The following is a 72,089-nucleotide window of genomic DNA, read 5'->3' on the forward strand; positions in this document are numbered from 1 at the left end:
TGTCTGTTACATCTACAAGTCAGTTGGGTTCAAGAGGGTCTGAAGGAAAGTCCACCTTGCCACAACCTCTCTTTTCCAATAAGGTAAGAGATTAGTACCTGATCACAGGAGTTTGTCATAGTGGATGAAGTCTCATGGGGGTAGGGACCTTGTCTATTCTATTTACTTCTGTATTGCTGCACCATGGCTAATACATACCACCTAGTATGGGCTGCATAAATGAGGGCTGACTGGCAGCAAAGATGTGCCCCCCAATTCCAGCTCTGCTCAGAACCTGTGGAAGGCAACTCTCCTCCCTCCCCACCTTGGTGTGTAAGCACCAGTCCCCTTCTCTCTTCTCCCAACTCGTTGGTTGTCTTAAGGTTTATGGGGTAAAAACTACTTTTTATACAGAAATGTGTAAGCCATACTTCACATTTTTCTTGAGTTTATACCTCTTGTTTCATTGCTATTTTGATTAATTTATGTTTATTTCTTTAACATTGATAATGTAGCAGAATACTTGAGGTCCCATTCCATAACACTGACTCCTAAAAAATCTCCTTCTGATCAGAGTAACAAAATGTAAATAAGACTTGTATGTCAAAGGTAAAAGTTATAGGAAATTGTTCAATGCCTAGACTTTGTTGCTGTTTATGTCCAGTTTACCTATGAAAAATCTGGAGAATTATAAAAGAAAGCAGGCATCTCATGTTTAACTTTTAGTCACACATTTTGAAAAATTACAGTGATTCCTGGGAATTTATAAAGGCTCTTACTGCAGTGTGAGATAAATTTTAATTACTTGCAATCTGAATATGTAGTACAATCTTGCAAAAAAAAAATTCACCCTTACAAAACTTACATCTTGGGCATACAGTACTGTAGTTGACCTTTGAACAGCATAGGGGTTAGAGGTGTTGATTCCTGGCACAGTTGAAAATCCACATATAACTTTTGACTCCAAATAAACTTGATGAACAGTCTACTGTTGACCAGAAGCCTTATCAATAACACAGTCATTGAACACATATTTTGCATGTTATATGTATTATATACTGTACTCTAACAATAAAATAAGCAAGAGAAAAGAAAATATTATTAAGAAAATCATAAGGAGAGAAAATATATTTACAGTATTTATTGAAAAAATCTGCACATAAGTGGACTTGTGTAGTTCAAACCTGCCTTGTTCAAGAGTCAACTGTACTTCTGAACCAGTGATGTGATACTGTGAGCACAAAATTGTGCATAATCTGTACACACTAAATATCCAAGCAGTTTCACACCATCTACACACTGAATGCTAGGCAGATAATAACTTGGAGAATCATTCTCCCATATTTGATTTGAGAAGATAGAATAGATTTTGTTTGCAATTCTTTACTGCTATCTTAGTTCTCAGGAGAGAAGAGTTACTGAGACAGTGCAGATACTGCTCAGCATGATGATAAGATTGGTGAGGCTGTCTATGTGAAACCAGGTAAAGAAGGTGGAGTACTTTAGAGGATTACTACTGGTCAAGAGTTTACTTTCTTTTAGCTCTCATGTGTAGAAAATCAGTAAAATGCTCCACCAGAGATCTAAATCTCAATATCCTTGTCTATAAAATGGGCATAATAATCATACTTACTTCACAAGGTTTACTGTGAGAATTAAATGAATTTGTATATGTAAAGTACTTGGGAGGTATGTTAGGCACATAGTAAGTGCTCTGTGCTAGCTATTATTTTTTACATTATTATAACTAGATCATATTTGCTAAACTCAGGGGATACTGGTTTATACCACTTTTTAATTTGCAGAGAGTCATATCCCTTTCTGGGGAAAAGAATACTCTGTATTATTCCCTTTAGTATCATAGAGCACCATGTGTCAGCACCATGTGATCGGTGATACTAAATTAATAAATTCTAGATTACTTGCTGAGAATTAAAGGAAAGAAAAGTAAATTGGATGGGTTTAAAGGATTTTTCAGGTAAGTGTGGCAAAGTCAAATAATTATTATATTTACTATTGTGATATTTCTAGGGCTACTTATTAGGTAGTTTTCTTTGAAGGGTGCTGACAACTTCTCTCTCTCTCTCTCTCTCTCTCTCTCTCTCTCTCTCTCTCTCTCTTTCCCCACCTCCTTCTTTTTCCTCCCTCTCCTCCCCTTCTTCCTCCTCCTCCTCCTTCCTACTTTCTTTCTTCTCCCCTCCCTTCCTTCTTCCCTTCCTTCCTCTGTCCCTCCCTTTCTCTCCCCCTCTCTCTTTCTCTTTTGCCCTCTTCAGTAGGGACCAACACTTTTCACGGAAGCTTTTGATCCTCTTAGAGAGCGTTCCCTTGCCCTGAGACAGCCTCGGGTTATTTCTTGACTTTGGTTGTGGTGGGATCTTTCTAGCTTCTTGCCAAGCAAACACACATTGTTCTACGTTATCTTTAAATCTCTAACTAACCCAAAGAGCAGAAGAAGAAAAACCCCTGAAATTTGCTCTTTTTAACTTTATTAAGAAGGAAAGAAAAATCCTTAAAATAACTACTCTTCAACCACTTCTGTTTTCTTTAATTATTGAAGAAAAATCATGCCACTTTCATTTTGGACATAAAGGCTTCAAAGCAGTCTTCACATATGAAAAGGTTGCATATGGAAAGGTTATATGTCTACTTAAACTGCTGAAATGTAGTTCAATTATTAGATGTAATAACTTTTTCCTTAACCACTTGTGCATACTTTATATCAACGCCACAAAATGCTGTTTCTGTCTTATGTGACTTTAATATTAAGCCTACAGAATCATTAAAAAGAATATCTATTATAAAGTATTACCCATAAAGAAGGTGTAGAAATGAGATGAGCTGTTTCCTTCAGCAGTCACAATCACTCGGACTGCTTGTTTTTTAGAATCATTAACTCCTGGGAGAATTCAAATGTTATTTGTTTATGATGAGAGAAACAATTAACTACAGTATTGGTTTTCTGCAGTAGCTGAAACTACCACGAACTGGATGGCTTAGAACAGCAGAAATTTATTGTCTCAGTTCTGGAGGCTAAATGTCTGAAATCAAATGACAGCAGGGCTGGTTCTTCCCGAAGGCTGTGAGCGAGAATCCATTCCACGTCTCTCTCTCCGCTTCTGGTGGTTTGTCCGCAAATGTTTGGTGTTCCTTGGCTTATAGATGTCTGCCTTGATCTTTACATGGCATTCTTCGTGTGTTTGTGTCTAGTCCAAATGTACCCTTTTTATAAAGATACCAGTCATATTGGATTAACCACCCACTCTACTCCAGGAGAGTAGGTTCTCATCTTAACTAAATACATTTGCAATGACCCTGTTCTAAACAAAGTCACATTCTGAGGTACTGGGGTTTCAAAATATGAATTTTGAATACAATTCAACCCATAACAATTTCAATCCCAAATTTTACTTTTAAGTATTCATGAGTAATGCAACCTGTCCCTTTGGTTTGTGTCTTACTTAAAAAAAAATAAAGAAAAAATAGGCAGCCAAAAATTAACACATGAACCCACTGGTGTATGTGACCCACTGGTTCATGTGTTAACTAAACAAATCACTTCCAGTCAGGGATTTTAATGCTCAGTTGACAGGTTGATCATGATAGACTTCATTTCACCCTGACTGGTGTGGCTCAGTTGGTTGGAGCATCCCCATACACCAAAAGGGTGCAGGTTCATTCCTGCTTAGGGCACATGCCTGGGTTGCCAGTTCAGTCTCTTACTGGGACACATACAGGAGGCAACTGATTGATGTTCCTCTCTTACGTGGATGTTTCTTTCTCTCTCCCTTACTTCTCTCTCACTAAACTTAGGGTAGACACCTTGGAAACCAGTACAGAGCTATCTCTTCACTGATACCTACATTTCCTGAATCTGTGTTTTGATTTTGTAACATGAACCCATTATCACTTCTTAGCTGAAAAAAAAAATCCATTTGTTAATACTCAGTATTTTATTTGCCTTAAAAATCCATTTGTAAACTTCTCATATAATATGCTATATAAATATATATAAAGGTAGTCTTCATTTCACAAGCAAAAATTCTGAAATGATATTCTCCTATATCTAACACTCAATAAATTGTAGTGTGGAAAATAAGTTCTAAAAGAGAAAAAGTAAATAAACGAAGGAGGAAAAAATCAGACTTGAAAATATTCAGGTTTTATATAATTCACTTACTAGGAAACTGTAAAGGTGCCACCCATCCTGCATGCTGTGGAATTGTTCCAATCTTACCAGGAAAATCTTACATCCTGTAAACTTCACTTTCATATCTGAATAAATGCTTAATATTTCCTAGAGTGGCAAAATAAGTTATTGGTTGATGGTGATTCATTACATTACCACCTCATTTTTGCCTGGCACATACTCTAAAAAGTATAGAAAACCTATCCACGAGTAATTGAAGGTGTTTTACTGGTTGCCTTTTACAACATATAACATCTCAAAGTAAATGAACTTTAATTTTAGCATATTGTCTATTTTTTAAAGGCAGGATGAGCCCTGGCCAGTGTGGCTCATTTGGTTGGGTGTCATCCTGCAAAGTGAAAGGTTGATGGTTCAACTCCCAGGAGCCTGGGTTGCTCCCGAGAGAGGCAACCAATGGATGTTTCTCTCTCACATTGCTGTTTCTCTCTCTCTCTCTTTCTCGCTCCCTTCCCTTCTCTCTAAAGTAAATAATTAAATTAAATTAAATTAAATTAAATTTTAAAAAGGTAGGATGAGATAAATGAGTGTTTTGGTGTGATAGCCAGGTTTACTCTGATATATGTCTGTTTTTAACAAAGTATAAATATAGCTATATCTGGGGGTTAGTTATAATGGGAAATGGACAAATTATTATTTTCCTCCTTTTATCCAAATTATAATCACCTAAAACAACTTCGTAACATTATTTGTACTAATAACAGCAGTATGAAGAATCTCAGAAAGCAATACAACCACATTAAGTAATAAATACCACATAGGTTACTACTTCCTAAACTCTTGTCCTTTTTGGTTCTCGTTTTTGAGCTAGGAGCAATGTGACCCAGTTTTGCCTGATGAATTATAATGTGGAATCCCCTAAGGATCTCCTTGGGAATATTTTCTTCCCTGATAAGAGACAAGATACTGAAAGAAGCCCCCTTCCCTGTGCCACCAACTAGGCCTGGAGTTGAACATGGTTGTTGGGAAGACATGATACTTGAGACTCCTGCAACAGTCTTGCAAACCAGAAAAGTCCGAGACTCTAGGTGACTCTGAACCTGATCACAGGGACACTCAGCCAACACTTCTGCTACTTCCATTCTCCAAACTGTTGGGAGAAATAAACCTCATTTGTTTAAGCCACTATGGGGTTGAGAATTCTGCCTTGCAACTGAAAGTATTCCTAACTTGTATGTATAACCAGGCATTTGTAACATATAGTACATTTCTAAAGAGTATACATGGGTTGATTGTCAATGGCATATATTTGCTCATTCAATTATTTAGTCAGTGAACAAACATTTCTTAAACAACCACAATGTGACAAGCACTATACCAGACAACAGAAACAATGTTAAGCAAGACAGATACATCTTCCTGCAGTTTGGGTGAACCAGTCTGAGTTATTCAGCTCAGTGGCTAACTTAGAACTTCTCCTTCTAACCACTCCTTTTAAGAAAGGTGGTTTATATGCTTTTCCAACCCACTTCCTGCTTGTGAAATTATCCAGGAGATTTGACCAGTCATTACTACTCATCTTTTTAAAATATTAGAAGAAATAGTGGTCCATAACTTTTTAAAGATTGCTAACTTTTAAACTAAGACTTTAATTTATAAATATGCAGAATTAAAGAAGGAATAATTGAAGATAGTGAAATAATAAAGGATGAAGATCAAGTGAGCATGAACTTAACTTTGAATGAGGGTCATTTATTTATACTGATTTTAGAGAGAAGGGGGAAGGGAGAGAGAGAGAGAGAAGGAGAGAGAGAGAGAGAGATCAATTTGTTGTTCTATGGATTTATACACTTATTTGTTGCTTCTTGTGTGTGCCCTGCCCAGAGATCAAACCCCCAACCCTGGCATATTGGGATGATGCCCTAACCAGCTGAGCTACCTAGCCAGGGCTAAACTGAGGTTGTTTAAATTAGGATTCTTTTCTGAAAGTTTGAAAATGAATTTTTAATACAAATGAAATACTGAGTGTAAACAAATGGATTATTTTTTTCAGACAGGAAATGATAAGGGGTTCATGTTACAAAATGTAAACACAGATTCAGAAAATGTAGATATCAGTAAAAAGATAGTTCTATAACTAGTTCTAAGGTGTCTACCCTAACTTTTGGTGAAATAATCAACATTTGAGACTCACCATGTGCCAGATACTATATCTGTGGCTTTGCATTTATTATGCAATGATACACTTCTATCTTTATTTTACCAAAAAGGACACGGAGGTTCAGAGAGTTAGGTGATCTCATCACATAGTTAATAAGAAGGTGGTTTGAACTTGGGTTCATCTAGTGTCGAATAGCACATCCCTGATACCACTTCCTAAAGACAAAGAGGCGAACCACCATCATCTACTACAAATTATCCTTTTGTCCCTAAAGCAATCTGAATCTTGCATTATGCACTGTTAGGTTAATTCCACCAGGCATTTACAGTCTTTCTTGTTCTTGGGAATAGTTTAAAAACTAGTGTCTGACTTCTTAATAGCAGAGCCAGCAAATAAAATTTTCTTCCCCCTTTTAATTTCAAAACAAATGGATTCCAGGAGAGAAGCTTCCTTTCCCTTGAAGGGATGGCAATTATTCAAAGATAACTTGAACAATTCTTTACACCCAGAGTAAACCTAGCTATTTACCAGAGAGATACTTTGACCAGTAATCCTTATCAACACCCCTGGTTTATAATGGGTACCCACTCCTATGCTGGTTGAGCCAAAAGTTGACAAATATCACTGGACTTTTAGGTTTAGTTGTGTAAGCTGAATAGTCTTTCTACAGACATGTTTGGCAGAGATCTGAAAATACCTTGAACTGGAACTATCAAAACAACTGGGAGTTATTTTGAGCTTTTCCTCTATGAAGACAATAGCTAGTTATTGAACAAAATGTATGGTATAGGGCACCTCTGGGACATTTATATACTGTACCATGGGGCCTTTATATGCTGCTCAGGTTTGCAAAGCAGTTTGCAACAAGTGGCATTGGTGAGCCAATTGGTGTCTGAACTATGCGAACAGGAGAAACCAGAAGAGTGGTCATATACTTTTATTCTAAAAAATGTCAACAGTTTGAAAGAGAAAATGTGTCAGATCAGATTCTCCCTGGGGCCAGATAGCATAATCAAATAAAGACAAATAAACATTTAATGTAATTAAAGTGATTTTAGTGAGGGATTATTTCCTAAATACTTAATCACCAGCTCACTTTAAGCTCACAGTAGGCAAATAAATACCCTTTATTTGTTATGATTACTGTCTGTTTGAGCTTATCAACTTCTTAGAAAATGAGACTTCTTTTTTTTTTTCAATAGACGAAAGTGATGCCTATAACACAAATATGTGCCTTTCCTAAACCATTTTATCCTTAGTGTTCACCTTTAGCTTAGGTGGTTCACCCTGTGAAGAATTAACACACAATTAATCATTCTACATCAGTCCACATTTACCTTAAAGGGCAATAGATTGCACATGCAAAGGAAAAAACAAATTAGGCATGTGTAAAGTAATTGGTACTATGAAGAAACAACTAAGCTCTTTTAATGATACCCTTTTTCCTCATAAACTGATAATTGTAGTCTAGGTGTTTTTCATTTGCAGTTTTAAATTAGTCAAAACATTAATGTTTTCTAATGTGACTTCCTAGGAGTGCATTATTGTGTTTTTCAAAGGATGGGTCATCTTAATGCTGATGAAAACACAAAGTAGATTATAGAAAAAGTACATACCTGGTGACCACAAGAAATGGATTGTTAAGCTTGCCACAGCGCAGTAATTGGCCATCACTGTGAGAAGGAAAGGGTGGGGATGGAAAAGGGGAGACTCACAGCCCCTACCGATGGAGGTTTCAGATAAACCTAACAAAACAATCCTTGAAGGAGCTAAAGCCAGCTTAAGCTGGACTTCCAAAATCAAAGGAAACCTGAAAGTTCAAGGATACATTCTTTGAGATTGATGGCCTTGAAGATGCTTTTGCCAATCAGTTCTGGCAGCATATTTTATGTGTTTTTGCATTTCTGTAGGTATATATTGAAAATCAATCCTCTCATGTAAGTTAGATGTTCTTCAGAAAGCAAAAACTTCAAATATCCATTGTTATATTTTAGATAACACATGGACTAAATAATTCAAAAAGCAATTAAGTGCAGAAACACCAAAATAGTTACCAAACCAAGGTTCTTTACTTTGGTGATATTACTTTCCAGATTATGAGTATTTGGATCCAGTAGATAAATAAAGTAGTCTATAAATAAACAAGGATAATATGTTGCCTTAAGGCATACTTCAAAATTCCCCACAGGTATAATGATGGAATGAATTTAAATGCACAAAGATAGAAAACATCCATCTTCATCTTAAATAAAATAATATTCATATATATATAGTAGAATGATTCACTGATATTTCTTTTAAAACTATTTTTGCAACTCAGATTTTTAAAAATTTGATTAGTAGTTTATGGATGAGTGTCCTTGAGGAGAATTTGCAGTTAGCCCTGCTCGAAGGTTGAAGTGGCATGAACTGACACGTGAAAACCTTCTTATGGTTGAAGAAATTAAAACTAAAGAAAGTTTAATTCTTTTGTTTCTGTATATATAAGTAATACATGCTCATTGTATAGAAAATTATTGAGAGGAAAATTTAAAAAATCACTAAAGCTAACTACTATTATTAAATCACAGACAATTTGGATGAATTTGATCTCAGAGATCAATTAAACCCTTCATTTACCAATGAGAGAACAGACCTTCGATAGAGGTAAGGCAAGTTGTGTGAGAACACAAAAACACTTATTAGCAAAGATGCAACCCTGTCCCTTGAATTCTAATCCAAAGCTTGTTTCAGGTGTACCTTGCTGACCACTCTCTCTGTCTCTCTGCTCTTTTGTTCACTTTTATCTTGAGCCCCTTAAATTCTCCTTAATCTAGGCCCTTTTCCAAACCTATAATATCCCTCATCACCAACTCCCACCCCTGGAAACCTTTCCCTACTTCCAGAGGGACAGCCCCCACACTGCATGTGTGTGTGTGTGTGTGTGTGTGAGTGAGAGAGAGAGAGAGAGAGAGAGAGCTCGCGAGCACGCACACACAAAAGGCAGTGGACCTCTGGGAGTGATCTGATGTGCAATGTTTGATCAAAAGTTTTTGATGTGTGATTATAGTTATTAGAGCAGTAAAAAAAAATCAAAGCACACAGTGAACCAAGGAGAACTATGCAAATATTGTTACTCTTCTAGGTAAAACATTTTTAATATGAAAAATTATTCTCAAAAATACATTTCTTCTGGCACCATAGAAAAATCCCAATCTTCTATACATAATAATAATTTTGTATTAATGTTCCTTTATAAATAGCTTAAAAATAACCTCCTTAATCATGTAAAATCTATACTGATTGTGCCTCCTTTTAAAATTATTTGATTTCCCTTTACAGTGCTAAGAAGAAATCCCTTTAGACTATTTCTGAGATAGGAAAACTTTGATAAAGCCCAAGCTTGTAACACCAATTTAAATCTTCAGCTGTAAGCAATCTAAAAATACCCTTCCAAAGCCTCAAATGTTTTATTTTGACCTAGTCTCCCCCTTTCATACCTAAAAATTTCAACTTGAGCTTTCACTAACTTAATGTTGTTTTACCCATCTTACAACTACACAGTGCTCTGAAAGCGGTGCAATGCTATCAGCTGGACTTGGGCATTTGGGTGCAACATGAAGTTCTCCAGCTGCTCCTGGAATTAGGTGGTTCCCACCACACTGAAGGGGTGGGAGCACCACCATTCCACCCCCTCTCTCAATCTTATATTGGCCTCCACCGTCAACACTTAGTTCTAAGTCCCTGGCTAGTGCCTGAGTCATCTATAAGGGAGCCAAGAGGAAGAAAATGCCGTATTTATGCTTATTTGCAGTAGATGTGTTGTCCCAAGCTTATTGGGTGGTGAGAAGCAGAATATCAAATCTGAAAGAGCAAGGGCTTTGCAGTCAAACAAATCTAGGCTTGAATCCTAGCTTCCCCTCTCCAGCTGAGTAACTTTGGGTGACTTATTTAACCTCTTCCAGTCTCAATTTCTTTATGTGTGCAACAGGAATAATAACAGCATTATATCATAGGGGTTGTAAAGGTAAAGTGAGATAATATCTGATAAGCACCTTGCTTAGTATCTGCCATTTGACTAGTACTCCAAATAGGTGGCCCTTTGCTGCATGTGTGGCTCAGTGCAGATAACAATGCAGTAAACCTTTTCTGACACATCTTAGGGAGGGACCTTCATATTGTATTTTTAACTATTCTTAGATGTTAAAATAATCACTCTAGTCAATATTTTATAATTGCATCAGAGAGGAGGACTGTGTCCAAGACACGTGACAAGGGTCTTCTTTATTGTTTTAGGGTCTTCCTAATTACACTGCTGGTCTGTGTGACCAAAATTTCAAGAACTGAAGATGAGGCGTATCATTTAATCAGAATTTTGTGGCTGTGAGATACCATTGTCTTTTACTATGCTGCACTCATAACTGACATGCTATTACAATTAGGCATTTTATGAGACTTGAAGGGAACAAATCAGCAGTATGGAAGTATTCTTTACTCACATAAAAAATAAATGGAGAGCAGGCACAATGATCACACCACGAAGAGGCTAGGGTTGGAAAGGAGCTGGGAACCAGGGACTCTTGCACTGGACACGTGGACTGTGTCCCACAGAGAACATTAAAATGCTCTGAGGTGTTTGCTCAGAGCCCAAAATGTAAATTGCATGCCTAAGTGTATGGCCAGCTTAGTGGGAATCAGCTTCAAGGTTCTGTTTAAAAACAGGTATGTAGTGCACAGTGGCTGAGACAGAAGACGGGGGATATAAGAGCATATAACTCAGGACCCCTTTGTTCAGGTAAGTGAGGCCCTCTGTGCTGTCTTCTATGAGGGGCTTGCAAGCAAATGTACAATTAAGAAGGGTTCTAGGACAACCAATTAAAATAACTGAATGCCTAAGAAATCTATTCCTGTTTACGTAGACTGGGTAAGGCCAAATAAGCTCTTGAGAATGTGAAGGGAATGTTGGGGCAATGCTAAGCATCTGTGTTCTGTGTTACTGAAGACAGAATATAAGAAAATGGACTTTGTTTTGTAACACGAGAGAGTTAGATGAGACAGGAAAAGAAACTACCTATGGCAAAAGTTGAGATACCAAAACATTTATTAAATGGAATTTGTATGTATTTTCTGACTATACATGGAGAAAACCAAACAGTTAATTCAGTTTCAGTTTCATGGTTTTTTAGTTTCATTGAGTCTGATGGGCAAGATATCTCTTTTCCTATTTCCAGATTCTTTCTTTTGATTAAAATCTCCTAAGACCATATTTGGCTTACATTTATCCCAATGAACACTATTACCAAAAATGGCAAACTTTCCGTAGAGGAATATATTTTAAAATTGAGGTAAACTTTACCATTAAATTCACCATCTGAACTACTTCAAAGTATGCATTTCAGTGACTTTGAATACATTTATAATGTTGTGCAACTATTGACACTATCTAGTTCTGGAACATATTCATTACCCCAAAGAAACCCTGTACCATCAGGCAGTTATTACCCATTCCCTACTCCAGTCGCTGACAACTACTACTATGCTTTCTGTCTCTATGGGTTTGCCATGGGAATATATTTCTGTAAAAATTTTCTACACTCTGCATTTAATTTCCCAACTAGAAACTGTAGACTACTGAGGGTACCTGTGTGTGTGCGTGTATGTGTGTGTGTGTGTGTGTGTGTGTGTGTGTGCATGTATGTGTGGGGGGGAGAGAGAGAACAAAAATCAGAGTCAGCATTTATGAGACATTGCACGGTCAAATCTATTTGAAATTTTCAAACAAAATGGAAAGTGGAAAGAAATACTTATTTTTCAGTTAGTGTCTGTAATATAAATTAGGTGTCATAGCTAATAGAAATGTCAAATCATTCTTGAAATGTGCCGTAACATTGAGAAAGGCTTTTGAATGACAATGGCTTTATAGTACCTAAGTCAAGTCAGAATGTTTCACACGCAACAGAAACTCTGTCCTGGATCAGAGCCCTTCCTGTAATAGTTGATGATGGCCCCATAACTTTTATTTAGAACAGTGTAGTGGTGACCATTCTTTACTCTGCATTTGTCCTGGTGAGCACCTCAGCTCAAGCAGAGGAAACTTGAGGTGCCTGACCAGTAAGTGAAAAAGCAACTTAAAAATAAAATAAGAAAACCCTTTTTATTTGCCAAGCACATGTACTTATCAATTTTAAATTAGAATATATATTTTATTCTGGCTGGAATTTTAAAAGTTAGTTAATCTAGTCACAAACTTAATAACTTTGAAAATGAACTGGAAAATTGTTTTTAGGGTATGTTTTTTTGGTAAATGGATTTGAAACTTGATGGCTTTCTTAGTTTTGATTACATTAACAGAAAAGTTGTGTTTTCTGACTTCTGGAAAAAAATACATGAGTTTTGAAAGGAATCTTAATTTTCAACCCGTCAAATGATCTCTAGAAGAAGGAATAGCCAGGAGGGTCTTGTGATTTAAGCAGTGCTTCGTCATCAAGAATGTCAAGGCCAAAAGATTACTGTCATTTTGCATGTATTTTGAGGATTTTAATTACATTTTCATTTTCAATTCCTTTCTTATTTCATGAGCCCCTACTAATATATCTTGACTGTTCCCATTAATAAAGATTTAGAATTCCCCTTCCAAAGCTCAGATACCTCACTGCTTTTGATGTTATGGATTTTGCTTGTTTTCTTTCCAAAGTATCTTTTCTACATGCTTCAGTGTGGTCTCCTATCTGTTCTTTTCACCATTCTTTTAGTTTTGGCTTCTGGGAACACCTTGGTGACAGTGGAAAACAATCTTCACATTTTGAGGAATACATTCACTTAGCTACTATTCCCACAAACACTTCTTGGGCAGTGTTGTTCAGAAGTAATTTTCTTTTTTTTACAACCAACTGAGCCTTCTTTAAGGTGCCTAGAAGTTGGCAACAGCACAACACTCCTCTCAGGAGCAGAAAAATTAATGCACAGTACTTGGAGGCCCTTGTTGCTGAGTGACGCATATGTGGCAAATGTGCAAACATCACTATCCTTTGTGCTCTGCTTGAGGATCGAAATTCATTCCCAGTAAGAGACCCCCACACGTGGAGGGGTTTAATACATCAGTTTCCTCCTTCTGCAGGTCCCTCAAAGGAGCCTGTCTTGGTTTTCTTCTCAAGGACATGTGGATACCATGACCCCATTCTCCCAACTTGAGAAGACAAACCAAAGTCCTCTAGGAGTGAAGAGAAAGGACTTGAAAGTGATGTAGAAAGGTGGGGAAAGAGGGTTTGAAAAGGAAAAGAAAAAGCAGTTAAGAGCAGTAGCTAAACTGTAAAACCCCTATCTCTGTCCTCCAGACCACATCCCAACTGAATCCAGCTGCACCCCGCCCGTCGACCTGTGGGCTCCTGATTGAGAGTTCTGATACTGAGCATATATGCAAGCGTGTCTCCCTTCACTACTGGGTGTCCACCCGGCCTGTGCTCACTGGCTGGAATCTGCTTCTAGTTTCAATGTGTAGGATCTACTCCTGGAGTTTTGGCGAGTTTGAGAAAGGTAAGCTGATAGGACTTGGCAATAGGGGCTGGTATGCCCCAGGCGTTTGGGACAAGGCCGGGGTGGTGGGGGATGGAGGGTGAAAAAGCCCCTGGAAGGTTTAAGTCTCGTGTTCTTTAGAATCATTCACCTGCCCTTTCGGGAGGCCGCGCTGAATGGCTTTATCTGGACAGGGACAGACCCAGGGGCCCGACTGTAGCCAGTGGGGCGCTGGAATCGCCGGCGGGCAATAACTCCGGAGAAGGGCGGGGAGGCGGCACCGCACTGGGGTCGGCCGGCGCCGGGCCTCGCGCCGCAGGGACGCCCGGGAGGCCCTGAAGGGGAGGGGCACCCGGCCCGCTGTGGGAGGGAGCTCCGCCCCGGGCCAGTATAAGTGCTGGGCCGGGCTCTCGGCGGCGCCGGCGGTGGCGCACACAGGCAACCGACTGGTCTCCCAGGGCCTGTTGAGAGTCTCTCACCTGCTACCATAAGGCTTTGCCTTTCCAACTTCAGCTACAGTGTTAGCTAAGTTTGGAAAGAAGACCAAAAGGATATCCCCGGGCCGTTTTTCTTTTGTTAATTTGCCGCAGTTGTCGTTGGGGTCTTTTTGCACAAGTCTGTTGTGTTTTTAGTGGTGCTCTTTTCAGTTCCTTGCACTCCTGCTAACAAGCACCTCATCCAGAGCAGCAGTAGCAGCGGAAGAGCCAGCGGGGAGCACCAGGTGTCATGAACAAGGCGAGAGAGCAAAACCGCCAGGGAGGATGCTGCGGTGAGTTGACCGAACGCAGGTGGTGGCAACACAGGCTGGGCTGGGCGCTGGAGTCCAGCGTCTTCAGGCAGGTTTTGGAGGAATGGAACTGAGCTGTGAGTGCTATGTAGTTTGTTTGACTCATATGTTGGTGAAGGTTGAGGAAGAAATGAATTTCAAGGTGTGGGAAGGATGGCTTGCACGCAGGCAAGGACGGAGCGACTGAGCAGTTTGGATTGCCTTGTTTTTAAAAAAAAATGGATTTAAAGAATGTTGACATCCAGTTTTCTTCGCTGTATTTGCAGTTGGGCAGTTATTGGTCATGCTAAATTGAAGTGAATGTTGACTGCATAAAATGTACCTGGTTTGCCCCACAAAATAGTTTTTAGTAATCATGTTTAACAGTCCTATTAAATGTATACACTTTCCAACCTCCTCTAACTCCAGTGACAAAACTATGCTTTTGATCTTCTGCCCGTGTTTTTTCAGGATCCTTAACAAACTACCTGACCTCGGCGAAATTCCTTCTCTACGTTGGACATTCTTTATCTACTTGGGTAAGTGGGTGTATACCGTAATTCTTTCAACATTCTTTCACAATTTCTTGTTTCCTTTTACTTGGGCCAGTTGCTTTAGCCATCTTCCAGTTTTGTCATGCAGCTAAAGAAGTTAATTATCCAAACCCCTGCTTTAATGAAAAAGTTTTTTTTTCAATAAGAGTATTGCCCCATAGGTGTGTTATTTAATTATCAGGTTGTAACACTTTATATAGATTGACAAATATCCAAAGATGGCGTTAACTAGGACAGTAATATTTGCATTGTTTGTACATTTCATTTTGCATTACTAGGCTTAGTAGATGGTAATATCGGCTAAGAGTGGATGGGCATCTCATATACCTTCTATTCTTTCACATTCTAAGATATTTCTATTTTCTTCTTTTGTTAAATTTGTAAGTTTCAGCATACTGCACTATGAAAATACAGAATAGTAGAGTGACTGACTTAAACCAAAAATAGATTTCTAAGATTAATTTAAATAAAATTGATCCCCAAACAAATATCTGTGTGATGAAAATTCTGATCTTTAGAAATGTTACATTATAGGTGGGTATGTGTGGGGCTTCTCAGGCTATCTTGAAACCATCATCCAATGAGACTTACCAACTGATTCATAATTTTTCTTCTGACTTCCTATGTGGTCTTGGAAGAGTCCCAATGTTTCTGTGGGCCTGGTTTCTTTCATCAGCTCCCCCTGCCCCCTGTAAAAAATAAAAATAAAAAATAAAGAAGAATCCCCAAAAGATATTGGGTGTGTATTTAATTAATGGTGATTAGACTCTTCACAATTAAACAATTATTCGTATTGTTTAAAAGCAGTAAATTTGAGTATATTCTATTCTTGCCTCATATATGATATTTAAATAAAAATAACCATAAGTAAGGAGAAAGAATTTTGAGAGTAAATTTTGTGAATGTTGCTTTCTTTTTAAATTGGAAACTTATATTGGATCATCCTTAAGACATGAGTGTGAACTATTGTATGAGGAAATCTCTACCCATGCCCTTGGGAAATTATTAAGCTAGGTTATCAGCTCCTTAAGAAACAGCAATTCAAAGATGGCCTTTTTAGGGGGACGGGGCTCCTTCCCATCTCCCCTGAGGCTTAGACAAAGATGACTGCAACCATATGTAGGCAAAGTGGAATTGGTGTGAATTTCTTTCATGACCATATCTGATGATTCTAAGTAGAAATCTAGTGAAACTACCCTCAATTAATCTAAATCAGTAGTTTTTCCATTTTAATTCAGTAAGTATTAAGTATTGAAAGAAACCAATAACAAGTGATGAAGACAGAGTCTGAAATTCTTATCCTGTGGTCTATACCTAAATATTAAGGGGATGATGTCTCACTTCCAAATACTGATAAGTTAAGGGTTTATGTGACCTTTTGTTAATAGGTTGAGAGATCAGGTTTGCTAAAACAATGGAACTGTGGTTGTTCCAGGAGGATTTTGTTTGTCATGTTAATTAAAAGTCCCACAGCAAAGTGACATAGGCTTACCTTACCACAATCTTACAAGTAAGTTGAGCAAAGGGAGTTCTTGTGGGAAAGTTGTATTTAAAAACAAACCAACAATCATATAAGGTTCAGAGGACTTTTACTTCTTTTCAGTTCAAAGGAGTGCAAAAGGGAGTGCTTTCTAACTCTAAATAATTCTACCTCTTGAGTTTTGCATCCTGTTTGACATTCTGTCTGATTTTATTAGAAGAAAATGTGTTTGTTTATGTTTATACATCTATCTATCTATTCCCCAGCAACTCTGCCAAACCATGGTTTTCCTATATGGTGAATATAGAGGTATTAGAGTAGGAAGTTATATGAAGTTAGATTTGAGTAGGTTGAATGCTTTTTATTTCTGACTTGATTTCTATCTGCCAATGGATTGATACCTTTTACTCTATACCATCAGAATACAAAGTACTGTAATAGTCTGATTCTGTCAAAGAACTTATAATATAGTTTAGTAAGAGCCTTAAAATATATCTAATAACAAAAAGATTACTAATAGTGTAGGGCAGTGAAAAGGGTAACTAGCTGCTTATATCTCATGTCATTATCCTATGAACTGTCTGTTTATATACCAGATGTCTGCACAACACCAGCCCTCCCTTCAGGTCCTTGCTCATTGCAGTCTCTGTCACTGTTTCATGCAAAATGCCACCTTCCAACCCCATTCTCATAACATTTTATACTGCTTGACCTATTCTAGATTTATTTTTGGGTTTTGCTCACTGAGATGCAAGCTGCATGAAAGCATGGACTTTGATTTTTGTGTATTGTTGAATTTCTAATGCCTTCATATTAGCCTCTCAATAACTATTAAGTAGATTGATGACTGTAATTATTCATTCACTCAGTTGGTCTTCAGTTCTTAGTCCCCTGGTGTAGATGGACATGCAAGCAAATCATCAAAGTATGGCGAGACTTATGGGAGGGCAGGACATGGACATAAAGAAGGAATGGGTGGGCTTGCAATTGCACTTGGTCAGTATTTATTTAGTGTTTACCTGATTTTGGGCTTTGTGAGCATACAATCTGTTGCTTCTTAAAACCAAAGTCTTTTGGAAATTGGAGTAACTAGAGCAATTTTATTCCCCTCCATCAAGGAATTGGCATGTCATACAGGGATACGCAAGGGAGAAAATTTTCATTTAATAGCACTTGTTTTGATGCTCTAGAGCAGGGGTGTCCAACCTGCGGCCTGCGGGCCACATGCAGCCCAAGGTGGCTGTGAATGTGCCCCAACACAAACTCGTAAATTTACTTAAAACATTTTGAGATCGTTTTTTGTGATTACATGTCACAATGTATTTAATGTGTGGCCTAAGTCAACTTTTCTCCCAGTGTGGCTCACAAACGCCAAAAGGTTGGACACCCCTGCCAGAGGAATGTAAAACTAATTCCTGTGGGAAAAAGATAGGAGTAAAAAAAACAAAAAAAGAAAGAAGTAATAGTAGTGAATATTTCATACTTTTTAGGTTAAGAAAGAGGAAATTCACTCATAGCAGAACCTATCATTTGGGGTCGGGAATTTATGTGTTTTAGTTTTTTCCTTGGGAGCTATTCAGAGGAATGGAGATTAGAATCAAGTACAGTGGTACCTTGGTACTCATTGTGAATTTGTTCCAGAACTCGTAATGAGTGTCAAAACTGGTGAGTACCAAACAATGAAGCATTTTCTCTTGTGGGGTGGCACCAGACTCACATAAGTTCTAGAAAGTGCGAAAAGTCCTGAGCAAGTGCTGAGCTTGAACCATTTTTTTCTCATCAAAATGGACAAGTACAGGGTTTGATGAGAGTTTTGAAGCCAACAAATACCAAGGTATGACTGTGCCTCCTCCCTTCTCTTCCCGTTTTATTCTAATCAAATCTGAACTCGCTCCTCATAAGAAAGATTAAGAAAACAGTTTAATTTGCTATTCTTATTGACATCTTTATCTTAATATATAAACTTGTTTTTTAAGTTGTTTTCAAACAAATTGGGGTATATCATACATTTTTACTTACTTAGTACAATTGTATTTGAAAGTCAAACAATTCCTGCTGAGGTGGAAAAAAAATTTTATTATCAAAGCAAACTTTAAAAAATAGCTCTCTCAGACATATTAATGATGGTACAGATTAATTCTCAAACTTCTTCAACATTTTCAAAACAAATCCAATGTATTAGAACAGTATAGTTGATGGATCAGTCTATGTTTTTGCCACCTATTCTATATTTACTCATTCACAACTGGGATCCACTGCGTATCCACTCTTCAGTTGATTCCACAGCTACTTGTTCCACATCTACTCCAGGCCATGCACTGTGCTAAGGGTTGACAGTGCAGGAGGTTCTAGAGCTCACATTCCAGACCATCAAAGTGAGACTCAGTTTTTCAAACATGGTGCTTCCAGTGTTCGTTTGTTTTCATGTTTACCTGACTATACCCACCCGACCCTGTATGGCCCTAGTCTTATGTTAATTTTGAATTGTGGCTCTAAATTATGTTCATAATCTACTCCAGGGTTTCTTTACCTGACACTATTGACATCTCCAGCTGAGTAATTCTTTGTTGGGGGCATTGTCCTGTGCATTATAGATGCCAGTAGTACCCCCTCCCCTCAGTTTGACAACCCAAAACAGCTCCATACACTGCCAGGTGATCCTGGAAGGTAAAATCACAGCCCACCCTGCCCCCCTTGAAAAATACTGGTACACATGAAATTTATTATAAACCATTACTAGTGTGCATGTGCATCAATTTAAGTTTTAAATGCATAAGGTTGTAGGCTTGGCTTTATAAATATTCAAACTCATTTGACATACCAGGATAATACTTTGTTCCTGACATTAGATTTATCAGAAAGATGTTAATAGACTTTGGAAGGAACTAGGATGTAAGTACTTCCATGTAGGGTCAAATCCATAAGGAGTCTAGCCTGGAAAATTAGTTTCCTGTAGTGATTTCCAGGGATAGAACGTTGTTGTCCTGTTTTATGTTAACCTGTTAGTCAGGAAAGGAACCAAAAATCTCATAATAAGGTCTGTTATAGATTTCTGACACAGTAACTTACCTGACTCATTTAAAAGTTTGTCATTCCACATTTTGCTGTAGTGAATTCCTAAATTCCCTTTATACTATGGAATGAAGACATAAGTAGTTTCCCACCCCCTTTCAAAACCCGTCTATATTAAAATATAAAAATGACTGCTTGTTTATGTATTTATTTCTGATACCTTCATTTATGCAGTGCCAGAATCAGCCCATATTAATTTTATCTTTCTGATTGCCCAGCTGTTTTATGACTTTGAAATTTGTTTGCACAGTAGAGTTTAGATTTTACAATATTAGAGGTAAAAGAAGCTTTAGAGATGGTATAGTCCATTTGTATTTTACAAATTAGGAAACTGGCTTTTTATTTTTATTTTTTTACATTCAAGACATGCTGATGTTTATGAACTATACTGTAGTTTCATTCTGATTCAGTAGCAAAGTGCTTTGGGATAGATAAATTCCATGCTCAGATAGTAACCTCACATACAAGAGAATAGTTTTGTCTTAAAACACTTTCTTGGGTCTGGAAACTGCTTGTTTTCTAGAATGAAAAGGACTATGCATATTTCATTAATATCTTGCTTTTTCAGATTTATTTAGCCCTTGGGCAAGAATATTTTCTATTGTGCCAGGATGAACAGTTTTGACGCCTGACCAGTATTCAATCCCCAGAGGAATTGACCTTGAAAATCTTATGATGTAGCCAGAAAGTACTCTTTTGATAAGGAAGCAACTTCCTGAGTACAATTGACTGGAAACTAAAACTATTTCAGCAAAACATTTTCTCTTCTCTTATTCTAGGGAGATCGGATGTGGCACTTTGCCGTCTCTGTGTTCCTGGTAGAGCTCTATGGGAACAGCCTCCTCTTGACTGCAGTCTACGGGCTGGTGGTGGCGGGGTCTGTTCTGGTCCTGGGAGCCATCATTGGTGACTGGGTGGATAAGAACGCCAGACTTAAAGGTGAGTGTTGTTATAGCTCTGCCTTTGTATTCATGGGACCAGTGCCTGTGCTCAAGAGAAAATGCTGGGGCTAACCCATTGCAGGCCTGCATGCCACCCTTGAGAGATGGGTAGGTGGGTGGCAGCACCTCTGCATGGAGGTTTCTGAGGCCCTTGCACAAGGTTAGGATGACAGGATATTGAGCTAAAAGATTTTCTTTTTTTGGTATCTTGGCTATTAACAAATTTCTGATGGTAATGATTAACACCATAGCACTTTTCTGAGAACCACGTTAAACATTGAAAGCTTACTTTACTCTGGTATTCTTTCTAACTGGGACTTACACTGGAGTCTTTTTAGTGTGAGTTTCCTGAGGCAGCTTTAACACATGCCCTCTGGTGATGGTGTTTCACAGAGAGGTGTGTGGAGGGGAATTGAAAACTATAGCTTCAAGAGAGAATATCTGAGTCTGGAAGTCTGGACCACAGAAAGCTGAATTATAAATTTTTAAGGGAAAAGAAGAAATAATAGTATAATAACATTTTAAGTCTAGAGCATTAATACTGAAATCTTCCATTTTATACAGGAAAGAGAGAAAGTGATGGAGCAATTCAATTATTAAGACTAATAGGGCAAATGTTTCCTGAATTGCTCAGTAGATAGTGCCAAGGCCTGGCTGTGTTGGTCTTAGATGCTGGGGAAAGATTGAGATCTCTTTAATTTCTTTCAATGTAAGATGACCACTCCTGCATAGAGAGCCCTTGGATTATCAAATTCTAGGACTCGATGCTGTTAGTAAAGTGGTCAAGATGGACATTTTCCTGCTTTGAGAATTAATAGACCAAAATACATATAGAAAAAAGTTTTGTATCCTAAAAAATTCCTAGTTATCTACATCATTATGCACAGGAACATGGGAATATTATACATAGAGATCTTTAACCTTATGATTATTGAGCACTGAAATTGCAGGTTAGAAAGAATGCTGAGTTGGAGGAAAGTGTGGTGGGCTGGCAGTCTCCCACAGGGGTCTCATGTAACCTACTCATTCGTCACCTTCCATGAAAATCCTCTCGGAGGTCTCCAGGCTGAGTTACCCATTTCTTCCTCTGTGCTTCCAACAGGCTTAGTTAATACCTCTGCTAGTCTACTTATATTCTGGTCATTACCTATTCTCATGTTTATCCTTCCTCTGGTCTGTGGGGTCCTGAAAGCTAAGAAGTAAAGCTCATTCAGTTATTTAATCCTTGTGCAATGAGTGAATGCATCAATGAGTGAGTTATACATTGGGATTTTATTTCAAACTAATTTCAAAAAGCAGTTTGTTTTTTTCCTGAGGCTTTGATATGACCTTCCAAGCCAGAGTGAGCTTCACTGTCCTTAAAGACAAGAGCTATAATTATACCTCACATACACAACTCTTTATGTTTTCCAAAGTGCTTTAATAAGTATTTTATTTGAGCATCATAATGACTCTGTCAAGTAAGGAAGGCAGGTGTGTCCTGGCATCCTCACCTTGTAGACGCAGGCATAAGAGACATTAGGTATCCTGTTCTAGATCTTCTCCCTTAGTCAAGGGCAGAACAAAGACTACAAGGTGTCTTTACCTGTATATTTCCCTGTCCTTACTCTAGCACTTTATCTATATGGGTGTTTCACTCTAAGAAAGTAGGAATTATCTGTGAGGAAAAGTATAGATTAGAATGTCAGCAATGACAAACAGCATTTGTATGCCAAAAGAAACACACTGCTGCTGTATTCCTGAGAAATTTTTACATGTCTTTTCTTTTTATCCATACTATCTTATCAGATGTAGCCTGCTGTGTAGGAGGTTATGGAGTCCATGACCTCTTCCTTAACCTCCTTTACCACTTCCCACATGTTCTTATTTTAGCTTAAGTAGCAAAAAGCTGAGAGGTGGATCTTGTCTATGTAGCACAGTTTGTTTATAATAGCAAAGTTTCATGAGGATAAAGTAAATAAAAATGTGGTCATAATGAATGGCTTCTACTAACGAAGAAAAGTGATGGGTACTTCTTCATTTTGTCTACAAGTTTTAGCAGTGGTGTATGTATGATCTGGTGGGTTGCCCTGGGAATATTTGAGGCCAGATTTACTTCAGGAATGTTTTATTTTTTTTTCTGGAGTAACTTGCATATGCATTAAAGTAATAGGACAGTGATGTATGGATAAAACAGCCCCACCGAGACACTTTGGTGTAGTGCGTAGTGAGCACTTTGTCTCTCCCTCTGCACAGTGGCCCAGACTTCGCTGGTGATACAGAATGTGTCGGTCATCCTGTGTGGAATTATCCTGATGATGGTTTTCTTGTATAAAGACGAGCTTCTGACTATGTACCATGGATGGGTTCTGGTAAGCTCTCAATGTGACTCTCGATGGCATAAAGTTGAACTTCTGGTAGTGGTAAAAGATGAAAACCCTTTGAGGCTAGGGAGTATCTTTTTTTCTTCAAATGGGACCGCTTAATATTGATCTCTGTGTCTATATCCCTTTGTTAATATCCCTGGAATGTTTTTTCCCCATAACAGGTACTTGTTAAGTGTTCTTTGAATTTAAATTTTGTCCTTTTGCATTTTTTTCTGATTTATTTTCAATAGCATTTCTAAGAGTTTATTATATAATTTAGTTGTTAGTTTTCAGCTCATTAGTATTAAACTATAATTTGTTCATACTACATAAGAAATGTTTTAGATACATAAATCAGTCATAATTGTGTTCTTCCAATAAAAATTGGTATTTTGGGGGGGGGGACATGGACTAAATGGTTTCTTACCCTGTGATTTTATGATAGCTTTATGGAAAAGAGAAAGATGGGGATATGGTAGAAAGTAATGGGTTTGATGTCACCATTGAATGTTTTTATGCATATTTGGATTGATATTGTGGAATTTCAAAGTCAGGTATGGCAGTAGAAATCTTCTAGTGTCTTTTCTTCCTTTTGTTGTTGAAAAAAAATAAGACAAAATAATGTTAGCTGAAAGTATCAGAACTCTCACTTAAATACAGGTCGTCTCGCTTTCCCTTCAGTTTTTTTCCAAAGGAGATACCTGTGGGGGAAACATTAAAAGCTACTCCTATTTAACACTTCGTAACAATTGTCACATAAATATGCATAGGACTATTATGATTTTTATATTATATTTAGTACAGATGATATGGATTAGGAAGATATTCTGTTCTTTAACTTGACCAGTAGGGTTTATTGTTTCATACGTACAAAGTAAAATGATTGGTTATAAATGAAACTAAAATCAAAGTTTGATTATTATGCCACCAAAGACCATTTAAAAGTGCATTGCAGCCCTGGCTGGCGTAGCTCAGTGGATTGAGTGTGGGCTGCGAACCAAAGTGCTGCAGGATCGATTCCCAGTCAGGCCACATGCCTGGGTTGCAGGCCATGACCCCCAGCAACCACACATTGATGTTTCTCCCTCTCTCTCTTTCTCCCTCCCTTCCCTCTCTAAAAATAAATAAAATAAAGTCTTTTTTTAAAAAGTGCATTGCATATTGAATTGAAGTGTAGGCTCAGTGTGGTAAACCTGATGTTTTAACTCAACTTTCCCCCATGATTCCTTAGACTTCCTGCTATATCTTGATCATCACTATTGCAAACATTGCAAATTTGGCCAGTACTGCCACAGCAATCACCATCCAAAGGGATTGGATTGTTGTTGTTGCCGGAGAAGACAGAAGCAAATTAGCAGGTGATTTGATTTTCTCTTTCAGCTAAATGGGTTATGTTATGATTCACTTTTAATCAGTAATAAGTGAGACTACAAGCCTTTTATTCTGAGTACTTTTTAAGGACAATAAATTGAAAGCACAGTCTTTTACTTACCACATTATCAGTCTTGGTGCAAAGATTTACCTCAATGCTATGAAGTTAATTTATAAGATAGTGAACTTTCTTTTATTCTATGCAAACCTGACAAATGGAAGAACATATCTGTTGAGCTGTTTAAAAATTCTGTTAACTGTTTCTAAATGTTTACTTAATACTTAAAACATTGAAATTTTCACATAGGATTTTATTGGTTATACTGTGGATATTGTTAACAGTACTTATAAAGCATACTATGGATATTATTTTTCTTTAAGTTAATTCCTTTTACTTTAAAGGTATAATATGTAACTTTTTATTACATTATTTATGATGTAATATAATTGCTGTTATAAATACTAAAGAAATAGAGGACAGAATACAGTTTTTAAGACGCTTACAATCTTAGTTGTTCATTGGAAAACATACACAAGAGGCCAAAGAGACTGAAGAATACTTTCAAAGCATCATGTCCTATTACATCAGTATCACTTGAGCTCAGAATAACCTGTCTCATTCAATATTCCCTACTTGCCCATCATTCAGTCCAGAGACATCAATTGGATTGATGATTACACAAGACCGAGAAGGAAGGCTACACCTGTCTACTGATCAGATCAGTTGAATCAACTTTGCTGATCATTGAGATAATGGGGATCACGAGCACGTTGCCCAACTATCCTGACAGACAAGAAAAGCATTTCTAATGATTTAACTAGCTTATTCTAGGACGCATAAGGCAAGATTAGGTGCTGAGCTTAGCAAATTACTTTGACTGGACCATGTGGTTTTTTAGAAAAAAAAAAAAGCAGATGGCAAGAGGAGGGACAAAAATCTATGGAAGGTCTAGTCTAGAAGAAAAAGAATTTGCGTGGATCATCACTTTGTGGCAGCAGAGTGACATGCAGGTGGGGTCACCACCAAGATTCTAGGCGATGGTGTGTGCAGAGGATGCATTTAGCATATATGAGTCTGTACTGCATGAAATCTTTCTGGAGCTACAGTGGCAACTCTCATGGATTTTCCTTCCTGTGATCATTTACTAATGGGAATAATCCCATATCTCTTTTTGTCACATTGAACTATGAGATTTTGTCCTTTTTTGTGTTTCTTTTTGTTTGTTTACTCTCTCTTTTTAACATACCAATTTAGGTATGTAGTACATGTGCATGTTTTAGAATTCAAAGGGCATAAAAAGCCCTTTGAGAATTGACCACATATATATCTGTTGGACTATATTTTGGTGAAAAAGTTCCCTTTTAAAATGATTTTCCTTCCCTCATCTGAATTTCTTAACTCAATTTGACTCTGTGAAATCTGAATAATCTGTAAAAAAAAGGTCCCAAATAAAAACTGAGTTACTGAGAATCTTTATTTTTCCCCTAAGTATATAAATAAATAAGTAGAACAAAACAAAACAAATAATATAAAATAATATAAAAGTGGGATATTTCTGACTATGCAGTTATGTCTCAGAATAACAACAAAGACACGACTGGCCATTTTTCAGCTACCTTTCTCTATATTAGGAATTACTGCAGAATGGAGGAATCTAGGCCAACTAGTCTATTTTCTAACTCCTGGAATTTCTGGAGTTTAAGGAAGCAAAACAGCTGCCTGTTGAACTCTTGTCTACTGTGAGTTAGCTTTCAGTAAGTGGTGCTCATTCAGCCAGCAGTCAGTAGCCTGGGGAAGGGAAAACCTGCCTGTTGTCTTTCTCACAGTTTTAACCCCAGTACTTGTGTTTATTGGAAACCATGTTTCAAAACAGGATATAAAAACTTCTTTAGCTCTGAGTCAGCAAGGGTCTAACCATGGATTTTTGTGCCATTTTTGCTTTGAGGCAGAGTTAAAGAACAGCAAAAAAGAAGCAGGATGAAGGAAACACACAAGAGAAAAGGAACAAGTACACACAGAGGGGATTCCACGTACCTCTTAGGTGTCTCTGTACACAGAGGCACCTACTCCAGGCAGGAATGATTTGCACGATTCGGGATGCTTTCTGAGGTTGCCAGCAAAGACTTAGAAACCTGAGCAGGGGGGTGATGCCGGAGCTGGTGTGCATTGTGGGTGCTCTGTGTGAGCAGTGTGTGTATGTGTGAGGGGGTGAAGAGGAAAGGATGTGCATGTGAAGAAGAAGGTGAGCTGGATGCTAATTGCTCCCATTCCCGTATTTTGGAGGAGGTTTTAAAGTTGGAACTTGTATCACTGCAGGTAAAAGACAGGAGAAAATGTCTGTGGGAGGTTACAAAGTCTTAGAATTTCAGGGGCATTGGGCTAACATGTAGCTGTTACCATCTAGTTTAGACAGCTCCAGAAATGGTCACTGTTTTTCACATAAATACCGTTAATTAGTCTGTTAACTAATTTGTCTAGGCACTTGATTCAGTGTTTATTGAAACATTCTCTGGTGCATGACCCTTAGCCTGTCAAACCTGTTTAAACTCATTTCCTTTTCCCAGACGTTTTGCTCCATCTGTTGTTTTATTTCCTTTCCTATTTCCTTTGTTAATCACTCTTCATTAATAGCCTCTGAGGTTTATCTTGTCCACCATTCTAAAGAAACATCTGCTGGTTAGCTTGATCATGTATGGCAGATAAATTTCTTGTTTGAACTCTATTGATTAAAAATTGATTTCATATTTGAAGTGTACAAACCCACTGACTGCTATTTGCTCAGCAAATCTGCTATTTTAAATTATTATTCTGTGAGGTGTAATACACCATTTATAATAGCAAGTAGTTATTTAATGTCATGTTCTGTATCACAGCTGCTGAAAACAATTAAATTGGTTTTAAATGAGCACACATTTGTCTGTTTGCATAGAATTTGTAAAAAATATGTTTGCACATTCAGAGGACTGATTCTTCTCTAGCTGTTACCATTGAAATGATTAGGTCTTTTAAAAATTTATCATTTAATCCATTCTGTTTCAGGAAAATGAAAGCTGTCTTCTGACACTAAATTACACATGAGCATTATTAAAGTCCTAAGAATAATGTAAAAGATAGAAATTGGTGGCATTAAGAAGCTTCGTGAGCACTTGAAAATTAAGATAATAAAGGAGTAACAAATCGTTGTAACTAAATTAATTTTGTTGTTGTTCTGGGGTTTTCAGATTCAGGTGTATATTTTCATTAGTATTTGATTTTTGGATTCAAATTATTGAGTTATTTGAATCAATTCTACATTTTCCTGTTAGCATATGAGTTGGAAATGTATTGGTGGTAGGCAGATGGAAGTTAGTGAACAATGTTCATGAAAAAATGATCATGTACAAGTTCAGTAACTGCCTTTGCCTCTCAATTGAAAGGTGAAGAGTGTCAAAGGTCTTCTGTTATCATGTAAGTATTATGTACTCACAGGACTAATTGGAAGGTAATTTAGGACCAGGAAGAACTAGAGAAAGAATAAAGGCAATTTTCTGTTAATGTACTTTTAGTCACGTATTGCTTTCTCCTTAAGGTGCCCTGCAGGATTGATAGGACTTATCTCATTAATTTTTACTTTATGAGATAGAGAGTAAGACAGTGGGTCATTTTCTTGACTCTGTCTCCTTTATTCATCTTGTCCTCCACTGTGACTCAGCTATATATTTCTATGCTTATACCCTAGATCTTGTCATCACCACTAAATCCTCTCCTTCCATAATCTCAATCCTAAGCATCCATGTCTTGAACTACCACCTCATGTTTTTCCAGCTCATTCCTCCTGGTGCCCCAGCCCCCGAAATCCTCCAACCTGGTTGTTACCTACAAGTCATTAATTCTAATACCTTTTCACTGTTTATGAGTCCTCTTGTCTCCCTTGCTTACCCAGCTTAAATTTCAAGGTCAGTTGTCCTGACCACATGATTGTCAGCTCATTTGGCCTTTTCTCCTTTTGTTGCTTTACTTTTATAAGACCCTGGTTAAACCCACCTCTCCACAGCAGAAAGTGGCTGGAGAAAAACACACAGCTTGCTCGCTGTTCTTACTTAAAATTCATGACTATTGGATTCAAGTTGGCCTTCCATGCTGCCAGAAGATAACATTATTTTCTCTGTTCCTTTCCTTCTCCTTCTTTTCTAAAGGACTGTTTCATACCTTTTCCTTTGTCTGCATACATTCAGTACCTCCTCTCCTGTCCTCACTTTCACTGATGATCTTGCTCTGTATTTTATTGGGAAATGAGAGAAATGAGAAGGGGACTGCCATGTGCTCCAAATACCACATCACTCTTTCTACTTGTACTTGGAGCCGTGTATGTGGCCTGTCCTCTTGTTGATGTTGGTGGATTGTTTGTGCTCCTAAGAACCACTTTTCTGCTTGTGCCATACATTTATATTCTGTACCTCCTCATCTGCTGTATCATTCCCATTATACCCAGCACACATGCTGTAATTTTTCTCTTCTTCAGTATCCCTGTCATTACCCCTCTACTACCCCATGTCTTTGTTCTTGTCAGTGAAACTTAATGAAAAGAAATGTTTGTGCTCACTCTTTGTGGTTCCTTTTCTTGGTCAGGGCCTTGGTCCATAATGCCAGGGGAGCAACATCACATTGTGAATCCAGGCCACACTACTCACTTAAAATATAACATATATGGTGTTCCATGGAGTTGGCATTAGTCTCTTAAATCACCTTCAATCAAGCACTTGTCCTTTCCTTTCCTCTCTACCAGAACTGCTCTTTTCCAAGTCCCCAATACAACCAGTCTAGAGCTTCTTCTTGGTGGTCATTTTCTTAATTTAGTAACAGCACTTTCTAGTTGCTTACTCCCTTATCTTTGAAACACTGTTACCTCTTAACTTTTAGGACACCATGCTCTACTGGTTTTTCTTCTCTTTGGCTGGTTCCTCCTCATCTTCCAGACCTCTGAATATTGGCATGGCCAGGACTTAGTTTTCATTACTTTTCTTTTCTTGATCTACACTTGTTCCCTTGGAGATCTTATCTAGATTCATTACATTAAAAATCAACCAGCTGAGGACTCTCAGATGTGGTGTATACTTCTTCCCTAAAATCCAGATTCAGATATTTAACTGTCTGATGTGGCCTCTTGAATGTCAGTGGACCTATCAGAGTCGAGATCTCCAGAACCAAATGTTTGTTCTTTTGCCTCAATCCTGATTCTTCTGAAGTCTTCTCCCTTTCTCACTAAGTGGCAACTCTATGCTTCCAGTAGCTGCTCAGGAAAAACGATTTAGAGCCATTCCTTGTCCCTTTCTTTCTGTCATACACCATATTTAATCTGTTTGCAAGTCTTCCACATTTTACCTTTAAAGTATAACCAGTTCTATTGTTCTATCCTGGCCCATGCTACCACCATCTCCCATTTGCCCATTTCTATTGTTCTATCCTGGCCCATGCTACCACCATCTCCCATTTGTCCCATTGCCTCTATTTTTGTCTGCTGTCCCTCTCATTCTCATTCTACAGTCTTTTCTCAACACAGCAGCCAAAATAAACCTTCAAAAATATGTCAGACTGTGGCATCTCTCTGAACATAAACTTCCAGTCATTTCCTGAGTCATTCAGTATACAACGTATGTCCCTATCATGTCACAAGGCCTTACCTGACTGGGCCAGTCTGCCCTTCCTCTCTGCCCCAGTCCTACTGGCCTCCTTGCTGTTTCTAACACTCTGGGTGTGCTCCTCTTACCCCAGGACTTTTGTACTTACCTTGCTTTGGGATTCTTTTTTCACTGATATTTACATGACTCACTCTTTTGCTTCCTACCACTTCATGCCTTTGCTGTGACACTCTCTTTTTTCCCCTGAGTCCTTCCCTGACCTTTCCATGTTTAAAACTGAAATGTCCCCTTTTTCCTGAGCACTCTCTGCTTTGTTTTTCACCACAATACTTAATGACTACCTGACAGATGGTGTCTGTATATGCTGGCTAATTTATTGTCTTCCTTTCCCCATGGGAATGTAAACTGCATGAAGCAGGGAAAGGGATACTCTTCATTTTCTTTATAGTGCTAAATGGTGCCCAGCTCATAATAGTCATTTTATAAATATTTGTTGAAAAAAATGAATGTAGATTCACAATTGTATTCAGTTTAAGTCTGATATTAAACCAATTTATAGAATTCTAAGGGAATCATGATTTTTCAGGCAAATTGAATATGACTTGATCCAAACAACAAATAATTTTCTAAGAAAATGGTTATGGTTTGCTCATAGAGTGCCTTTAGAAATTTACATTTAAGGAATTTATGCACTTGGTTTCTAAATTTGTATTGTGTAAGCAGGCAGGCTCTCTGATAGATTTACACACTTATCTACATCTCTCACCTACCTCTGTAGATATGAACGCTACAATCAGAAGGATCGACCAGTTAACCAACATCTTGGCCCCCATGGCTGTTGGCCAGATTATGACATTTGGCTCTGCAGTCATTGGCTGTGGTTTCATTTCTGGGTGGAATTTGGTGTCCATGTGCGTGGAGTACTTTCTGCTCTGGAAGGTTTACCAGAAAACCCCTGCCTTAGCTGTGAAAGCTACTCTTAAAGTAGAGGAAGCTGAGTTGAAACAGCTGAATTTACACAAAGGTAAATTTAACATAATGATCAACTCTTTTATTCTGATGTCCAGACCTTAAATGTTGGTGAACACCAAACAAAGTTGAATTTGCATCAGATTTTATTACCATTGAAAGTCTGCATGAGGCTAAGTATGTCACTTCAGTAGCTGAGTCAAAACCCAAGTTTGGATGGCCTGAAGAAGGACTCTGGGGAAGGGGTTAGAATGAGACCTCTGGCCCTTTTCCTTAATGTGAGCAGTAGACACAGAGGGGTGATTAATTGAGGAAAAACTGGGTAAAGTTGAACCATAGGAATAGGAAGAAAAATGAGAACAACAGAATTCCTAGGAGTCCATGAAGAAGGGAGTTACATGCCATTTGTATTCAATTTGTAAGATAGTGAAAAGAAGAAGTGAGGATGTGAAGGTGGATATTTCCCAAGAAGAGGCAGATGGACTTCTGGACAAATGGAATCTTGACAGGCCCCCAGAAAATAAGATGCTTTATTTTCCCAGAAAATGATTGTATTTTTATCTGGTGACTTTTACTTTGGTGGGAGTATAATTTCAAAGAGAGTATATGAGTAATTGAGATCAATAGTATTTTGTTTATTCGGTGTAATTGCTGCTTGGAGATTGTTCCTTAGCTGTAATTCTTAGATTATTGAAGAAAATACATGTTATATTGTTGTAGCCAAGGGACTCATGGGGGAGGGAAAGAGAAGAAAAGTATTGAGTAAAATAATCGGCTTTTTTCCCCATGCCCTCACTCACCCCTAAATAATGATGTATTTTATTAACAGAAACTGAGCCAAAATCCATGGAGGCAACTCATCTAATGGGTGACAAAGACCCTAACGTCCGTGAGCTTGAACATGAGCAAGAGCCCAGCTGTGCCTCCCAGATGGCTGAGCCCTTCCGCACGTTCCGAGATGGATGGGTTTCCTATTACAATCAGCCGGTGTTTCTGGCGGGCATGGGTCTTGCTTTCCTCTATATGACTGTCCTGGGCTTTGATTGCATCACTACAGGGTACGCCTACACTCAGGGGCTGAGTGGGTCCATCCTCAGTATTTTGATGGGAGCATCAGCCATAACTGGAATAATGGGAACCGTGGCTTTTACTTGGCTACGGCGAAAATGTGGCCTGGTTCGGACTGGTCTGATCTCAGGATTTGCACAGCTTTCCTGTCTGATCTTGTGTGTGATCTCTGTGTTCATGCCTGGAAGCCCTTTAGACTTGTCTGTTTCTCCTTTTAAAGATATCCAGTCTAGGTTCATTCAAGTAGAGCCACTACCCACAAATACACCTACAGAAAGTCCTGAATTCATCTCTACAACTGAAACGCACATGTCAAATGGGTCTGTTTCTGCTGATGTTGCCCCAGAGATGAGTTTTAACTCTGAGTCCATAATCTCTGTCAGTCTGCTGTTTGCAGGCGTCATTGCTGCTAGAATCGGTAAGATACTTCCTTTTGTATATTAATGAACTAAAGTGTTTTTTTGCAATATGGGTTCAGAGAATTCAACAATATTCTCCAAATGTTAATTTAAGCAAAATTCATTATGTATGCATCCTTATGTATAATCCAGACTTTTACTATGAAATTTTTATTTTATAGTTTAAAAACTTATATTTGTTTATATGTATATATGTACATATACTTTTATAAAACATTAGAGCTTAAAAATTTGTTCTAAATGGATATCTTAAGTATTTATCTTTTTAATGTTATTTAATTAATTTCTAAAAAGATATTAGCTATTACAATTATATTGTCATTTAATAATTCAGAGTCTTTTTATTGCTGTAACTTTACCAATAGGACTATAATTTAGAGAATATTTCTATGATACAAGGCAAAAAAGATAGGTTTCTTTTTGTTTAATTTTTTTTAAGACATGTAGTTAGGAAAAAAATCTCTTTAAGGCCCTCTCTAGCTGATGTGTGTTATATACTTGGTCAAATGGATTTTATAGCTGTGGAAGGAAACATAGTGTAGACTTCTTACAAAGCAACATTTAAGTAATCATTAACAGAGTGCTGATGAATTATCTCCTCCCAAATTCACTCTTGAAATTAAATCATATTTTATCTTGTGATACAAAGCACTTTATTAATTTATCAAAGACATTAATATTCAAGTAAGACAGCTTTATTGTAGCAGCTTTAGAACCCAAGCAGTAAATGTAATAATGGTTTGAAGTTTCTTTACACTTTAACCATAACAATATATAGGTCTGTTTATTTTAAACTTGAAAAATAGTACAATTATGGGCTGCTTAATGAGGGGGTTACACTCTGAGAAATGTGTCGTTAGGTGATTTGATTGTGTGATTATGATAGAGTGCACTTACACAACCCCACATGGCACAGACTATTGTTCCCAGGCTATGATTCTGTGCAGCATGTTACTGCGCAAAACAACACAAGATTAAATCAAGCACAAAAGAAAATAATTCAATCAAGAGATGCAGTAGCAGGGGATATATGAGGCTGTGGCCAGCATAGAATGACACACTGTTTCACAGAAAACTTTTTTTTATAAGTAGAAAGAATATACTCTAAAATAAGGACAAAAAGTATAGTATAGGTCATGCATAAACCAGTAATATAGTTATTCATTATCATTATCAGGTATAATATGCACTGAACATAATTGCATGTGCTATACTTTATACATCTGTCAATGCAGTAGGTTTGTTCACACCGGCATCACCGCAAACACATAATACATTGCGCTGCCATGTTACCATGGCTATGATGTCACTAGGCAAGAGGAATTTTTCAGCTCTATTATAATCTTATGGGACCATCATTGTATATGCTGTCATTGACCATAACGTCATTATTCAGCATGATTATGTCTCTGATTTCAGAGTTTTATTTTCATAACATGAATAATCACAGAAAAACAGAATTAAGAAGTTTGTTGATCAGATTTATTTTTGTCTGATGGCTGTAAAAATCATTTCTTAGAGCCACTAATAACTCAGTATTTATTAATGAAAAATAAGTCTCTGAGGAAAAGTTGTAAGAAATATATATATGGTGACTTTAAAGTAATAGGGGTAAAATGTGTATTTTTCACATGTCAACAGATATTTAACCTATAAATCTGAAATATATGGCTATAAATTTTAGAGAGTAAATATCTAAAAAAATATGTTTTATTATAGGTCTTTGGTCCTTTGATTTAACTGTGACACAGTTGCTGCAAGAAAATGTAATCGAATCTGAACGAGGCATTATAAATGGTGTACAGAACTCCATGAACTATCTTCTTGATCTTCTGCATTTCATCATGGTCATCCTGGCTCCGAATCCTGAAGCTTTCGGCTTGCTTGTGTTGATTTCAGTCTCCTTTGTGGCAATGGGCCACATCATGTATTTCCGATTTGCTCAGAAAACTCTGGGCAGCAAGCTTTTTGTCTGTGGTTCTGATGAAAGAGAAGTTACAAATGAAAATCAAGCTAGTACATCTGTTGTGTAAGGCAGTTTAACTCTTTTTATCCCTGTTACTAGATCATATAGAGCACGTGTGCTTATTTTGTAGTTCAGAATTCCAGTAAATGGCTAGGTGTCTCTCTCTGGTTTTACCACGACTGTATCTTGAGGGCTAAAAGCTATTTAGGAAGCTTATGTCAGCTGAATGAACTAGTTAATTTCCCTTATATTTAAGGATAAAAAATAGGAAAAGACAAAAGTTTAAAAAGTTTAAACTAAAATGGCAACACTATTTTTCCCTATTTTTCATGAGTAGATAAAATTTTATGTAAAAGAGTGGTCAGGCACGTGAATTAAGTTATTCTCTGGCAGATATTTATCATCTGCACTAGAATTCAGATATGTCAGTTTTCCCCAAAACTCACTCTTGTTCAAGTCTAGCTAATTTACTTTTCTTTGATATTTTATTCTGTTATGTTATAAAAACAACTTCTGCCCCAAGCATGAAGATTAAGGTTTGATAACCCGGGTTATCCTTCCTTATTGATCCTATCAATCTTAAGGAATTTACATATATGTGGGAAAACAAAATATTTCTCTAGAATTCTCTAACAGGGTTGGGATTTAACTTTAGAGAGCACCTTGATGTTTTTATTATCAGGTAAGGCAAAATATTGTATTAGTATATGCAGCACTTTGTAAAATGGCTATCAGGCAAGCTGCAGGTAGAAGCAAAGCTGTAAGGTAGGTTTATAACACAGTGAACGCATAATAACTTCAAATATGCCAATAGTTTGGCCATAGAAACTAGAAGCTAAAAGTTGCACAGAAGGGCAAAGATCTGAATGTAACTCCCGCCGCTCTCATTAATGATCTCTATCCTGGAATACGAGGGAGTCAGCTTTCCACTTGGCAGGTTAAATGTAGAAAGAGCCCACACTTGGAAAGGTTTTGTTTTGCCAATCACTTGGTTTATTAGGAACACTCTGGGGTAGAGCATTTTTACTTTTACTGTTTTGTAACCAGGAGTTATTTTTACCTAGTTGTGGAGCAAGACTGTTCATAAATGTTTTCCTTTTCAATGTCTCTGAAAAGAATATAGGGGAAAAAAAAGACTTTTGTATATATTTTTATAAACTGTTTTACAAGTCCTTTTGCAACATGCCAGTACCAACATGATACTTTGCCTTAACTGTTTATGCACTTTCATGGAGACGGCAATATGTTGCTCTGAGCACTTTCTTAATCCTTTGATGTTTAATCTTTTTCTTCTTCTATGGTATGACATGATGATTTGCTACATTGTAAAATCTTTGTGAAATATTTCTATATAAATATATTTTTAAAATCTTCATTTCTTTTTCCTGAATTGTGTTCTTTAATGATTTATAATCCCCCCTTCTTTTTTACAGACAATCTGTTTTGGATAATGTGTTTTTTTTTCTCTATAAATGGCTACAGTCTCATGATGACTCATCATTTTTAGTGTTACCTCTCGTTTATAGTGGCTTGGGTAAAATTGTAGTGAACATGAGGCCCGGTACTCTTTCTTTGACCTTGAAGAATCATATTAAGCTCCCTGAGTTCTATTTTCTCTTCTGTAAATGGGAGATCATAGTATAAAACCAACCCTCCCTACCTTACAACTTTCCTAGTTGAGTCAAATCACGTGGCAGCATTTTGTGGACTGGAAGACAAGGTAGTTAGTAGTCTATTACTAGAAGCTGAACCTAACTAAAGGCAGTTAAAGTAGATTCCTGCTGGTAGTTCAGAATGTGTAGAGCCACATTCTCTGTTCAACATGTTTTACTGATCTATGCCCCAAATTTATTGGTCCTGGGATGCAGCTGTGACTCAGATATAGTTGATTAGAAGCTCCTTTTCTTTCCCTTAAAATTGGGAAGTTGAGAACTTTCGGCATCACACTTTAGCTACTGATTTGCTCATGACTTTTGTACAGACTGTAGATGCCTCTGTTAGGCTTGGCTGCTGTCTTGAACAAGTCATTCGCTCTCTCCCACAGGAGTTGAACTGGGGTTGGAGATCTGCCCTGAGAGTTTGCAACTGTAACTGAGGGCCTGTGACCTTGTAAAATGAACCATATTAACAAAGGAAGGTCTCAGCAATTAATATGGGCATTTTGCCAGACTGTGGGGTTAGAGAGAGAGGGCCTGTGTAGGAGGAAGGAGCATGAAGTTGCAGAGTTAATAGGAATCTTTACAGCTGCCTCCCTTATCTTTGCAGAGTGCTGTTCAGAGCAGGAAGAGGAGGCAAGTGGAGGAGAATCTGGTGGGCTCAACAGCCCTTGCTGTTTACTGCCCAAGGGCATAGAAGTAGGCTAGAGGTAGACGGTGAGGTGGGTATCTGTCTGCGACAGGGTGCGTTTCTAAACGGTAGGACAAACCCAGGTAGCTACAGGGTCAATTACGGACACAAATGAGTGAAGTAGATTGGTCATAGGAAAACAGTCACAGAAGTATCACATTTAAGTGTGTTTCCACTTCAAAAACAAATTCCTCACATTTTCCCCCATGTTCATTGCTATTCCATGCAGTCTTCTTATTGTGGTTATTCAGATCTTTCACCATGGGCATCCCTCGTTTGCCCACCAAACACAGGAACGCTAGCTGTATTCATTTCCATAAAGAAATATGCCTAGTCCCATCTTTTTTTTTCTTGAAACATCTGAACTCGCTTGGTATTCCTCTTACAGACCCCCCTTTTTTGTTTTTGTTTTTGTTTTTTAAAGAAAGATAGGATGTATTTAAGTTTCCTATTTACCATAAGACAGAGTAATGCGGAGGAGTGCTAAACAGAGCGAGGCCCTGGAAGGGCTGCTGGGGAGGCAGCCGAGTGGTCAGAGCCGGGAGCTGGAGAGCAGGCAGCAGGCTGAGAGGTGGCTGCCTGCAGTCCCACCTGCCCTCCAGGAATGAGGGCGCCATGCCTTCACATCTTTTGATCTTTCAAGGGAAGCTGGGAATCTGGAGTTGGGTGTTCAGTCTCCATGTTTTTAAATACTGTAAATTAATCCTAGGCCAATAAAAATACATTTGTGGGCTACCTGTGAGTCACCTGTGGGCTGCTATTTTCTTAGGGGATGGTTTATGAACAAGAGAATGGTATTTGAATAAAGAGTAGGAGGAAAGAAGAGACTTATACAAAAATTGTGGAGTACAGAGAACAAGAAAGAAATGGGCAAAGACATTTGTGGTGGAAAATTATTCAATTATTAGGCACTTAATATCAAATAATCTATGGATTTGTTACCTGCCATATTAAGGTCAATGAGAATTTTGCTTCATAGCTCCTTAATTCATGTGTTGTTTGCACTGATGAGCGTTAAAAGATGATGACTATTTAATTTTTAAAAACTTTAGGTTTGAATTATAAGCCTAGAGTTCTGTTTTAACAAAGAAAGCACAGAGTTTTAAATTGTCCAGGTCCTCTCTTCCTACCCCACTCCCTGAATTCTTGTAAGTCCTCATTGTAAGCAGTTTAATGTATCTTTATAGATAATTTCTTTTAAGTGAAGTTTTAAAAAATAACTTCATATTCTCATTTGGTTTGTTTACCAAGATTATATTGATACCCAGTTGTATCTGTTGACTGATCAATCAATGTATATTTTTTCCCCAAATTCTGAGCATCAAAGTCATGTTTGCATTAATATTATTATTGATATAATAACTAAAATTTTAAAAATATAGAACAGAGTAATTAAAAACTTTAAAACATGGGAGTAGGTATACAAATTAGCCAGCTTAATGTGTTTATTGAGATTGAGAAATAAATTTAGTCTGAGATTCCTTTCAGCCAAGACTAAAGATGGCTGAGTTTTACCTTTTTCCCAAATGATGCTTACTTGAAACCCTTTATTATTTCAGTTAAACATTGCTTTTTTTATTGTTGTTCAGTTAGAGTTTTCCCCCACTGCTCACCTGTACCCTGTCCCCCCACACTCCCACAATCAGTCTCCCCAATTGTCCATGCCCACGAGTCCTCTATTCATGTTCCTTTGCTTGCCCCTTCCTCTTCCTTCTTTTTAAATAATGCCTCTTTTTATCATTTGATCTGCCTTTCAGAGAAATCTTTGCTACCAGAACATATTTGTTTGACACAATAGCAATTCAAGAATAGAGTTGAAATGTTAGAAGAACCTGTGACATCACCTACATCTATCACAAACTAGTCTGGCCGGGCTACATTCAGTCATACTAGAAAGCTAAATGACTTTTTTCCTTATATGGAAACTTGTTTACATTTTCAAGTCCAAAAGGGAGCAAATATTTTATCTAAAGAATGAGTAGAGATCAAAGTATAAGTACATGCTTCTTCTCCATGTTGGTCAACCTGGCCTCTAGATGAGTTAGTATACATTTTTCTAATTGAACATTTTTCTTACTGTATTTTACTGGGACAGACATGCACTGAAAAGTTTCTAAAATAGTTACGTTCAAAGTTTTCTTAGAGAGTGGTTGTCCTTAACTCGTGGGTGCAATTGCAGTGATAACAGTACAACAGTTAACCTAATTAAATATATTGAAGATGTAAGTAGATAAATATGTTTTATAGTAAATAAAATACCTCAGGAAAAATATACATTTTGAAGAACTCATTTTCAAAGACCTTACAATAAATCTAATAAGTGGGACATAGTCACATAGTAGATCACACCTAAAGTAATATTTGAACATGATGTGTATATATTCTAGAAAGGCTGGTGGTCCAATAATAGCTTTAATTTTTATTTAGTACAATGTATTGACCAAATAGATATGTATCTTCTTATCTACTTATTCTGAGATATTTTTCAAAATGTTTTACTGTTTATGCTGTTACAGTTCAACGTATTTTCCCCTTTGTCCCCCTCCTGACAACCTGCCCCCACTTCCATAGTCAATCCCTACACCATTGTCCATGTCCATAGGTCCTTCACATGTGTTCCTTGACTAATGCCTTCATCTTCTTTCAAACAGCCTCCACCTCCCTTCTCTCCTCTTACAGCTGTCAGCCTGTTCCATGATTCTATGTCTCTGGCTGTATTTTGCTCATTAGTTTATTTTGTTCATTAGATTCCTCTTATAAGTGAGGTCATATGGTATTTGTCTTTCGCTGGCTGGCTTATTTCACTTACCATGATAATCTCCAGTTCTAACCATGCTGTCACAAGAGGTAGGAATTCCTTCTGTTTTTTCCTATTGTGTAGTATTCCACTGTGTAAATGAAACACAGTTTTTGGATCCACTCATCTACTGATGGGCACTTAGACTGTTTCCAACACTTGGCTATTGTAAATAATGCTGCAATGAACATAGGGGTACATAAGTTCTTTTGAACTGGTGTTTGGGGATTCTTAGGATATATTCCTAGCAGTGGAATTACTGGGTCAAAAGGTAGTTGCATTTTTAATTTTTTGAGGGAATTCTGTACTGCTTTCCACAGGTGCTGATAACATGCAAAAATGTGATACTAGACCACCAACTCACACCATACACCAGAATAAACTCAAAATGGATAAAAGACAAACATAAGGCATGACACCATAAAAATCCTAGGGGAAAACGTGGGCAGTGAAATTTCAGACTCCTCACATAGCAATATTTTTGCTGATGTGTATGCTAGGGAAAGGGAAACAAAAAATAAACAAACGGGACTACATCAAATTAAAAAGCTTCTGCATGGATACAGAAACATCAGCAAAATTAAAAGGGAACTGACTATGGGAGAACATATTTGCCGATGATACATTGGACAAAGTTTAACCTCCAAAATACATAAAGAACTCATACAACTCAACACCAGAAAGAGACAATACAATTAAAAAATGGACAAAGGACCTGAATAGACACTTGTCCAAGGAGGACATATAGATGGGCCATAGAGGTATGAAAAATATGCTCAAAATGATTAGCCATTTCACACCTGCCAAAATGGCAGTCATTAATAAATCAACAAACAAGTGCTGGCAAGGATGTGGAGAAAAGAGAACTCTATTCTAAGATATTTAAGTAAAAGATATTACATGGAAGGAAACTCATATTTAAACATCTTTTATTTCTTACCACTTTATTCATTTAATCTTCACCATAACTCATTGAGAAAGATATTATATGAGCTTTATAGATGAGAAAACTGAGTCTTAGAATAGGTGTCTTGTGCTCACACAATTGTTAAGTGGTAGACAGATTCTAACACCATTTCTGTCTTCTTTCCTCCAGACCAGACAATCTTAGCATGAGCTTTTTCTAATGGGCAGTTTCAGAAAATCCTTAATATCCTTAAGAGGTCTATTTGTTCATGGAAAACATTTCAACTTATACAGTGAAATGGGCATACTTCTATTAACTGATTCATTGAACACGAGGATTTCTAGTCGTGTTTCCAAAGAGCTAATTTTTTTCCAATATTCATAGATGTCGCAAGTTTTAAATGTCTTGGCTGGTCTTTGTTCAGAATTTACAATACTACAGTGTCTCCATAATGCTTGTGTGAGTTGGAATAGGGAAATGGTTAGGAGGAGCAGAGAAACCTGGGTCCCAGTGTTGGTCTGGCCAATTACCGGCTTCTGTGCTCTTGGGCAAATTGTGTAGTTTGCCTGAAGTTCTTCATTTGTGCAGCAGGAATATTAATACTTATCTCAGAGGAGATTAGCATTCTTAGCCCAGCCCTTGATATAAAGCCTCTGATAAAGGATTTTTAAATTCATATGAAGAAAAATTGAGGATATTATTTATTTTAACATAATTTATTGTGTACCTATATTATTTTTATGCAAATGTGTTACATTGAATGAACGAGTCAGTTGAATTTACCAATTAATTTTACCTGTTTTTTTTTCAAATGTGACACATTCACTTTGATAGTGGAAGCCAACAAAGAGACCTGTCTAGAAGAAAAAGACAGTGAATTAAGTTTAGTTCTAGTTCTTTAGAAAACAAATAGCTGAGATTTCCATTGTGGACATAATAAAGAACCTCTATGAGAAGAAAAGGAGGAAAATTCTCATCACTGTTTTTAATTCTAATTATCATTTCCTAGACTTTCATGTCTTTATCTAGAAAAGAGAAACAGAGGAGCAGAAGGATAGAGAGAGGACAGGAAAGAGGAAGGAAGGAAGGGTACTGGGGAGAATAGGGAGGAAATTCACCAGTGTTCAGTCATGTATAGTCAGCTGAGTACATATACTTATCTATTCTTCCTCTTCGAATGCTACTGAAATGACAGAAAAAGAGTAGTCAAAACCTCAGCTTGTTACTTCGAAATCAGGCTAGGGTAGAATCATTAACCAATCAAAGATAAATTTCTGGCATAAAGAAAGCAAACGAGAACATATTTACATACAAGACCTAGCACACAAGGCTAAAGCACAGGTGAGCTACTTTTCCTGGAATAGTTCAGGCTGACAGGAATCCCTTGATGACCCGCGAGGGAAGTGAGCAGAGGACAGTGTGTAGAACAGCTGCTCCTTCCCACCCAAGCAGAGCCTGTATACTGTGTTCATTAGCCCTGGAGAAGGCCAATGCTTCAAGTGAGGGTGTGAGCTCCAGAAAAAAGCCCTCATGTTTCGGTATTGGGGGTAAAACCCTGATTACTTTGTGTTTTCTGCCTGTGAATCTTAAAGATGACCACCAATTGATATGGCTTGTCCACTTTCCCAGACATCCTCTGAGACAGAGTGACATCTTTTGGGAAAAACAAAACAAAACAAAACAAAACAAAACACAATCTACCCAACCGTAGAAGAAATCCACATAAGCTTCTTGAATTCATTAACTTAGTCTTTCTTTTATAAGTATGAATAGGTAACTAATGATAACCAGATACTAGGGAAAACCGATAGCACCAAGAAATAGGGCTAAGATGAATAAATAAAGTGATGGACCAAAAAGAACACAGATAATTAAGGTAAGAAACAATTGTTTTAAATTCTAGTTAATGTCCTTAGAGAGATTCAAAAAGGAATATCTATAAAGTAACTACAAGGATTTATGCAAGAAAGGAACATGAGGAACTTACTGGAAATTAAAAATATGGTTGCCCCACAAAATTCAATTTAAAAGATGGATTAAGAATAGAGCAAAGAGACAACAATAAAGTATAAAGTGACCTTAAAGATTAATCCAGGATGTCAAATATCTTCTATTGAGAAATCAAGTAAGAGGTAGCAGAAAAATGGAGGAGGTGAGTGGGAGGGGGAAGGAATGAAGAGGGGGACCTGAATTACTTTAGTGATGTAATGAGAGTTCATATGTTTCTTGTCTGATCAAAAAAAAAAAAAAGGCAATAGAAACTTGAGTTTCTAGTTGAGAAACTTTTACCAGAAAGCCATTTCTGTACATGAAACAAGGTAAACTGTGGCATGATTCTGAGGACCTGTTGGAGGAAAAAAAAATTAATTTTTACTTTGATTCCTAAGTCATTTTCTTTGAGTGGCAAAGTTTTTCTTACCTAGGATTATGTTTCTTTTTCCCAAGGTCCAATCATAACACTTGACTCTGCAATGAATAGTATAAATTAATAATAATGTTCTATGTATTGTTTGTTTTTAATTTTTAGAATTAAACTCTAAAGAAAGCTCAGAATCTTTTTAATAAAGTTATAAAGCAAGAATAAAGGGGGCCATGAGGGTAAATGCTATAAATACTAGTAATTGAAAAGTCCGGGTGCAGTTAACAGCTGGGAGCTGGGGGTAGTGAAGGATAGTGTAGGGTTCTTATTTCCTCATTTTATACAGAGAATTAAGATACTGTCTAAAAGTGATGTGACAATTAAGAGAATTTAAACATATTATTTGAAATTATATGAATTATATTGTTTAAAAATATATGAACTTATGAAATAGTTCATGTGATATGAATTATATACGCAACAAAAGAGCTAAAAGCTATAGAGCAACCAGCAAAACCTGGGAGAAGAATTAGACAAAAATTAAGTAATGTGAAATGAATGTCACAGTGGGTTAGTTATTGAGGGTTATAGACTTAGGATGCTAAATCATGAAAGAGAGAGATAGTAGTAGTAGTGAGAATTAGGTGCAGCTGGCTTAACATCAGCCACTCTGGCAGATCCTAATATTTACCCAAGTCTTTTACCTATACATTTATTAACAAGCTCATTCTTCTCAAATACCATTCCAAATGAACTCAATGATTAAATTATCAGGAGAACTTACACTGTTCATTTGGAAATACAAGTTTAGGAAGTCAGTAGCAGACTTTATCAAAAATTTATTATTATGATATTAATGGTCACTGATTTGACTAAATGTGGAGCAGATTGCCTTCTTTTGAAAGTGAAAGGTATATTTGTGTGAAGTGGAAGGGAAAGACTGGGTGATCTTAGAAGTCTAAGTTAATTGCAGTATTTATAATGTAAATATATGTCACAAAGTATTCTAAATTATATTATTTTCATCATAAGCAATTGTGTTGACTATAGCTTGTAGGTTATTTGTATCTGGTACTTCTTTTTTACTCTCCCCATTTCTAATCATCCCTTCTTTAATTTTCACTCCCTTTTTCTCTGGCAGTTATTTTATTTATATTCTCAATGTTTTACATTTCTTAAAACTTTTGGACTGTTGATTTTAAGTAAGTAAATGCATACAAGTCTTATAAACAGTTTCACGTTAAGTTCAAAATGATGACACGTGCTTAGTGTAACACATTGCAGAAATTCTAAGCTTAATTCCTAAAAGATTAAGTAAATAAACACTCTGAAAGACAATGACTGAGACTGACCTTTCAGTGTCAATATTTACAAAGCAAGAGCCACAGTTTTCACGTGATTAGGAAAAGCTGGTGCTCTCATATAGTGTAAAAATCACATCTGCCTAAACAGAGGCAAAGAGTCTAAGGATGAGGTTACTACCTAAAGAACCAAGAAAAATGCAAAGTGATTATCTTTAGCTGGTGTAACAAAGGGTATAAATATAACTTTTCATTTGCTACCATTTTGTTCTGTTTGAATTTTTAAAAATATATTTTATGGATTATGCTATTACAGTTGTCCCAATTTTCCTCCTTTGCCCCCTCTGCTTGTTATGCTCTTTCCCTACAAGAATTCCCCTCCTTAGTTCATGGCCATGGGTTGTCCATGTAAGTTCTTTGGCTTCTCCATTTCCTATACCATTCCTAACCTCCCCCTGTGTATTTTGTAGCTACCAATTATGCTTCTTAATCCCTACACCTTTACCCCCATTCTCCCCCACCCACTCCCAGCTGGTAACCCTCTGAATGACTCCATATCTATGATTCTGTTTCTGTTCTGATTGTTTGCTTAGTTTGTGGTTTTAGATTCAGTGGTTGATAGTTGTGAATTTGTTTGCCATTTTAATGTTCATAGTTTTGATCTTCTTGTTTTTCTTAAGTAAGTCCCTTTAACATTTCATGTAATAATGGCCTGGTGATAATGAACTCCTTTAGCTTTATCTCGTTTGGGAAGCACTTTATCTGCCTTTCCATTCTAAATGATAGCTTTGCTGGATAGAGTAATCTAGGTTGTAGGTCCTTGTTTTTCATCATTTTGAATAGGTCTTGCCAGTCCCTTCTTGCATGCGAAGTTTCTTTTGAGAAATCAGTTGTCAGATTTAAGGGAACTCCTTTGTAGGTAACTCTCTTGCTTTTCTCTTGCTACTTTTAAGATTCTCTATCTTTAACCTGTGTCATTTTAATTATAATATGTCTTGGTGTATAGTCCTCTTTGGGTCCAACTTGTCTAGGACTCTGTACTTTCTGGACTTGTATGTCTACTTTCTTTGCTGTATTAGGGAAGTTCTTTCATTATTTTTTCAAATAAGTTTTCAATTTCTTGCTCTTCCTCTTCTCCTTTTGGCAACCCTATGATTTGGATGTTGGTACATTTGGAGATGTCACAGAGGGTCCTTATAGTATCCTCATTTTTTTGAATTTTTTTTCTTGCTGTTCTGGTTGAATACTTACTTCTTCCTTATGTTCTAAATCATTGATGTGAATCCCAGCTTCCTCCTCTCCATTGATGGTTCCCTGGAGATTTTTCTTTATTTCATTTAGTATAACTTTAATTTCTTCTTTTATGTTGTTGCCATACTCAATGAGTTCTTTGAGCTTTCTGATCACCAGTGTTTTCAACTTTGCATCTGTTAGGTTGGTTATCTCTATTTCATTTAATTGTTTTTCTGGGGATTTTTTCTGTTCTTTCCTTTGAGCCTTATTTCTTTGTATCTTCAATTTGGCAGCCTCCCTGTGTTTGTTTCTGTGTATTAGATAGAGCTGCTTTGACTCCCTGTCTTAGTAGCACGGCCTGTTGTAGAAAAGGCATCTGTAAATTGTGTGGTGGGAGCCTTAGGTAATTGCCAGGGTAGGCAACCCACTTCACCCCTTTGTGGTTCTGTGTTGGGGGAGGGCTTAGAGAGGGACAGTTCCACTACCTGGCTTCTGGAGGTTCGCCCAGCACTTGCTCTCTTTCTAGTCACTTCACCCACTTCCTGTATGCAACCTGCCCTCCCAGCTATTGCCCTGGTGCTGAATCCCAGGGTGACTGAGTTTGTATAGGTTCTTGGACCATGCAGGCCCTTTGAGTGGCGTCTCCTGAAAATCTGGCAGTTTCTTCTACTGTCCCATCCCCCACTGGTTTTTGCACATGCAGGCAGAATTATTGGGATTTATCTTCCTGGAACTGGAACCTTGGCTGTGCAGTCTGGTCTAGGACTGGGATCACTTGCTCCCAAGGTATCTCTCCCAATTTTTATCAACCACACATGAATGTGGGACTGCCTGTTCCAATGTTGCCACTCTCTCTCCACACCACAGTGCATCCCCTCGCCTCTCCACCAGTCTCCATATCTCTACCTCTCTCTCCACCTGTCTGGATGAGTGTGGCTTCATTACATTCTTGGTTATCAGACTTTTATACAGTTTGATTTTCTGACAGTTCTGGTAGTTATTTGTTTTGAAGTTAAGTTGTAAGCCACTCTGTGGTTGCGCAAGGAGGTGAAGTGTGTCTACCTACACCTCCATCTTAACCAGAAGTCTTCTGTTTGAATTTTTATAAGCAGCTGTATCACCATCAACACCACAAAACCAACACCATCCTCTAGAGAATATGTTTATGAACATATTAAAAGTTTGTACATATGTAATTTAAGTCTTCAGATTTTAACTCATTTCATTTTGGGACTCTTTTTTACTTTGGGATATCCAATATGTGATCTACTCCCCTTTTCCTGTATTTTATATTTCATGTTAATATCTAATAATAGTTACTAATTAGAGGCCACTTTCTACCTGAAATTCATATCTATTACTATAGTTCAAAAGTACTAACCCCAGAATATAATTTGAAATCTGGCTAACAGAAAACCTCACATGATGAAATCAACAAAATGATAAGAGGAGCTTGCTGTGAAACATTTGTAAGTGTAATTCAGTGCCAAAACATTGTTTTTCAAAGTCAAAGGAGAGGCAGACAGAGTTCACAGGAAAATGTGGGGTTGAAATCATGCCGAAAGCAAAGATCTGGAGCAAACACTGTGAACTATTCCTCATCACCACAGTCATTGGAGATAGAGGTTTGTTTCTTGGGGAATTATTCTCAATTCCAGTTTGTGTGTGCAGGCAGTGAGAGTTCCAGAAAAGAAGACATGTTTTCCATAACAAATCAGTGTCGGTCATTGTCAAGACTTACACAGCAGTCCTCACAAGAAGGATTCAGCAGTCCTCACATTAATTTATTGAGACCCTGTGTTTTGCTTGAAGGTAGATAGATCCATTAATAAAGGAGGCCATTACTTTGCATTTCTCCATAATTTATCTTGTTAGAACCATTGAAAATGCCCATCTACATCTCATAAAACTCACACCCATTGACTTACACAATATATCACTTTGCAGAATGTTTGTTTGTATTCCCAAATAGTTTGAGTCATTGGGTGCTTGTATGTGTCAGTCTCTGAGTTTGGTGAATGGGAAAAAAAAGCTATCAGGGATATTCAAGAGCTGGGGATTTAGTGGGAAGAGTGACACATACTAATAGATATCTTCCACTGTAATGTGGATTTGCTGTGGTTGAGGTGTGCACTGGCTGCCGTGGGAGGTCAGAGGGCAATGCTTATACCAACCTGGAGCTAAGGAAGACTTCCTGGTAAAGGCAATGTTTCACTTGTCTGTTCTATTTCTTTGTTTGGCGGCATTTGCTCATGTAAAACTACTGAATAATACATGAAAATATAAACAGAGTACCTCTCACCCAAATCTCTTTACCCTGAGATAATCCCAATTGACATTTTGATGAGTACCCTTCCAGGTATGTATGTATGTGTAGACATAATTTTATATAAATGTGGCCATATTCCATGTGTTATTTGGTATCTTAACTTGTTTTTTATTTAACAATGTATTCTGGATATCTTTCCCAATCAAGGAATTTAGAATTCTATCACTATTTCATGGCTACATAGTATTTCATTATATTTCATGCCTCAATTTGCTTAGCTAGTCCTTTATTAAAGTACAATTAAGTTGTTTCCAATTTTTTCACTGTTTTGAATAATGCTGTACTTAATATCATTATATGTACACCTATATCTTTGGATAACTGGGCAATTATTCCACAGATGGTTCTTTGGAAGAATGGCTAGATCATGTCATGGACATTTGATATTTTGATTCACAAATGCCAAACTGCTCTCTAGAAAAGTTTACCAATACAAATTCCATGTTTTTCTATCCCTCTGTCTGTAGAGGATACCAGCCAGCAGTATCCATCTTGGCTGCGGATGCTTGTCGAAGCACGAGAAAAAACATACACAGAGACAACCAGGTCCTGTGGGGGAATAGGAACAGAAGGGCCACTCCTCACATGGGAATCACCCTTTGTCCATACCCAAGCAGATTTTTATTGAGAAAACAGACTTAGTTTGTGGATTCACAGTCTGGCAGAAAAGATCAAAAGAAGTAGGTGACTTACAAAGGTGCAGACAGAATCCCTGCTGTGATTCTGGGCAGAGATTGGGGTTTTATCTAACAGGGCTCAAAGGGCAGTTTTGGTTTCCTGTCTGTGCCTTTCAAATTCCAAGTTAATAACATCCTCCAGTAAACAGATCTCACAGGATCTTGCATATTCTATGTCCCAGGCCTGATTACCCCGGGGGTCCGCCGTTTCTGGTCTGGGCTGTTTCACCCTTGCAGGCCTGAGAAGACAAAGGCAGCAAGGAGACTTGGATTTCTCACATCCAAGAGCAAAGACTCAGGCTTTGACAAAGCCAAAGGGGGCAGGGGTTGATGTCTGATCACCCCTTCATTTCCACAGCCCCTTCTCTCAGGGCAATCCCATGTGATCGTGTCTGTCTTAGATTCATTAACTTTCTTAGAGAATTGTTACCTGTCATGATTGCTGATCATGCCAGGGAAATAAGTTTTGTCTCCTTCAGTGGCTCCTGGTCCGGAGGTCTCTCACTCAGCCTAAATCATGGGGCGGGGGGAGAATTACAGCTTCCTGAGACCAGGCAGGGCGGTCCCCAACACCTGTCAACGTTAAATTTTATCTATTATGTCTTTGCCAATCTGATAAATGAAAAGTCGTTTTTTAATGCTAATGTGTATTTCATCAATCATTAGTAAGTTTAAACATCTTTTTACTTTTTGCCTATTTAATTTGTTTTTGTAAATTACATGTGTATGTTTTTCATTGGGATGTTTTTCAACATCTGGCTGATTTGTAAAAGATCTTTTCATACTAGGGATATTAACATTTGCCTGTCATAGGTACTATAATTATTATTTTACTTCTGTATTTGACTTTAATTATGGTTTGAAAATATTTGAATCAGGTCTATGAGTCTTTTCTATTTCAATTTTGACCTTTGTGTGGGCTGTCAAAAGGCCTCTCCACATCAAGATTTCTAAAAACCCATATCTTCCCCTATTACTTTTAGAGTTTTATTTTCATGTTTAAATATTTATGAGCTATCTAGAATTAGCTGTGATATAAAATGTGAGATACAGATTCCATTAGTCACCTATGTGAGTGATCTCTCTCTGTTAATTTAAAATGCTGTATAGTAATATAGTAATTAAGAGAGTAGGTCTTGCAGTGAGGCTGTTTGGATCCAAATTCTGGCTTCAGTGTGTACATTTTGGGTGAACCTGACTTCTGCTATACAAAGTGGGGATAATAACAATGTGTATCTCTTGGAGTTGTCAGGGCTTCTTCATATGTTAGTATTTGTAAAGTGCTTAGTAGAATACATGGCACATAATAAAAGCTCACTGAATAGTAGCTATTATTGGATATCAGTTCACATGTTATATGAGATAATAATACTAGAAATACTAGGCTGTTCTGTTATACTCAGTAAAGTCTAGAAATTTATAGGACAAGTTCTCTTATTCTTTTTCAGATTTTTCCTGATTCTTCTAACATTTTTATTTTCCTATATGAGCTTTAGGGCCATTTTTTTTCAATCCCTAACAAGCTTATTCAGGTTTTGATCGTCATTATATAGAATAGTTCCTATTAGGAAAAATTGATTTCTTCATAACTTTCAGTTTTTCTTTCCATTAAAAAATAGGTGTGTTTTTTATTTATTCCAGTGTTTCTTTTTTTTAAAGATTTTATTTATTTATTTTTAGAGAGGGAAGGGAGGGAGGAAGAGAGAGAGAGAGAGAAACATCAATGTTTGGTTGCTGGGTGGCGTGGCCTGCAACCCAGGCATGTGCCATGACTGGGAATCAAACCTGTGATGCTTTGGTTCACAGCCCGCGCTCAATCCACTGAGCTACGCCAGTCAGGGCCTATTCCAGTGTTTCTCTATGCCACTTATAAAGGTTTATGGTTTTATTCACACAGAGCCTTCTCATTTCTTGATACTGGATATTCTGAGCTAAGTCTTAAAGGATGAACAGCAGTAGTGTCTTATTAGGTACCAGAAGTCATAGTTATGCTTAGAACACTCGTAGAAATAATGTTCATCAGTCAATACACAGGAAATACGAGCAGTAAGCTCTGCTGGGGGAAAAATGTGGTTTTTCCTGCAAAGAAGTGGAGTGGGGCAGACTGCCAATGTAAGAAATATTTATGCAGCTGTTGCCTGAACTAGTGCAAGAAACTTCTGGAGACTGGCAACAATATGCATGTTCAGCTTCTTCTGAACCTACTGACTTATTTAAAAAATATCAAAGTCCAATATGCTTTTAATCTGTGTGTATAAATCAAAGATTTCAAATATAGATCGACGTGTGTTTGTGGGTGTTTTGAACAGAGCAAGACCTAGGCAGGTTTGTGAAGTGGTTCCAGTTTTCCTTCATTTGCCATTTGCTCTCATTTTCAGCCCATTCGACCTCAATTTCAGAACCATGACTTTGAAAAACCATCTCTAGGGTTTAATTCTCTGCCTAGGTACTCACATTCTGTGTCCTGTTCAGGCTGACACTAAACAGAACCCTCTCCCTCAAATGCCTCATCATAACTAGCTGGTTTTAGTCAACCTGTGCTTAGCCAAATGAAGAAATAAGCAACATTATTCTTACTTCCTCTAACAGAATGTACCACAAAGCACTTTGTCTATCAGATCTCATCATTTTAAACAGATTTATGATAGCTCATTATGTAACATATGATTACTAGTCTCTACACCACCTAGGACTAAAGGGTTGGATTCTCCCCTTCACCAAGCCCTTTGAAAATCCGTGTATATTTGGAGCAGGGCATGACTCCAGGGCATGAGCACAGGCAGGAGTCCAGGTCAGGAGTCTAAGGGTCTGAGTCCAACCTACAACCCAACTGTTGAAAAAGCAGTAATTAGACCGTTGCTTTTCTCTGTCTAACCAGCTTAATTGACCTTAAACCTCTTATGAGACAGCCAGGAAGACAGAGTTCATTCAGTGTTGTCCTCACATTAATTAAAATTTATACATCTCTCCAACTTAAAAAAAAAACCCTGGTGGTTCTGTTAATAAAGTGGTTTCCTCTATTATTCAACATAGCCTATAAGGACTATAGAAAGAATTATTGTTTTAAAAAAGCAAACAGAGTACAGTAATTTTAAAGAATGAACTAATTTATTATGCAAAAAAACAGATAAAATGTTCTAAAATTAAATTGTGGGGATGGTTGGCAATTCAGTGGATATACTAAAAACCATTTTATTGTACACTTTAAATGGGTGAAATGTATGATATGTGAATGCTGTTTTTAAAAAGCTATGGAAACCTAGATACTTTAGAACCAAAAAATAAAAGGAAACACAGTTATCAGTTATCTTAATTTGGCAGAGTAACTGACTGCTATAAATAATAACAACTAAAGTAGCTGGAGTGGTCTTTGGAGCTTATGTTAAGTCTCATCTAATGTTCACAATCAACATCTGAGGATGGAAACACTATTATCATCCTTATTTCAAACATAAGAATTTGATGCTCAAAGAGATTAAGCACCTTGGTTAAAGCTATGCAGTTAGAAATGAAGTTGATACTTAAGCCTCAGAATCTGTTTCCACAGCTCAGCTCTGAAGTATTGAGCTACTCCAAGTACCCAGGACTGGCTTGTTTTTGACTGTCCTTTGCTGTGTAAACAGCAATTATCCTGAGTGTTAGTTTCATCTCCAGAAGACCTAAACAAGTTGTTTTATCTAAGTTGGCTTAGTTGTGGCTTGATTTTTTAATAGTATATATAAAGTTATTTACATTTAATAAATTTTCAATGATCTTTACTTAGTTTAACAGACATTTTCTGAGAAAAAAAGTCTATCAGATTTTGCACTGTGAATTATATTTCAAAATACCCAGAGCTAGAGTAGCTTGCATGTGGCTTACATAAATAAACAAAAATGGCAAATATTTTTCATATCTCTAAACCCATATTTGTTTCAACAAAGGTATTCCGAAAACAGCCATGGTGTCAGATTTCTCTGTATTTTTAGGAACTCCAACATCATTATCAATGAATATGTATCTCACTAGCTCAGAGGAAAGAAATGAAGGTTTATCACATTGGAGGAGAACACATAAACTCATTCCTCTAAATGAACTCAGCCTCCAAAATAAGTAAAAAATAGACTTGGATTTTACTGTTAGCTTGCACAAGCAAGAATAACTTATTATTATTGAATGTTCAATTTAAGTATTTTAAAGACAAAACCAAGCCTTTGTCTCTTGCAAGAAATCCTGTACTAAGAGCAAGAAGAATGGCTACTTATGAAAAGTTTGACGTAGGTACATTCCTAAGACTAAGATTTGAGATTATTTCTTTCCCCTCACTTTCAGCAGGGCTCATGGATGCGTGAAGTGTCCTTCTGCTATTCACAACCCCTCTCCTCCAATTCCCCAGCCATGAGCAACCCGTGGAACATCCAAAAAAAAGTTGCTGTGATGTTCCAAAGATGATAATCTAATTACTATTATAAATTTAACAAAGTAGATATTTAGATGAAATAATAATTTCAACCTTCTGCTTGTCGATTGGCTGGGAAGTTTATAACACAATTTCTTGGTGTGGCAGGTTGATTTTATAGTATCATTTTTAGTTGAAAGAAATAAGCTTTAATTGGTTGTCTATTCAAAGCCCAGAACAAACCATTGGAAGGAAGGCCATATAGCACACAGAGAGAGGAATAAAATAAAACCCTCTCATTTGAGGAATCTGCAACCTGGTAGACAGGATAAGACAAGCATGTCAGTAACTCCAAAGCAAGGCCTACTCGGACTGGCGGTCAGTTGTGATGTTTGTGAAGTATATATGATGAGTCCATCACTCTGTTAGGGATTGTGTTAAGTGGAACAATGGAGATTTCAAATAAAATGCTAAATATCAGAGATCCTGTTGGGTTTCAGAAAATGACTTCATGGAGAACATGGAATAAATAAGTCTTTGGCCATATAGAATGAATAGTTTGGAAAAATCCATTTCTGTCAAATCCATTTTTTTTTTTACAAAAAGAAAGTAGTCTAGTTTGGCCAAGAAATGAGTACCTGTATAACACTGGTAGGTGGTGGGAAACCACAGAGTACATCCATAGTGCAGAGGTCACAAATGCCAGTTTAATAATTATGTCTTAGTTTAAAATTTATAGATAAAGAATCAATTGTGTTTTTCATCTAAACTTTTGGAAGTGGAAGAAGCAAGATATAGTTTGGAATGAAGCACAAATAGGCTAAGATAACAGGAAGTGATTTAAATCACTAGGTTGAAAAAAGACAATATAGGGAACAAATTAAGACATGTATGATAATCTCAAGTTTCAAAGCTTGGTTGAATGAAACAGTAATAAATTAACAATGACAATGTAATAGAAAGAAGATGGCTCATGGAATAAGATGACATGATGCTTTCCGTAGCAAAATAGAGAAGTCAGGTGCTTAAAAGTGACCACTGGAGCCAAGGAGTAAGCACAGTCACAAGGATAGAGCAGGGAAAGAGGAGAGTGTTAGAGTAGAAATGCACAGAAATTCTACATTTAGCAGCTGGAAAGAGAAGTGTGATACACTGAAAATGGCAAAGAGTAAGAATAAGGCAGAACAAGGAGAACATTAAAATATCAAGAGCTAGGCATGGGAGCCAAGGAGTTTTAAGGAGTTTTAATGGCAAAAGATGCATGGTAACACGGAGAAGTACTCTCAGATTGTACATAAAACTACCCCTGAGCCAATTTCAGAAATAATTTTAACTATCTTACCTGAAATGTTCTCATTCTTTGACTTTAGCTCTTAGAATAAAGCCTAACAGCATTACTTTACCCATTTCCAGTTCTTGGAAATTTTCTCCAGTAAAATCTAATTATCATGTGTAAATCTACAATACCATTTTCCATATCTTTTGTCCTAAAAAAGGCCCATCATTCATAAATATGCATCCTTCTTCCCAATGCCGAGAACAGAGAGGATGGCATATGCGCTGCATAAAAGAGAAAAGTTAAAGAAAAGCATCAGTGTACAACTTCTCTCTTTTTCTTTCCCGATTTTCTAGAATATTGGTCCAATTGATACAGAACATGGACTTGGTCCTGTTATGGCTTCAATAATATCCCATCAAAATTCGTGTGCTGTAGTCCCAACCCACAGTAACTCAGAAAGTGACCTTAGTTGGAAAGAGGGTTGTTGCAGATGTAATTAGTTAACTGAGGTCATACTGGAGTATGGTGGGCTCCTAAGGTAGATACCCATAGGCGCAACACCATGTGAAGACGAAGGCAGAAATAGGAGTGATGCAGACAAACTCAAGGAATAAAAATTACAAGCAATTCATCAGAAGCTGGAAAGAGGTATGGAATGGACTCTCTTTCACAGCCCTCAGAAGGAACCAACCTTGCTGACAATTTGATCTTGTAATTCTAGCTTCTAGAACTCTTGAGACAATGTTGTTGAAGCCACCCAGTCAGTGGCACTTTGTTACGACAGTCCTCGCAAACCAATAAGGTCCACATACAAGTAAGTCAACAATGCGCTTTTTCAGGCAGTGCACATTGAAATCATGTGCTACAGAGAGAACAGAGTGACTTAGTTCACTCTGAAGAAAAATGTTACTTGTTACTGTCAGTTTGTTCTGTGGTGGAGGTGGGGAGGAGGTGGGTAAAGGGAGAAAGCAGGGGAACGGTCATCAAGGAACACGTATAAAGGACCCATGGACAAAGACAATGGGGTGGGGGAGAATAGAATGTGGGAGGTGGAGGTGGGTAGGGTGGGGGAGAATAATGGGGAAATGGGGACAACTGTAACTGAAAAACAGTAAAAAATGTATTTATATAAGATTCATTTAAAACTGCTTCATTTTCCAAATCCACTTTATTTCCCAGAGACAGCAGTTCTTTGAGTAGAGTTTACATTGGGAGAGAGCAGTCCATTTTGGAGAATGTAAATCTTTTCCACTATTTGGAACTGTGGACTCTTCTAAACCAATCTAATAATAGAACTGGCCTGCTCGCAATGATTGGCCATTGCACAGCTGAGCCATCAGAGGTGTTATAAAAATAAAGCCAGATGAGGTTGCCTGTTAACAAGTAAAAGCTCTGAATAGGTGTTTTTAACATAGGCAATGGCTATGATTTCTGGAAATGTATTATTGGTACTGTCTTTTGATATTCAGTGTTATTGGAAAAAATACTGATCTCTATTTCATAAAGTAGCCTTTTGTATAACTTGAAACATTTACAGCTCATCATGGTTGCACCTGGTTTGGCAAAAGATTCTCACTATACAGTGGAAACTCTTTTCAGTGGTCAAGTGGCTAAGTGGGTGGCTTCCCAGGCAGAGACTCTGTTCTTACTTTTGGTACCCATTTATGTGCATCCCACATTATGCATTTCTATTTATAAGACCTTTAGAAATTGTCCGGTGGCCAAGACTTTTCCTCCCAGAGGGAAGAAAACTACCCAGATTCTGGCTAACATCCACAGGATTTAAAATATGATTTTATAAAACATGATACAAATACATCACTAGCCAAAATTGCTAAAATCTAAGTTAGGCTCCGCTTCTTTCAAACTAAAGAAGAGCCAGGGCTTTCAAATAATCATAATCTGCAGAATGGATATATATGATAGCTACAGATCACCCATGAAATTAATTGCCAGAATAAACCTCTCTGAGTCCAAGACCAAGAGGATATGGCGCCTCATTGCTGACACCATGATGATCCTGTCTCTCCTTCCAACGTGGCTGTGGACATCCCTCCTTTCTCTGATTCATTCCAATTCTCTGTCCAGTGCTTTTCAGAGATGAAGATAAAAGTACTGGCCTTTCATCTGAAGGTTTTTATACACTGAATGGCTATCAAATTAGGCAATTGTTCAGGTCAGTAAAAAGTAGGGGAAGAAGGGTCTGACCACCAGTATGACTGAGCATTGCGTGAGTGGGCCAGCCATACTTCACGCAATGAAGTCTGTCACACAACAGCCTGTCTGATGATAATGATCTATCCCCGGTTCTTAGTCTCAGCATTTGGAGATACAGGGAAGGAAGAGATGAGGGAGAATAGGGTCTCTGGTTCACCATCCCCTCCTTCCCTGTGTTTCCCAGTGGTGGACAACTGGAGATTATTCTCCTTCTAAAAGACACAGCTGCTACTCAGCTGATTTCTGACATGGCAAGTGGGCCAACTTTGGACAGATTTCCTCATTTTCCAAGAGGGGCCAGATAGACTTTTTAAAATGTCAAATCTTCTTTTTTTTTAATGTTGGAAACTGTATTAGCTTCCTATTATTGTTGCAATACATTTCCACAAATCAGTGGCTTAATCAATATAAAGGTAAGATCTTACAGTTCTGGAGGTCAGAAGTTTTCAGTGGGTTCCTCTGGGTCAAAATCAGGGTGTTGGCAAGGCTCTGGCCCCTCTAGTAGCTTTAGAGGAGAATCCATTTCTTTATCTTTTCTAGTTACCAGAGGTTGCCCACATGCTTGGGTTTGTAGCCTCTTCCTCCATCTTTAAAGCCAAGAGCACAGCATCTGCTAATCTCTCCCTCCAACTCTGACTTTTGCCTTTCTTCATCACATCTCCTTTTCTGACTCTGACTCTCCTGCTTCCCTCTCTCCCTCATAAGAACCATTGTGATTATATTGAGCCCCCTTGAGTAATTAAAGATGCCCTCTCATCTCAAGATTTTTAACTTAATCACATCTGCAAAGTCCCTTTTGCCTTGGATGGTAACAAGTCCTGGGTATCAGGACATGGATATCTTGTATGGGGATAGGGAGGGGCATTATTCAGTCTACTCCAAAACTGATTCTTTTTTTTTTAAGTGAAAGCCCAAATAAAACATTTCTGTGGCCACTGTTGTGTAATTTCTAGTTAAACTCTGGCTACACCATCTCTGAGAGGGAATGTTTGTCCTTTAGAGATGTGGGTATCTGAGCCAACAGTATTCTCTGGATATCTGAAGAGAAAGAAACGTTTGCAGCTCACATTGATGGCAAGTCCTCTGAAGGGACCTGGACAAGATGGCTCACAACCACTTTGGACTGCTTTGCATGATGAAGAATTCTACACACTACTCTGGACTATCCAGCTGCAGCACCTCGGGAATTCAGCCTAAATGGAATAACTTCAGGGTAATGAGCAGCAGGAGAAAGACAACCACTGTAGAACAAGAGTGGTTTTTCCCAGAGATGAAGATTTGCTTGGCAGAGATAATATGTAAAGTACAGAGACTACACAAGAAAAAGTGCAGGCAGGGCAGCAGGGTTAGGAGTTGGGGAGGAACTGCTGCAAGGGCTTACACTTGTTGGGTGCTTTGCCCCTTGGCGATTTAGAAAAGGCTGGTACATCGTGCAGCTTTGTAGGGTGATGCTGTGGAAAACAAATGTAGAGAAAAGAATGGCTTGTCTTGCCTGCTAGTCTCACATGAAGGAGTGGCAGCCTACCTCAAAGGGGGAGTGATTACAAGGTCTACTCTGGATGATTCTTCTGATGCAAAATGAGCTATGCTGGATGCCACAGCTCAGAGAAGTGACTATATAGTTCAGGACAGACATAGGATACAGAGCCCGTTCCAGAATCTACCCGAGGAAGCGTCTCAGTAACAGAAGTGGGCAAGTGGAGGAGTGAAGCTGGACGGGGGGTGCAGCCATTTGTTACATTTTACAGGCTTGCTGGGATAACTCTCCTCTCATCAGACCACTAACGTTTGCCTTTGGCCAACGATTTGAAAGTTTTATATTTGGTTTTTCTGACAATATTTCAGTGAAATTTAAGGGACAACAGAGTGAGTACTAGTTCATGTCACTATATCCCATTTTAGATATCAGCAGAATAATTTTTTATGTCTGAGCCATGGTCATCCATGCCCATTTCAGGGCATGATTTCCTCTGTAGTTATGCAACTTCCACAGCGGCCCCCACTTTTTCCTAGGGAGGAGTTTGGGCACAGATGCAACCTGGCACAATGAATGTAACATTGTCCGTGGAACAACATTTGATGTTGCTGGTTGCTTTTCAGCCTAGTTGGCAGCTTGTAAGGACCTGGTAGAGACAGAGTCGGCACAATGACTAAGCAATCTTTTTACCATGATTTACAGTCTGCCCAGGTCAAAACTGAAGCAGGACAGGTAGGCTAAATTGGAATCATATCCAGCTGGAGGTTTTTTGTTGTTGTTGTTGTTGTTGTTGTTTTGTTTTTGTCTGCTGGCAAAAATACTGCTTACTAACTCATTCTAGAAAGTATTAGACATTTCCCTGAGAATATGAGTACACACACTGCAAATACAGGTGAAGAAAGACTCAGCCTTGTTCATTGTTGCAACCTGAGCATCTCACTTAATGTGGGCACCAAGTTTGTCTTCAGTGCAGGAATAATACATAAATGGAGTTGACTTTGGTCATATAGCATCTGTGTCACCTCAGGCAAGTTACTAATCTTATTAAATAAGAGAACAGCATTTGTTTCACAAGAATCTTATAAGGAGTAAGTGGAGCAAATAAGGCACTCTGTAATTCTGAAGAATCACATAAATATACTGAGTTATTATTTGGGCAATTTGGATTGGATTATCTCTTTTGTGTGCTGACTCCTTTAAGAGAAAACACTAATAATTTCACTGATTGTCTGTTCTAAGCACCTTCTAAATGATTATAGTCCTTACTTAAGGCCATCTCAGCTCACTAAAATTTTGGGGTACTGACACTGTTAGTTTAATTAAATTGTTTTTGAACTTTTTTCTTGGAAAAAGAAAAGTCCACATCCATTTCAAATCCATATCAAATAGAACATGTCACACGAAAAAGGACAAGTTCATAAACATTGACTGGAGTCTCAGTGAAAAGATGGGGATTTGGAGTCCTTTTTATAGATTGAAGGATTGCTCTTATTAATCTTATTGAAGAAACTTTGGACAAACCCCTTTTTATTGCAACAGAGTTCACTGGTTTGAAGGAAACGAGTTCATGAGATCTGTTAGAGACAGAAGCAGATGTGATTATTGGCAAACATTTCCCGTGCACAAAGGCACCAGTCTACTGGCTGCTGAAAACAACTGGAACACTTCAAATTCTACCTTATTTACGAACTTGAACAGCGGAGCTGTATAAAACTCCTCCAACTGATCACAGAGCCAGTGAACCACTGGGTACCTGAGTCATGGGCTCTCCTTGAGTTTGGCAGAATTTAGACCATGGTTTCTTCACTCAATTTCGGTTTCTTTGTCAACATTTCACAATTAATTTATATTCTCTTCAGGTCACACATCTCTCTACCTTTTATTAAATCGGTCATTTGACTGATTCAGTTGAATGATTTGTTTCTACTCATCTATTTTCCCTGTATTTTCCATTTTTTTAATTTTTAATTTTTTATTAAATGTATTGGGGTGGCTGGCTGATAAAGTCATATAGGTTTTAAGCATACATTTCTATGACACATGATCAGTATATTGCATTGTGTGTCCACCAGCCACAGTCAAATTGTCTTTGGTCAGCAAGTATTTGGCCCCTTTTTCCTTTACTACCACCCACCCCCTTCCCTCTGGTAACCACCATACTGTGTTGTCTGTGTCTGTGAGTTTCAGTTTTATATCCCACATACGAATAAAATCAAATGGTTCTTAGCTTTTTCTGGACTGACTTATTTCACTGAGCATAATATTCTCAAGGTCCATCCATGTTGTCACAAATGGCAGTATTTTGTTTTTCTTTATGGCTGAGTAGTGTTCCATAATATATATATATATCCAATCCTCTATCAAAGGACTCTTTGATTGTCTGCATGTCTTGGCCACCACAAATAATGCTGAAATGAGCATAGGGGTGCATATATCTTTGTAGATACATGTTTTTGAGTTCTTCAGGTAGATACCCAGAAGAGAGATTGCTGGCTCATGTAGTAACTCTATTCTTAAAATTTTTGAGGAACCACCACATGGTTTTCTATAGTGACTGTACCAGTTTACATGCCTACCATCAGTGAATGAGGGTTCCGTTTTTTCCACAATTTCTCCAACACTTTAATTATCTTATTCTGTTGGTTGTCAGGAGAAAGTTAGCTTTGTAACCTGCTGGGGACAAAGAGGAGACAAACCTGTTTGTTGACTACCTGACCTTCCCAGGATCCTTAATCTGCCTAAAGCACATTCTGCTGCTGGGAGAGGTGCACTCTTCCTTAAGGAGGCTCAGGTTAGGTGGAGACCACAGTTACTGCTCGAGTTCTGTGGCCAGTGTTAGAGAAAGCTCAGTTTTGGATAAGGAAGAGTATGAATTGTGGAGTCCAGAAAAATGGTCTTGAATTCAAGTTTGCCATTTTTTCCTGGTGAATATTTTCACATTATTTTATCTCTTATTATAATTTGTTAAGATTATAATAGACCCTTGAAGTACTCAAGGAATAATCTTGAAACATGGGACCTTTCAATGTAAAAATCCTACCAGAGCACTTCTGGAGAGCCATAGCAGATGGGAGAGAGAGGTGAGGAAAGCCAACTCAAGTTGATATAGAGATGTTTGCCAATCATCCCATCTCACTCACTGGTTAATTGCTTGCTCCACTACTTCAGGGAGCAACACCTTCAAGTAAATGCTTTGGGGAAATTACAAGTCTTATAATTTTAGGAATACTGACAAATAGTCAAAACTTCCTTTGTTAAATCTTCAAATGATAAGAGTCTCGTATAATACCTACTTCTTAGGTTTGTTGTAACCATGAAAAAAAATGTAGTAAGTGAAAGAGTTAGAATTAGGTAGCTGAGGTGACTAAGAAAGGATTGGGAGCCAAAAAGGTCGAGTTAGAGACTTTTATTCGAGGTGGGACACTGCGACCAGGTGGACTGAGTCTGAGCAGGCTACAGCAGCAAGGGAGAGGATAGAAGGGTTTTTAAAGGTGTGTAGCAGAGCATACACCTTTGAGCATACACCGAGCATACACCGGGGAGGGTGAGTCACCCTGCTGATCTGCCCCAGGTGTCCTGAGTATAGGTGTTTGCAAGATAATGTCCTCTGATCAGGAAGGGCTGATTTGGTGACAGAAAGTCTGGGAGATTTACAGACCTTGTTTCTGGGCAAAGCTCAAGAGAGAGGGGAGGGGCAGTGAGAATTCAACTGGTTTCCAGAAGGATGCTGGTGGCTATGCCTCAGTTGCCAAAGCAACTGAGATAACAGGAAATCTCATGGTCAGGTATTTAGCATACCCTCTTTGTTCCAGCAGAGGCAGTGCCTTACATTCCCCATGTCTCAGTAAGTTCTAACAGAATATGGCATGATTAATAAATGTGAGACTCCTTCCTTCCAAAATAATGTTTGTTACATGAGTGAATAAATTTCTTAAGAGAATTGCTGCTCTTAGGTTGAAGTGTGACAAACATAGTTAATCTTTGCATATTTTTTTTTCTAGAATTCTTCATGTTGATCCCCTTTGGGGAAATATTTATTTGCTGTGTCAAAATTGGCTCTGTGCCCTTATAAGGAGGAAGTCAGATCATAGGTGCTCAGTCACTCTTCTTCCTTCTTTTCTGTTCTTTATGTGGTAGTATTTGTGCTGATTCACGGTGTATGGGGGAAAGGGCAAAGAAATAGGGTGGTATTTTTAAAATGTATTTTCTTATTTTTCAGTGCATTTTGGTAAAATAAAAAGATTTTAGTGTGGCTTAAAAGATGTGCCACAGAATTAACATAAATCTCAAAATTAAATTAAAAATAAGAAAGAAAAGAGAACTAATAATCACATATTGATTGTATTACAGTTCATGTGGAAAGTCAGACAGAGCAGGAAAGGAAAAAGAAGTTTTCTATACAAATCATGTGTATCCTATAATTCCTTTCACATAATACAAATGAAATAAAACCTTTTAATTTTGGTTTAAGGTGGCAAAGAAGGTACAAATTTTCATTTTAACATCTGAAACAAAAGTAGAGAAGCAGAAAGAGCACTAAACCAATAGTATTAAAGAAAACTAAATTAGAGAGGAAACAGCAAATAATTTTAACAAATTTCTAAAAGGTCGAAAATGAACCAGAATGACTTGGTGAATGAAAAAGGCTGAAAAAGCCACAGTTTTTTAGATGTTAAGAAGCTACAAGCAGGGCTCTGAAGAAATCCAGAAAGTCTCTGACTTCAGGGTCAACATCAGGAGAGAACTGAGGTTGAACTCAGAGGATTTACACGAAGCCTGATGAAGCCACCACTGGCATCAGTGGGTACCTTAGTCCCTCTTCCCCAAACCAATATGAAGGCAGATGGCATTTACACCCAGGCAAAACACCAGAGGGCTCCTCTCTAAAACAAAACAAAACAAAAAAACCCAAATAATGTTTGGGGGAAGCAAAGACATCTAGCCTCAAGTCACCTATATAAAACACAGAAGGCTTTGCTGTGATTGCAGGATAATATGTAAATGTTAATAACTCTACAGTGTGAAATGTAAGAGTGTAGCCGATAGGAGGAAGAAGAGAACATGTAGAAGAACACGTAAGAATGTGATAACACTGATACCATTAGTGTAGTCACTTGTTCATTCACTGCTGTTCTAGACTCTTGGGATACAGAGAAAAGAGAAAAACAGACAGAACTCCTTATCTTCATGGATCTTACATGACATTATGCAATTAGTAAGTTAGGTTGCAGAAGCTGATGGAATAATAAAAGTAAATATAGTGTTATTTAAAGATATAAAGATAGCTAATAGAGAAACTATACATACACTGAGAAGAATAAAAATGAGTAAGTGACCCAAATTTTAAGCTCTCATAAATGAGATGCATTAAATACTGTCTAAAGTAGATTAATCAAAACAGATAAAATCATAATGTCTAGAATTAGGAAGGCGGCCATCAAAACTGGAAACAGAAACAACTGAAAGGCGTTGCCTCTGGGGTATGGCACAGAGGGTGAGAAGCAGGAGAATATTAATTTTGCTTTCATCCTGAGTCCTATTTGCTCTGCTACCTCTTGCGAGTGTTTTACTGATTCATGTATACATTTGAAATTAAGTGACTACTTAGTGCAGTTATAATCAAAGAATGAGACTCATTTTTCATCTACCAAGTGTCATAGGATTAGGCACAAAATCATTAGAAACAGATTTTCCTTTCTGAATCTTTTAACAAGTGCTTAAAAATAGATACTTCATTGTCTTCTCTTGGCTCTCATGAATGGTGGAGTCCAAAGAACAGGTTTGCGAAGGTAAGGGCTGGAAATGAAAGATAACAAACAATTTGAAGAGTATTTTATTACAACAGCTTGGGTGCAGTTCATTTGAACAAAATCATGCTTTTATTTCCCATTGTTTACTTGAGCTTAGCTAGCAGTGTTTGGGAAAGTGGAAGTAGCATTCATTGAATGCTTGTTTTGTATAAAGCACCGTGGTTATGGTGAATCACTTAACACATTGAACAACCATGTAACATTGACATTAATTTTCGCATTTGACAGTTAAGGAAAGTGAAGATTAGACACATGGTGAAGGTTGCTAATGGCAATTCAGTGTGGAACTGGAGAGCTAGACTTACAGACTAGGTCTGTCTGACTCAAAAGCTGTACTTTTTCTTCTCTGACTCTTGGTCTTCTTGGGCATACTTAGAAAAAGGCCAGATTTTGGTAAAATTCCAGTGTAAGTTATATTTTCCATTATAAACTCTGGCTAGTGTGGATCAGTGAATGGAGTGCCAGCCTGCCAACCAAAGCTAATTCTTTCTACAGATTTAAGGGGAAGATATTGCAATCAATATTTTACAAATAGAAACAATAACCCAGGGAGTTTAAGAAACTTGCCCAAACTTGTTACAAATCAAGGAATTATCAAGGGATTGGAACACTAGGTTTAAGTGTATGCTTGTCACATTTCTAAAGTTGCCTGATGTATAAATATTACAAATTGTCTCACGCTGTCCTTGGGAGACAAGGTGAACCACTGAATAGGAAAGTTGGACAAACTTTTAACTGTTTCTGTGACTGATTTGAAATGAATTTGACTCTAGCAATGCCACTCTGAAGAATGGTCCCAAGTGGGGTATGAAGGACAACATTCTCTGTCTTGTTCGGTTCATGTTGTAATTAATGAATTAGTTAGAAATATTCATGGCATGCTACTGTAATTGATATAATAATTATTATTAAGGATATACAAAGCTGGAAAGAAAAGAGAGAAAATAAGTGAGAATGAGAACCTCAAAAATTATAACAAATGACAGCAATAATCTGACTCTTTAATAAAATGAAATGAAGTCAGAATAAAATTATAATTGTGCTGTTGTCTAAAAAATAATCCCGAGGTGGAAAGATATGACTCAGTTGGGACTCAAACAAAAATTCAGCCATCTTATCAACCTCAAGTCTTCATTGCCCTCTTTATATATAGTGAGAGCTCCCCAATAGTTGTGTCCAGCCCAGACCTTTGCACAGCTTCAGTCCTGTACATCCAATAGCTCTCAACCAATTCCTCTCCTTGGATTTGGATGTTTGAAAGGCTCCTCAGACTCAGCAGGTCTAAGATTAAACTTTAAAATTGTCCCCTCCAAACCATATTCTCTCCCAATACTCCCCAATCAATGATTATTACTACCATGTGTAATTTGGTAGTCATACTTCACTGATACCTCTTTCTTCCTTATCTCCTCCTTCTTATCTTAAACTCCTCTAGAGACTCCCAGAATCTCAGAATTTGTTACTGTTTTATTTCCACCACTATCTTATTAGCCCATGGGACCAGCATTTTCCCCCTGTCCATCTGGTCTCAGTGTTTATACTGTGGCTCTCTTCTCCCCATTCAACACATCAGCCCAAGTGAAATTTTCATCACACAAATGTGACTAGGTCATATACACATCTACCCCCAGATTGAGTTCCTCTGTCTAATGTATTTTTATTCTTCTCCCATGCGGATAAAAATCAAGCCTCCTCAGCCATTCCCAGCATTCTCCTCCTTGCTCTCTCTACTCTAGTCATATGGACTTTCTTTCAGTTCCTTGAACACACTATGGAGCCTCCTGCCACAACATTGTGCAAAGGTTGTTCCCTCTATCTGAAATGCTTCTTCCTCCTCCTCATCTGGTTAATGCTTACTCCTCCTTCAGGTCTCTCAGGAAGCCTTCCCTGGCTGTACAGGCTGACATTCTTTTGTTTCATGTTCTTATAGTTACATGTTCTTTTCCTGCCTTTGGAGCTCTCATATCAATTTACAATTCATTCAGTGGTTTGTATAACACATACTTGTGTTATACAGGCTCTGGCCTAAGTGCTGAATGGTGAATAAAACAGTTCCCTCCTAAGGATGTTTATTTGTTGATGGAGAAGATAGACAATAATCAGATCAATAAGTAAATATAAAGTATGTCCATTGGTGATAAGTGCCATGAAGAAAAATACATCAGGGAAAGGGAATACAAAGTGCCTGTGTATGTCCAAGTGCATGCTACTTGAAACAGTCAAGAAAGAACTGATGAGGTGGTGTTTGAACCAGATGAGAGGGTGGAACTTATACCTAAAGGAAGACTTCTCTAGATAGAGGGAAGAGTAAAAGCAAAAGCCCTAAGATAGAGGAACGCTCCTCATGAAGAGCACCAGGAAGACCAGCACATTTGGAGCAGAGTAACTAGAAGCAAAAACAGCAGGAGATGAAGACAGAGAGTGGGGTCAGGGGGGGTAGAACCTGTAAGGTCAAAGTAAGAGCTTGGACTTTAGTCTGAGTACATGGGAAATAATTATGCAATTTAATAAAAAAAATGTGACCTGACTTTTTTAATTAAAAAAATTTTTATTGTTGACACTATTACAGATATCCCCCACTTCCCCCCTATTACCACTCCCACCAAGACCCTCCCCACTGGCCTAGACCACATTGTTGTCTGTGTCCATGGGCTTTGCATATATGCTCATATGCTCTTTGGCTAACAGACATGTAGTCAAAAGATTGCATTGCCTATTGTGCAGGGAATAAACTCTGCACGGATAGGGAACAGTGGGGAGGGTGGAAACAGGGACATCAGTTAGGAACTTGCCTGCACTAATCCAGACAAGATATGACAGCTTGATCAAGGTGGCAATAGCAGGAGTAGGGGAAGTGGTCAGATTCTGGATATTTTTGAAGGCAAACCAACAGACTATGTTGACAGGTTGGGTATGGGTCATAGGAGAAAGAAAAAAATCAAGGATTGAATTAAGGTTTATGGTATAAATAACTAGAATGGTGTCACCATTTACTGAGATGGGCAAGTCCATGAGAGAACAGATTTGAGGGGAAAGGTCAGGTGTCAGTCTATATATGTTAACTTCAGGATGACTATTACATATCCAAGTGCAGTTAGAAGGTAGGTAGTAGAATTTATAAATCTAGAATTCTGGGGAGATATCTGGGTAGGGTAACTATTGTCCTCATTTGTACGGGACTGGAGTGGTTCCTGGGACATGGATTTTTGTAGCTAAAACCAAGACAGTCCCAGACAAGGTGGGGTGAGTTGTTTATCCTAGGTCTAGGCTATAGAAATGAATGTGTGAGTATTTGGCCTATAAATGCTATTTAACATTTATCATCAACAGATTAGATGAGATCATCCAAAGAGAAGTGAATTAGAGGAGATAATGGATCCAAGGTGACGGACACATTTAGAATGAGGAAGTTGAGAAAGAATTACCAGAAGATAGTAAAGACAGTTCAGTCAAGTAGAAGAAAAACCAGGGCAGTGTGATATCCTGGAAGTCAAATGAAAGAAATGTTTCACGTGGAAAACAGTGGTCAACTCTGGTAAATATTGATGATACATAAAATGAAGTAAGGACTATGAATTGACCATTGGGTTCAGCACTGTGTCAGTCATCAGTGATCCTAAAAAGGACTGCTACAAAGGAATGGGGGGTGGGCAAAACCTTGACTGGAATTCAAGCAAGACAGAAGTTAGACGTATATATAGTGCAAAGGAGGATGGAGAAGGAAATAGCTAGAGGGGGAAGTAAGGTAACTGCCACAAAATGTCCTCAGAATAAATGCTTTAGGAAAGAAATGGGAGAATTGCTGGAGCAAAGTCCTTGAGCGGACACTTAAATAGTTTTAGATAAGAGCACAGTACATTCATAGTGACAAGAATAAACTCAGTATAGAAGTATGATTCAGATGTAATCAGGCAGGTAGATAGGAAGAACTTGTTTAAATTCTTTTCTGATTGCTCCCATTTTCTCAGTGAAAAGGGGAGTTAGGTCATTAGCCAAGTGGCAGTTGTTGGGTGGGTAAAGGTGTTGGAAGAAGTTGAAATGGGGAAGAAAGAAGAGCAGACAAGTGAATGGCTCCTATGAGGGAGGCAATGAACAGTTTTATGACACGAGGCCCAAAGCTGGAGCAGGAGGGTAGAGCTTAGCAAACTTAGAGGGGAAAACATTTAGGAGAGGAGCAAGGAGGAAACATTCCCCACATCCAGAGTCAGAGAGATAGAAGAGCCACCATCTGAGAGGCCCAGAGGGGAAGCGGAGTCCTCAGGGACAGGCAGCTCTAGGATGGAACCTAAGGGCACCAGGAACATTCATGGTAATGTGGAGGTCATCAGGGATTTTAATAACGAGAGAATGGGCACTTGTGAGGAGAATTTGAGGAGCTGGAGATGGGGCAGCGCTGAAGTCCCCACTTAAGGAGATCAGGGTTTGGGCCTGTGGGAGTTCCTGAGAGACCTGGGCCTTTTGTGCTGACTGAAGTAGATAGGAGTAAAGTGTAGATGGTGGAGAAGAGGCTGGGAGTCTCTCTTCTGGCAGAGCTCTGGAGCTCCCTTCCTTTTCCTGCCAATGGACGTGAGTGGTTCTGGGCTACCTCCTCTCTGGTGTATGATGAATGATACTTTCACAAGTGTGATTATTTGCTCAGTGTTTGTCTCCCCTTGTACAAGAGTTTGGCTGCCTTCTCAGCTTTAGGCTTTATGTTGACTTTGTTCAGTTATTTCTCTGCTTCGGCTGTGGCTTTAGGAAGATGCTACTACATAAAGGTAGGGGACTGTGTCTGCTTTTGCTTTCTTTACTTCTCCAGTGCCTTGGACTGTGCGTAGCACACAACAGGAGCTCAATAAATCTCTGTGTAATGAGTAATAAATGATGAAGGAATTGGGCATTTTAATTGACAGAAAGGTGGATATAAGCAGTGTGATGAGGCTGCCAATGAAAGAGGATGATGTTGAAAGAAGAGAGGGTGAAATTTCACTCTACTCCTCTCTGAACTGTATGGCCTATAGGATTTCATTCACTTCCAGTTACTACACATAAGAAGGATGAGTTAATGCCCCAGAAATGTTGGAGATGTGTGTTATGCAATTTTAGCTGCCAGATAAAGAGAGAAGAGTATCATCTCAGACTACCCCAAGTACTGAGGGGTTTATTATAAATATATTTGTAGAAACAGGGCAATAGAAATTTCATGAAAACACAAGAAAAGCCCTATAAGTGGGCCTCACGGGTGATGAAACACACTTTGGAAACTGGGTTATTTTGTGGCTCCATCAGTGCCAAAAGATTGAAAATCAATTCTCTATCTTAAAGGCGACTCGACTCTTTTCTGCTTCTGCTTGTACTGATCTTGTCATTACCAATCAAGTATGGTATTTATATATATATATATATATATATATTTATACTTCATACTTGCACATAGTTTCTGCTTATTCATTGTTTCTGCTTAGTCACCCAAAAGTGTTCCGAGCATTTTAGGTGAATCTTCCTCATCTTCTCCCATCATAGATGTCCTGATATTCTGTAAGCACTTGGTACACCTTTCTCAATATTAAAAGATATCTAACTGATATTCTGTTTTTTTTCCCTGTGACTTTAAGAAGATGCTTCTAAATAGTTTCCCACCCTCCCTGATTATGTTTCTTCCATTTCAGGAGGTCACAGTTTCTGATTTGATAGCAACTGGCCCATCTTCCCCTGTTCTAAAACCCTCAAAAGAATTGTTAGATGTAGAAGCATTCTTTCTCTTATCAGTTTCTCCTGGATCTCAAGATTTTTTTTTCATCTTCCTAGGTGTCCACTAAGATTGATCTTTCATCTCTGGAAATCTTTCTCATCCCCCAGGTTAACCAACATTTCCTCTCGATTTTGTTTTCAGCCTTCTTGTTTCTGTTTTGATAGTAACATACAAACAAAACCACCACAGTTTCTACTTGGTTTCTGCACCTAGTAGAGGCAGAGAATGTTGTACAATTTTGGGGTTCCCTTCTTAGCTTTATATGTTATATTGATCTCATTCAGTTATCTCTCTGCTTCAACTGAGAATCTGTGTATGTGTCCAAGTACTTATTGGACAGCACCAACTTAGTGCCCTATAAGAAGTTCATAGTGGCTTATTTCACTTAACATAATGTCTTCAAGGTTCATCCATGTTTCCACATACTCCAGAATTTCCTTCTTCTTTAAGGCTGAATAATATTCCATTGTGTGTATATACCATACTTTCTTTATCCATTCATCTGTTTGTGGACATTTAGGTTGTTTCTACCTCTTGGCTATTGTGAATAGTGCTGCAGTAGACATAGGAGTGCTAATATTTTTTTCAAGATCTCGTTTTCAATTACTGCATAATTTTATTTAAATGACATATTCAAAATAGTCAAATTCATTGAATTAAAAAGTGAAATCATTGTTGCCAGGGGCTGGGAAGAGGGAGAAAGGGGTAGTTACTAGTCAAAGAGCATAAGTTTCTTTTAAGCAAGATGAATAAGCCCTAGAGATCAGTTTCATTATCTAGTACCTCTAATCAACAATAATATATTTTACACTTAAAATTTTATTAAGACAGTACCTCTCAAGTTGTATTCTTACCACAAAAAAACAAAAATAATATAAATTTTTTAAAAGTTGAAATGTTTAAAAGTTGGACCCATTAACATCCTTTCATGTTTCTACTTCAGCTAAAGCCCCAGATCTAGTGTTCATCTTTCATCACTTCTCCCTTGCCTTCATTCCACACATTTAATTAGTTGGCTAACCTTAAATATTTGTGAAATATGCTTCCTCTCCTCCATTCCCATTGTCATTCCTCCAGCTCAGGTTCCTACCATCACTCATATGAACCAATATCATGACTTTTGCACTAGAAATTTTACCCCTATGCTCCACCCCCTTTAATCTTCCTGCCACACTGCTGAGGATGACCTTTCTAATGTTCTAATCTAGTTATTCACTTCCTGGATTAATACCTTTCCATGGGTACCTATTACCTTCAGGATAAAATTGAGTCATTATTGTGCCATATCAAACCCTTCATAATTTAGCCTCTGGATTCACCTCCCTAGTCCTACTCCATTGCATTGCACCCTCATTCCATCAGTAACAAACCATCAGCAAATACCTAAATTTGCCGGGTCCTTTTATATTTCCCTGTGTTTATCATGTTGTTACATCTGCCATTGTGCTTTTTCCCTGTGGTTACCTGGCAAAGTCCTGTTTCTTCATCTTAACTCAATTCAAAACAGCTGTCATTCATGAATGTTTTCTTGATCTCCCTCTAGGTAGAATGAACCTCTTTTAATCCATGCTTACTTCTTCCATTGAACTTGTTACACTTCAGTGCAATGACTGGTTTTCATGATTGTCTCCCTACTACACTGAAAGTAACTCAATCTAGTTACAGTCTGTGTCTTATCTTTGCATCCCATGTGTCCACTCTAGACATGACCTATTGCAGGTATTAAATGACTGGTTGGAAAGTGAATGAAACTCATCTGTGTTTTCTAATTCCTTCATATCAGATTTTCTTAAACAGAAAATGGGAGGAGGGGTGATAGAGGGTCTGGCACAAATAATGCCCCGTTTTTATTACAGACTCTTTTATTACAAAGTCATAAGCATGTAATTCTGTAATATAACAATATTACACTCAAGTACACCACATGACATTTTAGGTGAAATGTTCAAATTAAAACTACAAATTACTATACCTATATTATTACCCTACCTACCACTCTCAATCAGGCCTTACTTCTGCCAGATCCTGCTTATAGAGAGTTTCATTTTTGAGCTCATATTGTAATATCAGGGGCTAGAACACTGTAGAATGGGAAATGTGAAGAGGAATAGTATGTGGTATGACTTTGGCAAATAAAAATATTTGTGAGGCTATCAAAAAGATGTGGAGAGCTTTGTTTACCTTTGTTTCTGCCTTTCTGTTTCAAAAGATAGAGAAGTTAGCAAATATTAAGGAAGAAAAAAAGCAGCAATGAAACCAAGTTCAAATTCCTCATGTATACCCTGTTTATGGCTTGTTCTGTGAAAACCTCTGCTGTCTTCCCAGGGCAGTTAGAGTGAACCGAATTATGTGAAGGTTTACAGAACTTGTCCCATGGCTACTTCAAGCAAATCTGTGTTTCGTTTTTTCCCTTTAAAGGCCATGCAGTCAAAGAAAAGTGCTTACTCTTCCTGTCTTACTATTTACATTGGAATGACTTCAAAATAATTTTCAGGCTACAGCTGTTAATAATTATAAGAGAACCTCACAGTTTTCCAGACAGAGCATTTTTATGTGTGTGTTTGAGACAATAACACATTGGTTGACAGCTTCTTCCTCTACTTCATCTGTTTTAATTATCTTACCTTTGATTGCATTTACTTCTAAGACAGACACCACACCTGCCTCACTAACCCATCACATGTCCCTTTCTTATTAGCTAAAGACTCCACCAAGTCAAATCAGACTCTGATCTTTGGCCTCTGAGCTATTGACTGACTAGTATGTGATCAGCTTTCCAGGAATTAGGAAGTCAGTCTGAAATTGGAAAGACAGAGAATAAGTTTATAAAATAGACCATTGTCCACTTCCAGATTCTCTGGGGTATCTTGAGAGTAAATTGTCTGGGTGTATATCATTGAATA

General features: G+C 37.8%; 1 protein-coding gene across 1 annotated transcript; it reads left to right on the top strand.

Moving 5' to 3' along the window:
* Nucleotides 1-14,178: 14,178 nt before the first annotated feature.
* Nucleotides 14,179-35,720, top strand: SLC40A1 (solute carrier family 40 member 1). Its single transcript, XM_045858437.1, has 8 exons — nt 14,179-14,544; nt 15,013-15,080; nt 20,427-20,586; nt 22,824-22,939; nt 24,165-24,291; nt 30,702-30,947; nt 31,722-32,378; nt 34,099-35,720. The coding sequence occupies exons 1-8, from the start codon at nt 14,502-14,504 to the stop codon at nt 34,410-34,412; spliced, it is 1,731 nt and encodes a 576-aa protein (XP_045714393.1). The 5' UTR covers nt 14,179-14,501; the 3' UTR covers nt 34,413-35,720.
* Nucleotides 35,721-72,089: the final 36,369 nt, after the last annotated feature.

Source organism: Phyllostomus hastatus, unplaced genomic scaffold, assembly GCF_019186645.2.
Source record: "Phyllostomus hastatus isolate PE091 unplaced genomic scaffold, TTU_PhHast_1.1 phas_contig_1, whole genome shotgun sequence".
Taxonomy (NCBI): Eukaryota; Metazoa; Chordata; class Mammalia; order Chiroptera; family Phyllostomidae; genus Phyllostomus; species Phyllostomus hastatus.

Coding starts and splice junctions, on each gene's coding strand:
- SLC40A1 (XM_045858437.1), top strand. CDS start 14,502: ATGAACAAGGCGAGAGAGCAAAACCGCCAGGGAGGATGCTGCG. Junction 24,292..30,701: donor AGACAGAAGCAAATTAGCAG/GTGATTTGATTT, acceptor CTACCTCTGTAG/ATATGAACGCTACAATCAGA. Junction 32,379..34,098: donor CGTCATTGCTGCTAGAATCG/GTAAGATACTTC, acceptor GTTTTATTATAG/GTCTTTGGTCCTTTGATTTA.